The sequence below is a fragment of the Lolium rigidum genome, chromosome 2, assembly GCF_022539505.1.
Source record: "Lolium rigidum isolate FL_2022 chromosome 2, APGP_CSIRO_Lrig_0.1, whole genome shotgun sequence".
In the NCBI taxonomy this organism is placed as follows: Eukaryota; Viridiplantae; Streptophyta; class Magnoliopsida; order Poales; family Poaceae; genus Lolium; species Lolium rigidum.
The window spans coordinates 108637969-108699789 of record NC_061509.1 but is presented as its reverse complement, the minus strand read 5'-3'; the positions used below and the strand labels follow the sequence as shown (position 1 = coordinate 108699789).

General features: G+C 44.9%; 1 protein-coding gene and 1 pseudogene across 1 annotated transcript; one reads left to right on the top strand and one right to left on the bottom strand.

Moving 5' to 3' along the window:
- Positions 1-18220: 18220 nt before the first annotated feature.
- Positions 18221-18997, top strand: LOC124690022 (aspartic proteinase oryzasin-1-like). The gene is made up of 3 exons (XM_047223465.1): positions 18221-18340; positions 18589-18677; positions 18913-18997. The coding sequence occupies exons 1-3, from the start codon at positions 18221-18223 to the stop codon at positions 18995-18997; spliced, it is 294 nt and encodes a 97-aa protein (XP_047079421.1).
- Positions 18998-30181: 11184 nt separating this feature from the next.
- LOC124690021 lies at positions 30182-60961 on the bottom strand (annotated as a pseudogene).
- Between the last annotated feature and the right edge of the window lie 860 nt (positions 60962-61821).

The window sequence follows — 61821 nt, the reverse complement described above, 5'->3', positions numbered from 1 at the left end:
TAAACGTGATGATGATTTGATGTTGCACTCGTGTGGGGACCCCGGACAAGCTGTCCGAAATTCCCTGTTATGTATACAGTTCACGATCCCATGATCAGTGCGTCGTGAACACATAACCGAACTGATATCAAATTACACCATCCATTACAAAGCGGAATAAGAAAATTACAACATGGTCACATGACCGATAATTACATAATAGCCTCGAAGGGCCTAACTAAACATCGGAGTAGCATCATCACTTCAGCAGCAGCAGTACCCAAGTCATCTCGCCATAACCCTACGAGCAAGCGAGCGGGAAGACGTTCCTAGCTCGCATAGACGTCGTCAACTCCTTCTTCATCCATCGTGTTCCTCCAAGTCTGGCCAAGTAAATAGCCAGGGACAAAGCCGTGAGTACATTTGGAATTGTACTCGCAAACCATCAAGAAGGTGATAACAATTCTAACTAGAGAAGACAAGAGAGGAAGAATAGTTTCTCTTGTGGATATAGCATGTGAAAGAGAATCAGTTTCTCTTGTGGATATAGCATCCCGACATCGCAATTGATGCAGACACTAAAGTGGTACTATGACACCTCTATATCTTTATTGAAGAAGATACTTCAAAAGATAGCTATGGCATATCTATATATTTATTGAAGAAGAGTTAGCATACCGCCATCTCAGGTGATGGGGATACTAGGGAAGTCCTATGACATCTCTACATCTTTGTTAAAGAAGAGTTCCTCTACATGAAACACTAGGAAAGAGTTCCCCACTTGGTCTCAAATTTTCCCACGACCATCTCCATATGGTCGACACACGCCCATTTTCCGTACCTTTCCGGTACATATAAACACAACATTTCCTTTGCAAAGCTTTTGCCAAAACAAAACGCAAGCCCCGGTTAAGGTAGACCTTTGCAACCCGTCCATGACCGCGGACGCGGCTATTCGAATAGATTTGACTCTGCAGAGTTTGCACACTTTCCCCACAACTATCCGGATACCTATCGTGTGGGCATCATCCCTGCATAACAACATATGCCACGACGGATACCCGGACATAACCTTTCGCCCATCTCCACCGGCACGAGTCCTTCCCTCGCGGGCTTACCCCTTCCCGGCACCCCGGCAGCATACCTCCTTTTGAGCGTATCTCCGGCGCCATGACAGAAGACCCTCGGTAATCGTCCGGCTATCGGTTAAGACGGTGTATTGCCTCCTCCGGAGCGCAACCCGGCGTCGGAGGTCGTCATGACCCTCCCTAGAAAGTTGTGAAGGGTGCTCCCGCCAGCTTCAACAAACTACGGGCTAAGCCCCGTCCCACACCAGGGTAGAGTGGTTGCGCGATAAAAGTTGGGCTGGTGTACACTTATACGCAGTGCTCCTTTTTAAAACCATTTTTCCCACAACACCTTGGTTGTTCAACAAACAGCCATACACCACTTTTCCGAACATCTTTACCAAGATCCTTTGCTTTCTTAAACCATACGCTTGGGTTAACTCACCCAAGGTTTTCATAAAACATTTACAACAAGGTAAGCCTTGAGGGGTTCCCAACCTATAGTTTCATGAGTTGAACTAGAATTGCACTATGGCCGAGATGAGAGTCATCACGCCATAGATGGTGTAAACAAAAGGGTAATGGAGTGGATCATACTTGCTTTAAGGTAAGCATGTATTATGACAACACAAGGAGGATTATACTTTCAGATTTGTGGTGCTAAATATACAACTTAGATAGTGGAGTATCACTATCCAACATACTCCCCAATATGGTACACGGCATACTCCTCTCAAGTTGAGAATACACCAAGATCATGACATTGATACCTCTATACTACAAAGGGGGTGGGTGTGATGTAAGTTATTTTCTTGAGATGATGCATGCTCAAGTTGGGCATACATGATAACCAAGGGGAATAGCACGGCCATGATGCCATTGATCCCATAATCACATGACAAAGGTGGAGTATCACCACTAGGGAGTACCCCACTTGGAAAACACATAGATGACATAAATAGAGAGAATAACACACATAGAATTCAAGGTGCTTTGGACATCAACAAATGACATCCAACTAGACACCAAATCAGAGATCAAAAGATGGCTTGCCTTGGCTTATTTGTCCCTGTACTTCTTCAACTCCATCAATATAAGAATCCCAACAATATAAATAAAATCCTCGTCCGATTCCACTTCTTCTTCTTCTCCGGAATTGTTCGCATCTATCGCCGGAAAATATAAAAGGAACACAATCAATCACATTGCACCAACATAACAAACATACAACAATCAACAATCAGTAGCTAACCACCTTAATAAGGGATAACCTACAAAATACTTATAGATACCACAAAACAATTTTAAGAGTTTTAATTTAGAAAACCCCATTTATTTACCTAGTAGAGGTATGAGAGTGCCACGACTTAGCAATTGCCTCTCTAGCTATCACCATGGCACAAACTAAGTATCCCCTGGTAGATAACATAAAAAGGAGGACAAGTGCATTAGTTTGGCATCACAAACATTCACAATACATTTTCAAACATTTTTAGAAAAGCGGGCAATCATTCTCCCTATTTTATAAAGCTTACATAACACCGCACAAGAATAGGAAGCAAATGATATGCCCCACCATTTGAAAACTTAAGCAAAACAAAAGAGATAATGTTAAATTGCAGAGGTTTTGTTTTGCAAGAATAAAACAAAGGTTGCCCATTTCTAATAAAAAGAGTTGGTCAAGGGTTTTAAATAAACCGAAAAGTTTTGCTTCAACAATGCATGTCACACATATACATTACTAACAGCAACAAATATGTTTGAACAGAGACTAATAATATTTTTCCTAGATGGGCAGTACTAATACAAGACTAACCCAATTGGAATCACCCCAAAATATTAAACCTACAATTTTAGGAATTTCTATGAATCTGACTGTACAGAAAACAAGATCTGTAAGCCATAAATCGTAGAAAAATCCTAAAAATATGAGGCCACTGGCATTTGAAAGATATTTAAACAGAGATTCACACACAATTGGATTTGGGTTCAAATTATTTCTGAAACTCTCACAAATGGATTTACAAATTTACTGCATGTTTTCACCATTTGCTTTAACTATGGAGTTGCAGAACAGATAAAGGTTTGAAACTTGTTTGAGATGATTAAGAAAACATTCAGTAATCCTACAGAAGTGGAATCACTCAATTAGGTTCAAAAATGGATTTTTGATGAATTAAAAGCTAACAGCCATGTCTGCAGAACATACAGAACAAGTTTAATTCATCAAAAATCATACACAAATCATAAAAATATGAGGTCTTCTGCATCTGAAAGGTATTGAATAGGTGGTTCTTACCCAGTTGGTTTCATTCAAAAATTCTTCTCCAAGCTCCTGGTTTAATTCGACAAAGTCAGATCTGACCAGATCTTGATCTGTGAACCATTTCAGTTTCAGGAGGTCAATCGAAGTGAAACCACCGCCAAAATGAAGATACTGAAGAGGTCTTTCACCCACAGTTGAGTTTGCTCAAAAAGGTTTTGTAAAACGGGATAAATCTAACAAACAGTGATTCTGCATGTTTACAGAACTTTATTTACCACGGTCAATCCGTAACGGATTTGAGGATGAGACCAACGCCAAGTTGTAGATCTTTTCCGTATCTATCTGTGGAACTTTGAATCACTCGATTCGGATCTGCACACGAGATTTGGTGGATTTTACAAGTTCGTACCAGAATCTGAAACAGCAAAATTACAGAAATTACTGCAAGGTTTTGGACGAACTTTGCTCAAGAACTTCAGATCTGAGGATAGCTCAACCTTCTCCATGCTTGGACCAACATGCACCTGCATCAAGATCCAATCTTGTGAGAGGAGAAAGGAGAAATAGGGCTGGATTCATCAAAGATTAGGGGAGAAGAGAGTGAGAGGGAAGCTCTCATGGTGAGGGGAAGCTTGAGGGAGGAGGAGAGCTTCATCTTGGTGGATTTTCATGGCCATGGCCGGCCATGGGAGCAAGGGGCAGCAGCAGCTCGTGGGAGAGAGGAGGAGGAGAGTGTGTGGGAGTGGAGAAATAAGTGGGGAGTGAAAAGAAATGAGGCAAAGGAGGAGGAAGTGGCCGGCCAAAGGTTTTTATAGAGGGAGAGAGTGGTGGCAGCCCTCTCATTGATTGGTGGAGGTGGGTGGCTGGCTTGGGGAAGAGATATTTGACTCAATGCTGAAATTATTTGTGGCATTGGGAAGGGACAAAGGAGGAGAGGCTTCCCAAGGTGGAGTGTAGAAGAGAGAGAAGGGAGTTGGACACACATGCATGCACATATTGCATGGACATGGCCGGCGCCCACTTTTGTGTCATGCAAAAATGAGTCATCAAAGGAAACTTTCACCATGCATGTTGATCAAGATGGTGCCACATGATTCTTTGCCAAGATGGTGGTTTAGATGAGGTGCTTAAATTAGGAAGAGAGATGATAAAAATAGGTGCCAGTGTTCAAGAATAAAGCAACTTAATCAAATTATCAATTTGGCCCAGGGATGATGGTGGAGATAGTGATTTAGACAATGATAGATCAAGATTAAGAGAGATGGTGAGTGAAGTATTCATATACTCACAAGGATGAATATGGTGACATGAATCACCAATTCATGAGGTCAAGGTAATGATAGAAAGAAATGGAGGAGTGAGGTATGTATGATGAAATATAAGTTGCTATCAAAATAAGAGGTCAATTAGGGAGTGATTTGAAAGTATCAAATGATCACCCATTTGATCAAGAATTGGATGATGGAGGAATAGAATGTGGTAGATCAGAGGTGTGTATAAGATGTGCAAGTGTTGCCATATGAAAAAGGATTCATTTGAAAAGTATTTGAAACACCTCAATTGCCTAGGGACAATTGGGAATGAACTCAAGTGGAATGGAACTTGAAAATGTTGAGAAAAAATAGTTGGAACTTAGGGGTTCAAAATATTCTACTTACTATCTCAAGTAAAGTAGAGTTTTTCTCAAACTTAAAATAAACAAGAGGAAAACAAGAAATGGTATAAGTACCATAAACAAGCCTTTTGTTAAGAAGAAAACAAAATAGAAAGTAATGTTTTAGAAATCAGTACTTGGTAGGGATGGGATGAAAAACAAAACCCATTTCAGTTCCCTGTTTTCTTTGAAGAAGTATTTTGAGAAGCTTTAATAAAACTAGAAGTAGTTTTGTGACCCAAAACCAGAGAAGGAAAACAAAGGGGTTTTGAGAAAGGAAACACATTTGAAGAGGAGTGTTCTCAAGGGTAGGTGGTGGCTACATAATGTACCCATCAGTCCCACTCTTGGTTTTGTAAAGATTAAATTTGAATGATAACAAAAACAAGAGGTAAAATAGGAAGAAGTGATCTGGTGCTGGAACATGGGATAGGATACCAGATCAAGTTGAATATATGAGTTGCAAGGATTGACTGAGACATGCAGGAAGTGGAGTTTGAAGAGGGTGTTGCATAGATGAGATCCATGCATTGAGGTTACCAAAAACAGTCGTGAGTGCTTAGAGATCAATTGCCAAAGTCTAGACATTTTAAGCCTGTCAACACAGATGGTCGACATGGCCTCAAAACCAACAAGGATGAGTGGGTATAAGAGAGGGATGTAGCAAGGGGTAGATGGTACCAAGTTTTGAATTAAGGATGATTGAGCTATCTTGTACCACAAAGAGAAAAATCAAGATGGCACACTCATGTTGTCATCAGGAGAGAGGTTTGATGTAGTAAGAAGGAAAACAACATTTCCTAAGTCACACATGTGTTTTATTAGGTGAGTTGTTCATTTTGCCACTAGGAGTGTTGTTCTTTGAGGTAGCTCAAGACAAAACTCAACAAACAAAACAAGACAATTCTTCTACCAACAGATCAAGGCAATTCATCATAACAAACAGATCAAGGCAATTCATCTTAATAAGTCTATAGAAAAAGTTTTTGTTCCCCCTGATTTTTGAAATAAGGACAACTAATCAAGGTTGCAAAAGTGGGGCGTTACAGATTCTTCCACCCTTAAAATAATCTCGTCCCGAGATTACTGAGCGTGGAACTAGAGGGGTTGTAATGCTTAATGAAAGTTAGACTCCATCCTTCTGTAGATGCACCATTGTAGAGAAGGTCGTTGCTTCATCTTCTAGCAGACATGATGGATTCCTGCCAATGGCGAGCTTCATGAAGAGGTTGACTACTCCATGCAGGTGTTGGATCTGTAGTTTCTTCACGGTCCTAGCGGAGGTTCAAGACTGTGGGAGGGTTAGTGCACCCAACGGTGCTTGAACAGGGCTGAAAACTTTTTAGAGTTAGCTTGATTTTAGTGGAAGACGAATTCTTCCACCCTTAAGATTTTTCATCGGGCTTTCGGAAAAACTCTGAGCTTCTGCCTTGTGGTTCTATCGGGCTTCTGAAGAGGTCATCGGTCTTCCTTGTTCAGCTGAAGAATCTTCGGGGGCGACGTGCAGACCACCACTTCAAGAGGCATTCACGGTGTTAACTCAACCATATGGGACGCGCGGTAAGTTAGTAAGTTGATGAAACGTCGGGTTGTTGTCCATATGAAGCAGCAACAAGGTCGTCGGAGACAATCTTCAGCTTGAGTGTCGGTGTTGACCAGTTAAGAAGTGAGCGGGTAAATTACACCTAATCTTGAGTCTTGAGGTATCTTCATGAGCTTCACTTGACGAGGACCAGATGAACCATGTGATGTAGCTTGTCTTTGACGCTAATGTTCTCTCATCTGGTTAGACGGTGTGTTAGGGGGGGTGGTTTTCAAAAAAGATATCCTCTAGGTTAGCGCGATTATATACCAAGGTTAGACCAAGTTAGTAAGTCTTCTGGTAGAGGTGCAGTCACTCTTGAAGGTAGGGGCTTCTGCTTTCTTGATGAAGTGGAGATGCTTCAGATGACCTTGAAAGTAGTCGGCGTAGGTAGGGGTCTGAGTTAGTTTCCACGATGGTTGAAAAACAACTGCTAACGGGTTTAGAGTTAGAGTCTTTCGTTAATCTACCCAACTAACTAGCAGTTAACAATACACCGGCGAGGCAAACTTTAATCTTATCATGGCATGCGACACCCATACAATCATAACCAGAGACAAAATACCACTAACAGGGGCTACTGGTATTTTTCCTAGATGCACAGAAACAAAACAAGATCAACACAATTGGAATCATTCAAAAATATTTATTTTTCAATTTTTGAGACTCAAAATACTAACCAGAAACAGTGATCAAGTTTTATTTATTAAAAATCGCACAAAAATCCTAAAAATACAAGGTCAGTGGTGTCTGAAAGATAATTTCATACTGGTTCTAGTGCAATTGGAATCACATCAATCGGAGCTACCAAACTATTTTTATTAGCAAAACAGTACACTGGCAGATTTCCATTTTTAATTTATGTTTCACAAATTTCAAACAATTAAAAAGGGCGGGAACGTTTAAATAGCAAGACATACATGCACACAGCAAACAGACACAATCACTCAAGGCAGCACACTAGGGAACCACAAGCAATCATCAAACCAGACATGGTACTCTAAGTACCCAGAAATTCCTAATGCGCGGGGGTAGCTCAATCAAAGCGATTGAGTTTGTCCTATCCATCCTATAGGTTTGGGGGCCGGTCACATATGTTGCCGTCTTCAGCGTATTGGCATCATCTTCAACAAGGATTCTCGAAGCAGTTGATGGTGAGGTGGCCGGGTGTTGAGTTGTCGATGTCGAGGTGAAGGCGAGATTTGCGTAGAACTTCTAGTCTCAACATCCCGGGGACATGAGGTCTTCAGAGGGGTAGATGTCGAGGTACTCCCAATGTTGCAACTTCCGGTGGCTGGCCTAAAAATTACTAGTCAAGAACTGAGGACTTGATCTCAGACGACTGCAGAAAGTGCATGTCCACGGAGGATCAAGGTCAGATCCTTGACAGACTCTGGTGACAACCAAAGGCATGATCTTATCATCCCTACATGAGCACGACTAAGTCGGCATCCAACCTTCAATAGCTGCTGTTGGAGATACGTGAGACTTCATAAAAGGTTGATCCATCTTCGACTTCGAGTCTTCGGTCTGAGTCGGGGACATCGTCCAATATGTAGGTTTGAAGTGGATGAGACAATAGAGCAAGAATTTTCAAACCTTTTTATAAAGCGGAGAGATAAGAATTTAGAAGCTTTGAAGAAATAAGAGGAGTAGAAGCTATGCTTCCTACTAAAGAAAGAATTTGTTTCGTAAATAGTTTTTCCCAAATACTTCTTTCCTAACTAACGTCCATGCTAACTAAGGTCTCCTACAGTCAGGATAGCTCTGATACCAGCTCTGTGGGGACCCCGGACTAGCTGTCCGAAATTCCCTGTTATGTATACAGTTCACGATCCCATGATCAGTGCGTCGTGAACACATAACCGAACTGATATCAAATTACACCATCCATTACAAAGCGGAATAAGAAAATTACAACATGGTCACATGACCGATAATTACATAATAGCCTCGAAGGGCCTAACTAAACATCGAGTAGCATCATCACTTCAGCAGCGCAGTACCCAAGTCATCTGCCATAACCCTACGAGCAACCGAGCGGGAAGACGTTCCTAGCTCGCATAGACGTCGCCAACTCCTTCTTCATCCATCGTGTTCCTCCAAGTCTGGCCAAGTAAATAGCCAGGGACAAAGCCGTGAGTACATTTGGAATTGTACTCGCAAACCATCAAGAAGGTGATAACAATTCTAACTAGAGAAGACAAGAGAGGAAGAATAGTTTCTCTTGTGGATATAGCATGTGAAAGAGAATCAGTTTCTCTTGTGGATATAGCATCCCGACATCGCAATTGATGCAGACACTAAAGTGGTACTATGACACCTCTATATCTTTATTGAAGAAGATACTTCAAAAGATAGCTATGGCATATCTATATATTTATTGAAGAAGAGTTAGCATACCGCCATCTCAGGTGATGGGGATACTAGGGAAGTCCTATGACATCTCTACATCTTTGTTAAAGAAGAGTTCCTCTACATGAAACACTAGGAAAGAGTTCCCCACTTGGTCTCAATTTTTCCCACGACCATCTCCATATGGTCGACACACGCCCATTTTCCGTACCTTTCCGGTACATATAAACACAACATTTCCTTTGCAAAGCTTTTGCCAAAACAAAACGCAAGCCCCGGTTAAGGTAGACCTTTGCAACCCGTCCATGACCGCGGACGCGGCTATTCGAATAGATTTGACTCTGCAGAGTTTGCACACTTTCCCCACAACTATCCGGATACCTATCGTGTGGGCATCATCCCCGCATAACAACATATGCCACGACGGATACCCGGACATAACCTTTCGCCCATCTCCACCGGCACGAGTCCTTCCCTGCGGGCTTACCCCTTCCCGGCACCCCGGCAGCATACCTCCTTTTGAGCGTATCTCCGGCGCCATGACGAGAAGACCCTCGGTAATCGTCCGGCTATCGGTTAAGACGGTGTATTGCCTCCTCCGGAGCGCAACCCGGCGTCGGAGGTCGTCATGACCCTCCCTAGAAAGTTGTGAAGGGTGCTCCTGCCAGCTTCAACAAACTACGGGCTAAGCCCCGTCCCACACCAGGGTAGAGTGGTTGCGCGATAAAAGTTGGGCTGGTGTACACTTATACGCGAGTGCTCCTTTTTAAAACCATTTTTCCCACAACACCTTGGTTGTTCAACAAACAGCCATACACCACTTTTCCGAACATCTTTACCAAGATCCTTTGCTTTCTTAAACCATACGCTTGGGTTAACTCACCCAAGGTTTTCATAAAACATTTACAACAAGGTAAGCCTTGAGGGGTTCCCAACCTATAGTTTCATGAGTTGAACTAGAATTGCACTATGGCCGAGATGAGAGTCATCACGCCATAGATGGTGTAAACAAAAGGGTAATGGAGTGGATCATACTTGCTTTAAGGTAAGCATGTATTATGACAACACAAGGAGGATTATACTTTCAGATTTGTGGTGCTAAATATACAACTTAGATAGTGGAGTATCACTATCCAACATACTCCCCAATATGGTACACGGCATACTCCTCTCAAGTTGAGAATACACCAAGATCATGACATTGATACCTCTATACTACAAAGGGGGTGGGTGTGATGTAAGTTATTTTCTTGAGATGATGCATGCTCAAGTTGGGCATACATGATAACCAAGGGGAATAGCACGGCCATGATGCCATTGATCCCATAATCACATGACAAAGGTGGAGTATCACCACTAGGGAGTACCCCACTTGGAAAACACATAGATGACATAAATAGAGAGAATAACACACATAGAATTCAAGGTGCTTTGGACATCAACAAATGACATCCAACTAGACACCAAATCAGAGATCAAAAGATGGCTTGCCTTGGCTTATTTGTCCCTGTACTTCTTCAACTCCATCAATATAAGAATCCCAACAATATAAATAAAATCCTCGTCCGATTCCACTTCTTCTTCTTCTCCGGAATTGTTCGCATCTATCGCCGGAAAATATAAAAGGAACACAATCAATCACATTGCACCAACATAACAAACATACAACAATCAACAATCAGTAGCTAACCACCTTAATAAGGGATAACCTACAAAATACTTATAGATACCACAAAACAATTTTAAGAGTTTTAATTTAGAAAACCCCATTTATTTACCTAGTAGAGGTATGAGAGTGCCACGACTTAGCAATTGCCTCTCTAGCTATCACCATGGCACAAACTAAGTATCCCCTGGTAGATAACATAAAAAGGAGGACAAGTGCATTAGTTTGGCATCACAAACATTCACAATACATTTTCAAACATTTTTAGAAAAGCGGGCAATCATTCTCCCTATTTTATAAAGCTTACATAACACCGCACAAGAATAGGAAGCAAATGATATGCCCCACCATTTGAAAACTTAAGCAAAACAAAAGAGATAATGTTAAATTGCAGAGGTTTTGTTTTGCAAGAATAAAACAAAGGTTGCCCATTTCTAATAAAAAGAGTTGGTCAAGGGTTTTAAATAAACCGAAAAGTTTTGCTTCAACAATGCATGTCACACATATACATTACTAACAGCAACAAATATGTTTGAACAGAGACTAATAATATTTTTCCTAGATGGGCAGTACTAATACAAGACTAACCCAATTGGAATCACCCCAAAATATTAAACCTACAATTTTAGGAATTTCTATGAATCTGACTGTACAGAAAACAAGATCTGTAAGCCATAAATCGTAGAAAAATCCTAAAAATATGAGGCCACTGGCATTTGAAAGATATTTAAACAGAGATTCACGCACAATTGGATTTGGGTTCAAATTATTTCTAAAACTCTCACAAATGGATTTACAAATTTACTGCATGTTTTCACCATTTGCTTTAACTATGGAGTTGCAGAACAGATAAAGGTTTGAAACTTGTTTGAGATGATTAAGAAAACATTCAGTAATCCTACAGAAGTGGAATCACTCAATTAGGTTCAAAAATTCTTTGAGGTAGCTTAAGACAAAACTCAACAAACAAAACAAGACAATTCTTCTACCAACAGATCAAGGCAATTCATCATAACAAACAGATCAAGGCAATTCATCTTAATAAGTCTATAGAAAAAGTTTTTGTTCCCCCTGATTTTTGAAATAAGGACAACTAATCAAGGTTGCAAAAGTGGGGCGTTACAACTCGACCTTGAACAGAAGTACTACTACTGTCTCACGATTTCTTTATCATTATACTTTGCCAGATTTAGCGGATGCGCCAAATTTAGAGATAGATCATGATCATGGTAACAAATTTTCAACGTGATGATGATTTGATGTTGCACTCGGGCTTGAACATAAGTACTAGTACGGTCACTCAAAATTTTAGCATTATACTTTGCAACGGATGCACCAATTTCAGGTGCATGTCACCGAATCTGTGTCCGATGATGATCATGGTAGTAACCGATGTTCAACTTAATGATGATTTGATTTTACAGTCGGCCTTGAACAGAGGTACTAGTACGGTCTCACAATTTTTTATCATTATACTTGGACCTTAGCGAAATTCAAAATCTCATAGCGGCAAAACTTCCCGCCCACAAAATACAAAAATTTCACACGCTTCCAAATTCCGATTCTACCCCTGTGGAGATGACAGCAAAGTCGGTTGGTGGGGGGGTCTGGCCGTCATTTTTTGGATCACCACCTCCCTAGCCCCGGATACCCTCCCAAAAAAATTCATTTCCCTCAGTCTCTCATCTGAGACCACCCACCGGAACTTCCTAAGTCCCTCTCTCTACCACCTCCACGACCACCGCACCGGAACATCCCCGCCGGACTTCCCTGGCCTACCCGAGCCCTCGCGATCCTCGTCATCCGGCTGCCCGCCGGAGCCGCTTCATCGACGCCGTCATCAACCGGACCGGATCATCCCCGCCGAACCTCGAAACCATATGCTCATCCAGCAGTCTACCGCAGTCGCTTCGGCTGCGGTATCGTCCACCCCACCGGAGCCGCTTCGCCGGATCCGTCGTCCACCGCATCGGATCTTGCTCACCGACACCGCTGTGCATGAACCGGATCTGCTTCACCCGCGCCGTGCATGATCTAAACTCTTCTACTTGTCGCTTTTCTATTGCTTGCCTCGCAAGTTCTTGTTTAATCTTGGGGGAACCTGTTTGTGCTAACGACGCGCCGTTACGTTTTTGCAGATGAGATGAGTAATCATGAAGTGTAATGGCCGTCTCTCCAACCCCAAGTAGCACATGTAGCGTACTTCATCACCGGATCTATCAACCCTAGGAAGATCTGCTGTGACTCCCACAGAGTGCTTCTCCTAATGTAAGTCCCTTGTTTTAGCGCCATGTTCGGGTTCAGATGCTTGTTTGTCTGAAGCTCTTTTAGTTCATTCCTAGCTATGACCGTAACACGTTGCTATTTTCTACTTCATTGCTAACTTTAAGCGATTGAACATTTTGTTTTGCATTCCCTGCTCTGTAGATGTAGCCATCATAACTTCTATCTTACTCAGTCGTTGTTACAAAAATTATAGGAATTATAGTAACATCCTGCTATTATTTAGTTCACGGCCAATTTTAAGTAATTGCACATGTTGTTTCGCATTCCCTGCTCTATAGCTTTTGGCATCGTAACTTCTATATTTGGTTTACATTCCCTGCTCTGTAGATCTAGCCATCATAACTTTATCTTACTCAGTCGTTGTTACAAAAATTATGGCCTGCTACTATGTTGTTTGTGCCAATTTTTTACTCCATGAACATGTTGGCTTGCATTCCCTGTACTACAGGTGATGCCATTGTTTTGTATCTAGTTCATTGTAAGCTAACAAAGTAAGGACTTAGTTTGGCATGCTATCACTCTGCTATCTAGCCTCAAATAAACTTGTCATACTACTAGATAATAATTTTGCGTGCCATCTTGTTCTTCAAAAGCTGCATTATTGACTTGTTTCTCTGACTTGGCATGACGCTCACATATGGAAAGCTGAACATATTGGTTTGCATTCCCTCTTATACAAGTTCATAGGTGATCCCACTATATTCTGTATCTGGTCCATCCTAAGCTCCAGCATTAACTATCTTCTATGTGTTGCTCATTACAAGTTTATATCCCGAAACATCTTGATTAGCATCCCCTTCACTATAAGTTCAGGAGTATTATTTAGTTCACGGCCAAAATGAAGTAATTGCACTTGGCACATGTTGGTTCACATTCCCTCCTCTTTAGCTTTTGCCATCGTAACTTCTATTTTTGGTTTACATTCCCTGCTCTGTAGATGTAGCCATCATAACTTCATCTTGTTCAGTCGTTGTTACAAAATTTATAGCCTGCTACTATGTTGTTCATGCCAATTTTGTACTCCCTGAATATGTTGGTTTGCATGGGACTCGACAGTAGTAAGCCTGCTGTTTCATTCTAACATGCTCTGTTATATTGGCTGTTGGTATGCGGCATGCACTCTTTGTTTGCTTATTGTGCGCATTACAATGATCTTGTTATAACGACGAAATGATGAGTTCCAAATTCTTTGGCAAACAATATTGCGGTGTCTTTGCGTTTCCATTGTTGCTTGTCTTAACTTGTAATGTCTTTGTTTCGGTATAGGTGCTGCATGGACAACTTAAAAGATTGCCGGATCGCTTCATTGTATTGCTAGGTTTAATTACCATTCAATTTCTCTGGGTTCTGTAATATTTTTTCAAAGCCTTGCAGCTGATGTAATATTTAGTTAGTTTTTATAGTTCTTTCGCGCATTTTTTCTTTGGTGCTTGTTGTAAGTGAGGCTATCCGACAGAAATCAATGCTGCGTAAATATTCTCAGTATCTAAATCACGAATTCCCATCCCTTAAACGGCCAATTAAGCGAAATCACATATGTGCCAGCTCGCAAAATCCTAAAGCGCCTATTACGCCGGCATATAAACAGCAACTAAACGGGTTGGCCCACTTACTTATTGGGCCAGCCCATTTGATTTACTGTGGACCCCACACTCTAATTGGGCCGGCCCACTTGCTTTAAGGTGGACCCCACCCACTACTGGGCCGGCCCACTAACTAGTTGGGCCAGCCCAATTGCTTTTGTGGTGGACCCCACATACTAAATGGGCCGGCCCTTTAAGACGAAAGTGGGACCCACCAGTGTTTTTGGCCCGGCCCACTCTCTTGTTGGGCCGGCCCACTTGCTATATGGTGGACCCCACGTACTAAACGGGCCGGCCTTTTAAGATGAAAGTGGGACCCACCAGTGTTTTTGGCCCGGCCCACTAGCGTGTTGGGCCGGCCCACTTGCTATATGGTGGACCCCACGTACTAAATGGGCCGGCCCTTTAAGACGAAAGTGGGACCTACCTGTGTTTTTGGCCTAGCCCACCATCTTGTTGGGCCGGCCCACTTGCTATATGGTGGACCCCACATACTAAATGGGCCGGCCCTTTAGCAGGAAAGTGGGACCCACCTGTGTTTTTGGCCCGGCCCACCATCTTGTTGGGCCGGCCCACTTGCTATATGGTGGACCCCACATACTAAATGGGCCAGCCCTTTAACTGGAAAGTGGGACCCACCTGTGTTTTTGGCCCGGCCCACTATCTTGTTGGGCCGGCCCACTAGCTATATGGTGGACCCCACATACTAAATGGGCCAGCCCTTTAACTGGAAAGTGGGACCCACCGGTGCTTTTGGCCCGGCCCACTGGCTTGTTGGGCCGGCCCATTTGATCTAATGTGGACCCCACGTACTAAATGGGCCGGCCCGGTAGCAGGAAAGTGGGACCCACATGCTAATTGGGCCGGCCCACTAACTTATTGGTCCGGCCCAGTTGCTTTAATGTGGACCCCACTTTGTAAATGGGCCGGCCCGATACCAGGAAAGTGGGTCCCACATGTCTTCTGGGCCGGCCCTTTTGCCTGTTGACCAGTCAATCGAGTGCATTCGGCTCGGCCCACATGCTTAGTGGGCCGGCCCATTAAAGTTTTGACCAGTCAACCTTAGAGGTTAGGCCCGGCCCACGTAACTAATGGACCAGCCCAGCTATATAGTTGACCGGTCAAACTAAGTCAGCTGGCCCGGCCCGCAAACTTAATGGGCCGGCCCGCTTAAGACGTGGCGAGGCCTCGTGTGGGCCTACCATCTACCACGGGGTTTCAGCCGGTTAACGCCGTTAACCGCCGGTTAACGGCGTCCGCCACGTGTCGGCTTGCATGACGTCGGCGGTCAACGGGCTCCCGGAAACACTTGGGCAACGGTCCGATTTTCCGTGGCGGAAGGGCGCCCAAGCGCGACGGACCGAAAAAATCGTCGTAGGACTTTGCCCGACGCAGTTTCCACAACAGAACCCATATCGTCGGGTTAGGCCCATAGGCGACGAAAAATACCCCTTAGCGGACGATTTTGAGACGTTGTCTATCAGAACTTTTCTTGTAGTGGTAGCCTCGGGGGCTACTCCCATCGAGAACGCTGTTCGCGTGCCCGATGACATTATAAAAAAGAAAGATAAAAGAGCAAGAGAGTATATTTCGAGTTATAATGTAACTCTACATATACTCCCATCGGGAGAGCAATATAAGTCATCCGTTGACTCAATAAAATGTGCCATTCCAACAGCCGAATAAAGCACTCGACAATATATTCTCAGAATGCCAAAGTCGCGAACAATTTCTGAATGCCGCAAAACTTTGCGAAGGTAAGACCCCAGATCCGTTCTGAGTGGCGTGGCGCCGTCTCTGACGTCGGTTTGCTACTTTTATCCGTATCAATAGATACGAAGAAAAATCCTAACGGACGCGTTATGTACCCGATAAATATGACTGGGACTCGACAGAATGGTAAGACCTTAAGCGGCACTTGTCGAAGTTTACACCAGTATCCCGAGATCATGTCCGGGGACGTGATCTTGAAGTAGGTTTTTGCGGATTGCCACTGAGCAGTTAACTAGTACCTGATCCGTCAGATGAACTAGCCCCAATTACCGTTATCCCTGTACAATATAGAAATTCATATAAAGAAATATAAAGGAGTTTAAAGTCGTCGAGTAAATATAAACAGTGAAGATTTTCCCTGACTCTACGATTCAAGCAAAATCTCGGGGGCTACTGACATAGGCATCCCCAATGGGCCTGCCGAAGATAGTACCCGGGGTTTACTAAAGGCCCACGACTCGATGAATAAGAAGAATCGGAGGCCCAAAGTTGATATTAAGGAAAGTTAGAGTTGTATTAGGAGATGATGTTTGTAATCTTGCGGGAGGAGTTGGAAACCCTCCCGGACTCTGTAACTTGTACAATACGAATCCCTCGGCTCCACCTCCTATATAAGGGGGAGTCGAGGGACAAACAAAGCATCGAATCATTGTTTCATAATCGTCGAGTACCTTTCGGCTGAAACCTTCGAGATCTACTTGCCCTCTACTTCCAACTAAACCCTAGTCTACAACCCGTAGGCATTGATAAGTTAATCCCTTGTCACCGGGTGTTTAGGGGGGGATCCGAGGATAGTGGTTCGAGATGATGAAGATTGGTGGATACAAGATGATGATCATTAGAGATAGAGATGTCGCTCTCTTATCCCCTTTCAAAGGTTCTGAGTAGTCGAGATTCTCTTCTCTCTTATCTTACAAAGGAAAATTGGCTTTACGCAAAAGAAGATCTACAGAAAGCCCGCATACCCGCTTTGCTAAAAGGTAGTACTAAGTTTTGCTGAGTCCCTATACTCAGATTTGCATGTTTTTGTTTCAGATGAAGTTGCTACAGCCGAAGGTGGTTTCTACGTTAATATCGACGGTTAGTTTGAAGTTCCCAGGCAGCAGCCTGCGACTTATGGACGGAGACGTCATTTTATGTTATGGCTTCTTAAGCCCTTTGCTATCTTGTTATTTAGAATAACATATTTTGTTTCTGTTGCTTGTTGAATGTTGGGTCAGTGACCTCTATGTGCAATAGCTTGGATCTTACTCTGCTAAGAGTTGTAATATATTCTTTTGAGTCGTAGAGTCATTGTTGTGTTACCGATTCTCTCACTGTAGTCTCTCGAGCTCAAGGTTAGGCTTATGTCGGACGAAGATCTGGTATTTGTCTAACCCTGATCCCGGGGGTGCCACAGACGTATACAGACATACATCAGTAGAGCCATGACAACAATCTTGTGTAGTCATTTCCAAGGCATGTAGTTAAATATATGTATTTATACCCCGAGGATAATTTCTGCAGTAGTGTTAATTGCCATATTTCGTAGTACCAACAAAAAAAATATCATTTATGCAGTAGTGTTAATTGCCATATTCTCAACGTACCGAAATTCTTTGATTTTCTTGGAATAATTTTCCCTAGCCGGCACTGAAGGAATTTAGAATTCAATAGATGAAGAGTGGAAGTGCATGCAGAAGTAGGTTTGGTCTCCTTTTTACCATTCACATTGTTTTGCTTCTGTGCCGATGGTTGACATTGTTACGTTCCTTCCTATGTACATGGTGACAACAACGCCGGTATTCAAAGTTTAGAAGATGAAGTTAGGACATCAAATGGTTTTATTGTGTGCAAAGCTTGTGAATGGATTGTTCAATGTGCGGTGAAGCAAGTTGCATATAATCAGACCGAGGATTCTATATTGCATACCATTAACGAGGCATGTTTCCTACCTTGTAATACCAATGGAAGAATCACACTGTAACACAGTTGAACCAGAAAAAAATCTAACTTATTCAACTTTGCAGATGTGTGACTATATTCCTATCCCTGCGGGAGAATCATTCGTGGACTGTGGAGAACTTAAATTCATGCCTGACGTCGCCTTCTCCATTGGGACCAAACTGTTTGTGCTCAAACCCGAACAAGTATTGCTTCTTGTTCCTGGTTATTACCTCTCGTATTTTCTGCGTGTCCAGATTATCTATCAGTTTTAGCAAGTATCATTTTTTTATTAAGATTCCATATGTTGTTCCCGCGGATTTTTTGAAGATTCGGTCCTTTGTATATCAGTTATCAATTATAAAATCTTACGTGCATATGAAATTGAAGAGCCACACAAGCTTTATTACCGGTTAGTGCTGATTTGGTTTGACTTGTGATTTCTGTTATTCAGTACATAGTGAAGATTGTTGAGGGTGATGATACCCGGTGCATGAGTGGATTCTCAGCTATGGACGCTCCTCCTTCCAGTGGCCCTCTCTGGTAAAGTTATGCACGTGTTATGATCTCACAGCTTTCTTGGAATCAATATAAAAGTTGTTTGTGATACCTCTTCTCCAGAAAAAAATACGATGTTTGCTAGTTTCAGAGTTTTAGGAATTATTAGGCATTAAAAAGAAAAGAAAAAAGAGAAAGATGTTTGTATCTTCAAAACTGAAAGCAAACGCTCCGTGAACTTGCTGTCCCCGGTTCTGACAATGAGAAATTGGTGTCGCAGGATCTTGGGTGATATATTCATGAAAGCCTATCACACGGTCTTTGATTATGGAAATACGAAGATTGGGTTTGCCGAGACAACATAGGTGTTGTTCATGAGCTCTTCCTGCCGGTCTGATGTCCGATCGGCAAAAAAGCATGAACGTGCATATTGCGTGCTACTAATAACGCCAGTGTGGTCCAAGATAATTAACTTGTACATTATCATATGTCCAAGGCACTCCTGCAATGCAAGCAGACTTTCATCATAAACTTTGCCACATGATGGCTATCTCGTGATTCGGAATCATCTCGAGGAGAGCTTAACTCACACATGTAAAACACACGTGCACATTCTTACTCTGTGATGGCGTGCTGATGATCACTTTAACGAATTGGCTAGTTGCCGCCATTGCTGCCCGCTACTCGGGCCAATGCCTTGCCAAGCAGCTTGAGCTTCCAGCTCTGCGACGTGACGATGACGGTGGTGGACGGCGGCGCCTCGGCGAAGATGACGTCGTAGCCGTTCCCGTAGGATTCCATGCCATCGGCCATGAGCTGCCAAAAGAGCCCCGCTCACGGCCAGCCCGCCCGTCCGCGTCGACTGGTAGATCTTGGCGTACACCGTGCCGAACTGGGCGTCCCGCTGCGCACTGGTGAACCCAGAGTCTCTACATGCGACTTGCCGAACTCGTGGATCAGCAGCGGCTTCCGCATCGTGCACATCAACGTAACTCGGTCCAGGTATACTCGCTCCTCGTGTCTTCCGCCTGGGTGCGCTGTTCCGCAGACACGAAGTAATGGCCCGGCGTCGAAAGAAGGACGCTGTTATGTTAAGCATGCATCATCTAATCGAACCACACCTAATCGATCGATCAATCAGCCCCGCGTTCCAGCAGCAGGTCAACCATTTTGTTTCACCGCTCGATTGTTTTCCTGAGTCGCGACAGTCATCCTCCATCTACATGCACGTGCACATACGCAAGATCGATCGATCCTTCTATTGTTCTCTCTTCAACTTAATTAGCTACTGCTGGTGAATATTACAACATCAGGTCCCAACGAGTTTATTCACCAAGGAGCACGTTACCAACTACTAGTATTACGGGAAATCAATCCCGCGCCAGCTTGTTCGTCGGCTCGTCGCACACTTACTTCTCCACCCCACGAGCAAATTAAGGGAGGAGCTGGATCTTCTTCTTATCTCTCTCTTCTTCACGTACACGCGTCTTCGCTTTAGTTTCTGAGCCAACTCATTCCAAAAATACAATTGATGAGCTAAATAGTCAATCAAACCATCATTTCGGCACCACTAGAGACGAAGCAATTAGTGCTACATATGGTTTTACCGGGCTTCAACTGAATGCCCGACATATTCACACATTTCGATCAAAATTTATATTCCGAAAAACAAAGGAACAACCAAAATTGCATGGCCGAGATTCACCGGTTTCGGCCAATTCTTGTACATAATAATGGAACAACCAAAACTTTAATTCCGGAACGAAATTTGGATTTCCGGCTCAAAGTACTTGGACTTCACCTTCGCCGTAAAAAAGTGCCCGCGACGCCTTCGTGGACCGTGATTTTTGACATCGGCGAACCTAGTAATGTCTCGGCCGCCAAACTCGCCGCACGTCTCGGGGTTGTACCTCGCGATGATCATGTTGATCGCCGCCTCCAGCCCCAGCGGGATCGGCGCCACTGTTGACTTTGGTGGTGTCCACCGCCGCCGATGACCCTTTGTGGCCCACATTCGCGTCCATCTCTCCTCCATGCCAAACATATGCCGCGGGAGGACCGGTTACAAAACACATGTCAGCTAGCAACAATCAAACACAAACGAATGGATTTGATCCGGCTACCAACTAGTACGCAACAACGGCGATGGCGGAACTCGATCGTGGCCGATGATGGGTTGGATGTCCCGATGCCGACGGTGGCAAGATTAACAAGAGGTACAATAATAGTTGTAGTAGATGGAAGGAATGACCGGAGTGCAACAATCATGTATGTCTCTAGGTACGGATTTGTGCCTTAGCTTTAAGCCGGTTGACCCTTACCTTGGTCTACACTTAGCTTATCGTCATGCCGTATTCGAGCATAGCCCGGTTATCCGGCATATTAATCTTATGCCGGCTAATTACACCCAATCTTAACCTACTAGGGGTTATCTCCTCCGACAACATTAAACTAATGTTCATGTAACTGTACTCGTTTAACTGTGATATGTGTATGCGTGTAATAATTCTAGTTTAATGTACATATTTTATGCCTGTAATTATTCATGTTACTTTCGTGGCTTCGGTTTATGCAAGCAATCCCCTTGAGCCGTTTTATGTCATGTACGAATGTACGATGCTTATTCCTGGATCTCTAATTTATCATAGCAGGCTAATATCCTTTCTATGATGGGTCGTGGGCATGCCGTGTCATATACTAAACTAGCAAACTAGGCCGAATATAATCCAGTCGTGAAGATATAAATATTTCATCTCATAAAGGGCCGTGCCATATTTTTATCTGGGCCGAACTAGAAATCCAGCCCAGCTATAAGCAAGCCTCGTGTTGCGGGCTTCGAACGGGCCTATTTTTAACTCGGCCGAACTAGAAATCCAGCCCAGCTATAAGCAGGCATCGCGTTGCGGGCTTCGAACACGTGGCTATTTCTTATTCGCCCACCTGGTGGAAAGTGCAATCACTAGTAGAAAAAGGGGCTTCCGTCCAGGCCTTTAGTACTGGTTTCCTTACGAATCGGTACTAAAGGGTGCATTAGTACCGGTTGCACTGCCCAGGCCTTTAGTACCGGTTCGTAAGGACCTTTAGTACCGTTTCGTGTCACGAACCGGTACTAAAGGGTTAGAGTCAGCCGGAAAACCTTTAGTACCGGTTCGTGACACGAACCGGTACTAAAGGCTAGACTTTTAGTGTCGGTTCGTGTCACGAACCGGTACTAAAGGTTTACCTGCTCCCAACGCACCTCCACCCCTCCCCCCCCCCCCCGTGGATCACCTTTTTTTGCTTTGTAAAATACAAATGAAAAGGATAGAAAATTCAAAAAATATAATGTTTTCAGATTCTTAGATGTTATGCAACCTACTATTCGGTGAAATTAAGAAATTCAAATTTTGACTTTTTTTTCAAAAAAAGTTTGAAAAATGGTAAAACTGCATTAATTTTTGCATACAACATCGGAATAAAGCGTATAATATATCAAAATCATCGTGGGGAAAAGTTCTCTCTTCAACTTTTTTTTGACAAAGGATAATATATTAGGCAAGCAAGCCGCCTCATTAAAAACCTTCCAGTCCCCTTCGGTACCCTGGAAGGAAAAGAGTGCGTGTGAAACTTGCTGCCGGAACCACAAGTACAGTTACAAGTTTGTGAACAGAGTCACATCCCTAAAAACAAAAGGTAAAATAAAATCCGGGGGATCATCCACCCAACTAAGGATCTCCTTAGAACTAAAAGCAAACCTAGCTAACTCATGAGCCACTTGGATAGCCGTGTAAGGACCATTAATTTCCATCTCTCCAGTGCAAGCCAGGATCAATTCAAGAGAATCAGATTCAATTATTCATGAGGAACACCCAAATTTATCCAAAAACTCCAAACCTTTTAGCATAGCATATGCTTCCGCAGTCGTTGCGCATAAGAGATTCTCCAGGGGACACGCCATACCCCCCAAAACCTCACCCTTGTCATTTCTAAGAACTGCACCCGCTGATCCCGATCCATTCACCACATAGGATGCATCAATATTGAATTTGATCTTTCCTCTAGGAGGTTTCTTCCAGATTATTTCTTTAGCGACATGTGCACTCGTCGCAGCTTCATAATTTGCCATTATTGCATTGATCGCAAACGCAGTATTTTTCGGCGGACTAACAGTCTCACCCTTTACTATTTCCCTTCTTTGCCACCAAATATACCAACTAGCCATGGCTATTATTTCATGTGAGTGCACCTTTTCAATTTGTGTTATCTCTTTTTTCGGCCATCTTAGAATATGTTCCTGTTGCCTACCAAAACCCACCGGCGAGCAGCGACGGGCAACACGGAGAGTCGGGAGGCTCCCAGGACTGCTGGTGGGTCCTGGTCCCTCGGACAACGGCCCGCAATGCTCCGGCACACGTCCTGGCGGTTGCGAGGGCGTGCCACCTGACCTATACCTGGTCAGGAAGGTGATGGATTGCTTCAATTAGTTTCCTGCATGGCAAACACGTAAACATTAAATACGAGCCCCGATCGGCTCTTAGGTTGCCATGTGGATCGGCTCAAAGAGCCGATTGCCCCATGGTTCACGTTAGATTTATAATGACATGGGGTTCATCTATGTTTCTTAATTGCTGCACTTACTGGGGACACACCTTATCATCTTGGTGCTCTTGTTGCTCGCCGCTTGTCCAACAAGGGGCCCATATTTGGAGGAATTATTGCATCGCGCATTTTAGCATATCTAGAGCTTCCTGTTAACCCGACTGATGTGAAAATAACTCCTGTGAGGCTTGATATTGCTGCTATGAAGAGTCACCAATTTGTTACAGATGACTCTAGTTTAGATAATATTGTCTATAGAATGTTGTTTGCTGACGGGGAAGAGAGGGAAGTCCCTTTGCCGCAGCCAGATTTGTTCAGTGTTGACAGGAAACCATGGTCGCGCTCTAAGGAGGAGGTGGATGAGCAGCTGAAGATACATAGCTTCCACCAGCAGCATGACTCCGAGGACGCCGAGCCCTCCTACGACTACACCGTCACGTATCCGGGTGCTTCTTCCAGCACATACCCGGAATATGATCCATCTTCGTCGTACTACGGAGGTGCTACTTCATGGGAACCATGGGGTTGATCTCCACTTAGGCCAAAAGCCTAAGCTTGGGGGGAGGTATACCGGCATAACTCATTCTTTGCATATTATGGTTGCTGGATACTTGTATATACTTGTTTAGTTTCTTTGAGTGGTTTTCTAATGAGAGGAAGATGATATTTGGGGAAGTGTTGATTGAAAACAGATTCTGGGCTGTTACTAAACAAATTCGTGCGCACAGCCAGAACGTTATTTTGAGCTGCCAATTTTTGTGCATGTTCCCCAGGTTGTTATCTAACTTTAATTAGTTGAACACTTTTCGAGCTGAGCAGCGTAAGAATTTCTTTAAAATCGATTACTGTACTGCTGTCAAGTTTTGGCAGATTTCTGCCATCTTGCTTTTCTGTGTTTCTTTTAGTTTTCATTTTCTTGTTTTTGCTTTGTTTCTTTCCCAAAACACAAAAGGACCAAAAAAAATTCTGTTGTTTCTCTTCACCATTTGTTTACTTTGGTTTCTTGCTTTTATCTTGCTTTATTTGCTATCGTTGGTTTGCTATAAGAAAATCCAAAAAGATTTTGCTTGTTTCCTTTTGTTCTTCATTCCAAATTCTAAAACACCAAAAATATTTGCTGTTATTCTTTGGTTTTGTAAAGTTCTTTATGAGTTCAATGGTCTTCGGTGGCTGGAGCGTGGTTTTCATTCCATATTATTCAAGCTACACAAGTGAAAAGGCAATAACGATGATATTCGACGATCTGATTGTGGTGAGAGGCTGGTATGAACTCTATTTGTTTTCATTTTTGTACATATACTCATCCATGTGAGCATGCTTAGTTGGTTCATGTGAGGTATATGTCATTTAAGAAAGTCTAGTAGTTCATGATCTCTCATGATTAGCTCCAATTTATTAATATGAGTAGCATGTCATAAATATTTGCTTGCATTGCTTTATTCATAGATAGGTATGACATTGTGGTATCCTCCTTTGAATAATTCTCTTGAATAAACTTGGCACATGCTCACGCATGCATATGACTAAACAAAATGTCAATTAAGCCTCGATGATTTACTTTACCTCAGAGTTCTTGTATCACTTTTATGCCTCCGTTAATTTATTTTTGTCGCAAGCATGATTATGACGATTCATCGCTCTCTTGATTGTCGCTTCCCAGTCTATTGCTAGCCTTCACTTGTACTGAGCGGAAACGCTGCTCGTGCTTTCAAACACATGAAAACCAAGTCATTCCAGAGCGTCCACCATAAATACCTATTCATGGCATTTCAAACCATTCCAAGTAAATTCTCATGTGCTACCTTTAAACCTTCAAAATGCTTCTCAATTTGTGTCAATGTTTTATAGCTCATGAGGAAGTATGTGGTGTTTATCTTTCAATCTTGTCATTTACTCCTGACAGTCTTTCATAATGGACTAGTGGCACATCCGCGTATCCAATAATTTTTCAAAAAGAGCTGGCAACGGGGTTCCCAGCCCCAATTAATCAACTTTCATTAATAATTCTCTTCACATGTTTTGCCCCGATTTATCGATAAGCAACTTAAATTGCAAATGGACACTCCTCCATGGTATGTGATTGATGGAAGGCACCCGAGGATTCGGTTAGCCATGGCTTGTGTAAGCAAAGGTTGGGGGGAGTGTCATCCATAATGTAACTAAAGTACGTGTGTAAACAAAAGAGAAGAGGGATGATTTACCTTGCTGGTAGAAATAACGTCCTTCATGGGAGCCGCTCTTGAAAGTCTGGTTGACGAGGTAGTTAGAGTACCTATTATCATTCGTTGACAACAACAAACACCTCTCAAAATAATTTTACTCCTGTTTTACAAATGAAAAGCTCTAGCACATGTTAATCCCTTCTTCCCTCTGCGAAGGGTCAATCTTTTACTTTTACATTGAGTCTCCATCCTTTCTTTGAGCACTTTCTTGAGAGCACAACTTTCATCCTTAGTATAATATGCTTGTCCCAAAATGTGATTAATTGTGGTATAACTTTGATGCTTTTATCTTTGATAATCTTTACTTTCAGTCTTTCCATGAACCTCAAAGGTGCCCGAGCATTTATGTTTTGCTGTACAAATACGGGCAAGCGAGATACCACTTTATCATATCATTCTATGAACATTGCAATCCTGCTGATAGACATGATTCATGATGCTCATTATTAGTTTGTTGGTACCTTTTCCATGATTGACATAGCTATTAGATGATTTTATTTGCATGTATCTTATTATGAACTGCTTAAGTACTTGCCATATCATGAGAATATTTACATCATATGAACAAATGTGTTCGTGAAAGTTCTTTTATCACACTCAGTTGTCAACTGAATTGCTTGAGGACAAGCAATAAGCTAAGCTTGGGGGGAGTTGATACGTCCAAAACGTATCTACTTTCCCGAACACTTTTGCTATTGTTTTGCCTCTAATATGTGTATTTTGGATTCAACTAACACGGACTAACGCTGTTTTCAGCAGAACTGCTCTGGTGTCTCGTTTTTGTGCAGAAATCCAACTTTCAGGAAAATCCTCGAAATTTATGCGAAAGGCCCTATTTTCCCAGAATATTGACGGAGCCAGAAGGGCAAGCCAGGTGGGGGCCCGAGGGCCCCACACACTAGGCCGGCGTGGCCCAGGAGGGGGGCGCGCCGCCTTGTTGTGTGGCGGCCTCGGCTGGCCCCCGACGCCCTCCTTCGGACTACTTATTGCCTTCGACCTAAAAACGCACGGGGGTTAGTCGAAATCGCCAGAAACCATCCAGTACGCCGCCACCGTCGCGAAACTCCGTCTCGGGACCAGAAACTCCGTTCTGGCACTCCGCCGGGACGGGGAATTGGAGGAGATCATCGTCATCATCATCACTGACGCCTCTCCATCGACCAGCCATGTTTCCCCCATCCATGTGTGAGTAATTCCCCCGCAGTAGGCTGAAGGGGATGGTAGGGATTGGATGAGATTGGTCATGTAATAGCATAAGATTGTTAGGGCATAGTGCCTAGTGTCCGTAATTGGTACTTTTATGATATTGTTGCAACTTGTTATGCTTAATGCTTGTCACTAGGGCCCGAGTGCCATGATCTCAGATCTGAACATGTTATCAATTCATTATGATATTCATTGCTTTATGATCTTACCTGCAAGTTGTATACACGTATTGCTGTTTGGAACCCGAGGCCCCAAAGTGACAGAAATTGGGACAACCGGAGGGGATGGCGGTGATATGAGGATCACATGTGTTCACGGAGTGTTAATGCTTTGCTCCGGTGCTCTATTAAAAGGAGTGCCTTAATTTCCAGTAGATTCCCTAGAGGCCCTGGCCGCCACCGGCTGGTAGGACAAAAGATGTTGTGCAAGTTTCTCATTGCGAGCACGTACGACTATATATGGAACACATGCCTATTGATTGATTAGTACTTGGATACCGTTTTATTATTATCTGCAAACGCCCTACTTTGATTGTTACATGAGTTTCTCTCATCCATGCAACGCCCGTTCATCCATCCCTGTGCCTACAGTACTTTAATCCTCGCTGTTTACTATAATCACTACTGCTGTCTTTGTTACTTTGCTGCTGTTATTTCACTACTGCTACTGCTATAAAACTGTTACTACTGATAAACTCTTCCGAGCAAGTCTGTTTCCAGGTGCAGCTGAATTGACAACTCCTCTGTTAAGGCTTTCAAGTATTCTTTGTCTCCCCTTGTGTCGAATCAATAAATTGGGTTTTACTTCCCTCGAAGACTATTGCGATCCCCTATACTTGTGGGTCATCAGGTCTCCGGTACGTACTGCTGAAGTTACTTACGAAAGCTTCCTCAAAGTCCAACCAGTCGTTTATGCTTCCTGCTGGTAAGTTGTTAAGCCAAATGCGTGCCGGTCCTACCAGGAAGGATGGTACGATTCTCACGGCCCAACGCCGGTTCCCTCCACCTGTTACGGTTCCTCCGCCGCCAGCGACGTACACTGCGGTCACATTATCCGCAAGCCAATCTTCCGGCTTAGTGGTGCCATCATATGTTTTTGTGTCCCAGGCAACTGGAAGTTGCGAACCGGTGGTTCCTCTTTCATGATTCGTGGGCCAAAGCATTTTGGACCCGGAGGACCTTCCGCCTCGATCTTCTCAAATAAGTATACTCTGTCCAGCCTGTGCCTCGCATCCCGGTTTGGCAGGCACCTTTCTCCTACGCGTTCCCCCAAAGGGTTCCGGTAAGCTCCAATTCTTTCAGTTCCAGAATCAGCTTCATCGTAGCGTTCCGATACCGCGGCTCTTGCCTGCCGGTACCTTGGTGTAGGCATTTCCTCTTCAACATAAGCTGCTCTTGCTGCGCGATAATTTTTCTCGGTTTCACCTCTACCGGCATAATAATTTCCGCCGTAGCCATTTCCGGCATAGCCACGACCTTCCACTTGGCTTTTTCTTCCGGCCTCGTGTCACCCGGCTTGTTGTTTTCTCCTGTCCGGATGGGGAGACGATGCCTGCCCATGGGACTTGCTTCCGGCATTCTTTGCCGAACGCACGGATTTTGACGCTGCAGCCTTGTTTACTCTAGCAAGCTGCTCAGCATTTCGTTCCTGTATCATATCAAGCAACTCCCTAACACGATCTTGTTGTTTTGCTAAAGCATCTCCGGTAAGCGAGTCACACAGCTCTACTGCAGCCCTAGCAACTTTTATGGTTTTATCCGGACTGCTGTACTTAGGTTTCTCTACGATGCTCAAAGATGCAGAGGTACTTTTTCCGGCAAGAATTTCCTTACGCAGATCTAGGTTGCGAGCTCTAAGCCTGTTTTCCGGTACTCTAGCAGGCTGAGCGCTAACAGAAGCAAAGCCATGGGCAGCGTTATACTCACGTAGGGTAAGGTTCAGCTCGCGCTGCGCCCGGATGATGTCCGCGCCTCCGGAGACCAACTTCTGCCGCTGTGCCTCCAGCTCCGCCTAAGCCGGTGCCGGATCGATGTTCTACGCGATGGGCGTCGCCAACACGCTCATGGCCGCTTGGAGAGGAGTCTTCGGTGGCGCTGCAGATGCACCCGCAACCGCTTGGTCACGCTCGGTCGGTGGCTTGGCCGTGCACGTGGACTTCGTCTGTCTAGCGCCCTCCGCCGAGACCTCCTTGCCGGCGTCAGCCGCGCCAACCACCAGCGCCTCCACGCTGCCGGCGGTGCAGCCGCTGCCAACGGCAAACCTTGGCAGGTCCAGCGCAACCAACATCGGCGAGAGGTACTGGCGCTCCGGGACGGTGCCGTAGTAGACGCGGTGGCTGCCGAACTCGATGACGCGGCCGTTCTTGGGGAATATACCACCGTTGGTGAAGCAGTCAGTGTTGTCATTGATGAAGTCCATCGAGAAGACGCGGTCGACGAGCGCAGTGACTACATGCTCGCCGGAGATGGTGAGGAGGCCCGCCCGAATATGAACTCCAGCAAGCGCAGCTGCTGGCCCCACGGTGGGTGCCAACTGTCGTCGTGGTGAACAGATAAATGCCATGGGATGGCTTGAGTTGGGGCCGAATGTGCGCTAGAGGATTCGTGGGAGGGTTTTGGTAACACAAGGATGACTTCCGGATGGATTTCCGGTAGATTTCTTGATGAACTTGGCCTTGGCCAGAGGTTGAACAAGAACAACACAAGCACTATTTTTCTTTGGGATCTCTCTATTCCATACTCAGATTAGGTTACAGGCCATCAGTTACATACCCGCGCATGGGTATGCTCCCTCTCCTTATATAGGGGAGAGGGTGGCTTACAGGGGAAGAAACCCTAGGAAACCCTAATGGTATCTTTGACTGGACAAACTACTTTACAAAGCCTCTTTGGCAGCAGGTGACGCCAGTAGACCTTTAATCAGGAACGGTGACATCCTCCGGTACCTTTTACATCATCTTCTACTTTGGCCTCAGAGCTTCGATTAAACCTGAAGTGCTTCGCTCATCCTTGTCCTCTAGCTCTTGAGAGAATCTTTGACCAGACTGCCGACGTGCTACAGTGTAGCCTATGCCGGTACTCCGGTACCTTTCTTAGCCTATTCCGGTATACCCCTCCTGGGATACCGGTACAGTTTCATTTAGCCACGGGCCTAACTTCATTGTCCGGAATAATCTTTAAACCCGTACCTCTACATCCCAAACAAGGCTAGTTCGGCATGCCTTTGGCATACCGGGGGTCATCCCCCCAACAAAACACATAGAGACTAAAGGAAAAGAATGGAAAATGAACCCACCGGAGATGACTCAATGAGCTGTCGACAAAGATGTTATACCTAATATGCTTCAAAACGTGTCATGCTGGTCTATTAGGTTTTATTTTGATGATCTTCACATTATGTAATATTACTAGTTATGCTTCTAAGGAGATGGTAATTGCAAAAATTATATATTTAAAGTTTTCTATTGAGCTTTTCCTTCTACTGTAACTACCATAATTCAATCAAAAGAAACATCTACAATGGATCTAACCATACATTTTATCTTCACAATGGACATTTCCTCCACTAAAAGGTAAAATTCATGGCAAAAGCATATGGGTTATGGCCTAAATAGCGAAGGAATATCTCGTTTAGGTTACTAGAAATGTTGATTGTGAGGTTTTATCGATAAATCAAGGTTCGATGCATTAACTAAAGCCCATTTCCTCACTTATGAGAATAAACATGAATAGATCTCAAACACATACCGTGGGGCCAGTAAGAAATGAAGTTCCCGAGTCTACTATTGCTGCACAACAAGATTTACATAATCCTAATAGAAATAGGGGTATAAGAAAATGATTAAAAACATTTTGTATTTATATACGAGCATATACTGTGTATGATTTATCATGAAAAAATGACATGTTAGTACCTGTGGAGTTTCCTCCAATCAAGACGTCGCCCATGTCAAACTGAAGCAAGTGGGGCAAAATTTATGAGCACAAACTAGTTATTCCAGCTTGAATTTCAAGATTACTCAACTAAACGAAATGGTTTCACCTTCCAGTATCCCTTCTTAGTAACAGGGACATACGTATGTTTTCCCTTGTAATGATTAGGATCAACTCCTCCAAAAACTATTTATCCTCCCTTCACTTGACCAACATGTCGATTGAACCAGAATGAGAAAATGGGGCTACCAACCAGACCTTGGCTAACCATTTTATAGCTATAATTTCGCTTGTGATGTCAGGGATAAGTGTCACACCCCAACTTTTGCAACCAGGTTTAGTTGTCCTTAGTGCAAAAATCAGGGGGAACAAAAACTTTTTCTTAAGACTAATTAGATGAATTGCCTTGATGAATTGTCTTGAAATTGCTGGTTGAGTTTTGTCTTGAGCTACCCCAGAGAACAACACCTCTAGTGGCAAAACAAACAACTCACAAAACGCATGTATGGCCTTGGAAAACTCTTTTCCTTTCTTTACCAATGCATAAAACCTATGTACCTCAACACACAATTTATATTCTACAGAAAATAGTGGAGCTATGGTCACTCTTGTATTACCTTAACCTCCTCTCTTTCAAATAATTGAACCTTTTGACCTAAACCCCAAGGATTTTGTCGAAAACCCTTCTTTTAAATTTGACTATGATCACCTTTGATCATGGTATCACAAAAGAGTTTCTAAAAAGACATAGTTTTATTTTGGCACAAAGTATTAACCAAATGGCTTATCCTTACTTGTGTGACTTTAAAAATCTTGTGAAAGCCTTTGCATGTAGTTCTGGTTTCTTAACATTATAAAAAGGAATGATCCATATTTTCTATTTCCTCCATGGATTATTCTACTCTTCTAAAACCCTCTCCTCTTTTTCAAATATTTCAAGTAAGCCTAATTTTTTAATCTAAATAAAAATCAAAGCCATAGACACCAAATTAAATGGTATTTGAATCTGTGATCAATTACCCATGGCATTGCCTTAGCCATTAAGACATCTCACATATCCCTCAATCAAGATCACACCTCCATATAGTCTTGACCTTGGAAAATTACTTTTTGTCTAACAAATCAATCTCCATTACTATAGCTATCCCTTCAAGAAAATTACAATTGGCCTATCCATTTTGTGCCTTGTTGACCTCCACTCTTAAGATCCTCATCCTTAAGAAAGTTGACAAGTGAATCCCCTTCTAACTCTAGGACCCTAATTTCTTTCCTCTCTACACCTTACCCAAAACTCTCTCTTGGGTTTTTAGTAAAAAACCATTTTTTTATTCCTAAGATCTTGTGAATAAGGCCTATGCCATACTCCCCCCATTATTCTCACCACTTGACTCTTCTATTTAATAAATTCTTTCCTTCCTATACTTTGAAATTGATAACTCCACCTCTCCATGTTATTTAACCAAAAATCCCTATGTGGTGAACCGTGATCATGCAAGTCCCTAATGACTTGATCAATTTCAAAACCTTCTAAACATCACCACCATCTCCCCCACACCTTGTCTTAAAATTTCCAAACCTTATTGGACCAACATGATCTTTTGATAGTTTCAAATAAATAATATCTTTTCTCCCTCTCTCTCTCTAAACTCTCAAGAACCTGGCCGGGCCACCTTCTCTCTTTGACACCATCCACCCCTCTCTTTTTACACCCCTCTCTCTTGCAAAACCCTAAAGGACACCACCCCCTCTCTCTTTCCCTTCTTTTTCTTTCTTCAACATGGCCGGGCCATGATCCTCTTTGGACACCAGCCCGTGCACCCCTCTTGGCCCGACCCCAATCTCTCTAAAACCTACTCTGGACCCTCTTCTTTCCCCCAAACTGAGTCCAAACCAAACCAGGCCACAACCCAATCCCACCTGAACCCTATACCGACCCACAAACGGGACACACGCACGCCGAACCTCTCTCCCGCTCGACGCTCCCCTGTTCCCGCGCTGCCTGCTGATGTCAGCCCTTACGTCACTCTCCAGCACCGCCCAGACGTCAGCCCTCGTCCTCCCATAGGCCAACGCCACCACCCGCGCTCCGCCATTGGCTGCAGTCACCGCGTGCACCCACCCACGGCCTCTCTGCCCGCCTATAAAAAGAGAGAGAATTCCTTATTTGGCCTTGGCTGAAATTTGCCTTCCTTTTTTGGCCCTGGTAAATTTTTTCTTCCTTTCATGACCCACAAAGTTTGGTTAGTTCCTTATTTGGCCCTCTAGTACAATTTAAGCACTAAGATGCCCATTTTGCCCCTGCTGTAATATGCTAGCAAATTTTTGAGTTCCATAAAAATCTAAAATTTATTCCAGAAATACATGTATATGATTGGGATGTACGTGCAATGTTTCGGGCACAAACACGTTTTATTTTAGGCTGTGAAAGAAACAAAAATCTGACATTATATAGGCGTATAGTGTACGTATAGTCTGTCAGAAATTTGTCTTTTTTGTATCTTCCAAAATACAATGTATTTTATGCTGAAATTTCTGGCGTGCCTGCGGATTGTCTGTATGTTTATGCCTATTTAATATCAATTTTTTTGGAGTAGTGGAAATACAAAAAAAATTAGAGTAATTTCTGGAATAAATTTGAGATTTTCCGGAATAAATTGCAGCAGGGGCAAAATGGTGCGCTGGTGCTAGCCACAGTGGGGGTTGCTTTTTTTTAAACAAACCAACTAGTATATCACAGCTTTTCTAGTGCAATTTTGTCACATATTGTTGCAGGGGTAAAATGGTCATCTTAGTGTTTAAATTGTACTAGAGGGCCAAATAAGGAACCAACCAAACTTTGTGGGTCATGAAAGGAAGAAAAAATTTGTCAGGGCCAAAAAAGGAAGGCAAACATCAGACAGGGCCAAATAAGGAATTCTCTCATAAAGAGACCCGCCCCAGCCCTCTCCTCTCACTCCCACCACTTCCCTCCCATGCCTCTGAGACTCTCTAGAGCACCACAGTGCTCCCCTCCCACTACTGCTCGCCGGAGAAGAGAAACACGGGCGTGGTCACCGTGAGGTGGCGAGCAAGGCCGAGCTCGCCCCCGACGCCCTTCTCGCTCCATCCTCCCTCCATCATGTTACCCTTCTTCTGCTCGTCCTAAGAAACCCCTTTTTCTGCCCAGGTTCACGGGAAACTGCCGCCGTCACCGTTGGCCGGGAGCTGCTGCGAGTAGCGAGCCGCCGGGAGGAGCTGCACTAGCTGGAGGAGCCACTGGACGTGCCCCTGAACGCGCGCCTCAAGACGCCGCCACCCTCCGGAGGTTCGCCGTCGTCCGCTGCAGCCCGCCGGTGAGCCCCCGACCTCCGCCTTTCTTCTCTGCAAAGCCGCGTCGCGTACATGGCAGCGGGAGGGAGACGACGTCGCGACCGGGCGTGCATGGCCGGCCACGTCGGCCCATGCACATGGGCCCCGCCCCGGGCCCTCCCACTCCCCATTTCTTTTCGTTTTTTTATTTCCCTCACCTCCACCTAGAGATCCTCCTGGGCCGGCCCGAGACTCCACACCCGTAAGGCCCAGTGATCTCCCGCCCTCTTCTTTTCATTTGAAATTTTTAAATTGCTGTTAATTTGTGTAAAAACCAGTGACACTAAAATGTTAATAACTCACGTTCTACAAATCCGATTGAGGTGATTCAAATTGCAGTAGAACCAGTATGAAAACACCTTTCCAATGCCACTGGTCCCTTATTTTTATGATTTTTGTACGAGTTTTGGTGAATTAATCATGTTCACTGCTTTCTGATTAGTATTTCTACTGCCAAAATTTGGAAAATTAATATTTTTGGATAAATCCAATTGTGTTAGTCTTGTTTTGTTACTGTCCATCCAGCAAAAATAACTTCAGTCTATGTTCATGAATTTTTGCCTCGGGTTATGAGTGTATGTGTGTCGCATGCAATGTTAGAGGTAAAATCCATTTGTTTTATCCAAAACCTTGCCACCCATTTTGTTTTAAAAGTAGCCCAACCATGATTTGTTACTCGTTACACAACTCCCCTGCTTATGTCTTTTACATTTGAAAACTTGGGTCTTGAGTTTGGTATTGATTGTATGTATTGTTTATTTTTGCGACGCTAGACACAAACGAGGGAGAAGTTGAAGGGGAAGATTTTGGAGAAGGGTTTGAAGAGGACCAGGGACAAGACAACCAAGGCAAGCCATCTTTTTATCTCTGATGTGATGTCTCTTGGATGTCATCTTGTTGCTATCATTAGCATCTTGGTTCTATGAGTGATGATCTCCATATTGTTGTTATCTATGCTTGGATGCAAGCATGGTACCTCTAGTAGTTTTGTCTTGTCAAGGTCTTGGTAATTGGTTGGGTGTATGGTATCATGGCCATTGCTATCCAACTGGTTTTCTATTTTTATCTTGAACATGTTCCACCTCGGGACAAGATTCATACTACACCACCTTCTAGTGTAGAGGTATCAATACCACGATCTTGGTGTATTCTCAAATTGTGATGAGTATGCCTAATTCCCTAAATGTGTTGGTCAATTCTCATCCCTATCTATTGATTGGGTTAGATAGCACCACAAATCTGAAAGTATATTTCCTCTTATGTTGTCATAATGCATGCTTAGCTCAAGCAAGTATGATTCACTCCCATACCTCTTTTTCATACCCTCAATGGCGTGATGACCCTCATCTCGGCCATAGTGTTGTATGAGTTCAACTCATGAAACTATAGGTTGGGAACCCCTTGGAAAAATACCTTGTTGAATTTTTTTTTTGGAAAACCTTGGGTGAGTTGGACTTACCTAAGTATGTGTTTATGAAAGGAAATGATCTTGGAAAAGATGGTTGGAAAGAGAATCTTGTTTATGAAAACTTTGGCGCCTAAGTACTCACCTGTGACAATTAACCCGCGCAACCACATCTACTCCAACGTGGGCACGGAGCTTAGCTTGACGTTTGTTCTTCTTAGCATGAGGCACCGCAAAACTATACAAGGGTACGGTTACCCCCGAGTCCGGGCTGTCATTGTTGGGACAATAGTATAACGGGAGGCCTTCGGGGCTGACCCGTCCGGAAGACACTATGGGTCTCCTGGCTTGGCGGTGGAGCCACGCTCAAGAGGAGGTGAGCTGCCACGGTGCCGGGGAGGTACATACTCCATAGGGTAGGACCTCTTGCTAAGTCGAATGGGCGAAAGGCTATGTTCGGGTATCCGTCGTGGCATATGTTGTTATGCGGGGATGATGCCCACACGATAGGTATCCGGATAGAGGTGGGGAAAGTGTGCAAACTCTGCAGAGTCAAATCTATTCGAATAGCCGTGTCCGCGGTCATGTACGGTTGGAATGGCTGTTGCTTAGCCTGATGAGTTTTGTTTTACAAAATTGTTTGACAAAGGAGAGGAAAGAACTTGTTTGAAGTACTGGAAGGGTACGGGAAAGGATGTGTCGACCATATGGAGATGGTCGAGAAGGATAAGTAAAATTGGGATACCCCATCCTAGTGTTTCATGTAGAAGAACTCTTCTTCAATAAAGATATAGAGATGTCATAGTTATCTTTTGAAGTATCTCCTTGAATAAAGATATAGAGATGTCATAGTACCACCTTAGTGTCCCCATCAACTGCGATGTCGGGATGCTATATCCACAAGAGATACTACTTCTCTTTCTCATGCTATTTCCTCAAGAGAAATTAGATCTTCCCTCTTGTCATCTTATATTAGCACTTGTTATCTTGCACTCTTGCAAAGTACCTTCGTGATGGTTTGCGAGTACAATTCCAATGTACTCACGGCTTTGTCCCTGGCTATTTACTTGGCCAGACTTGGAGGAACACGCCGGATGAAGAAGGAGTTGACGACGTCTATGCAAGCTAGGAACGTCTTCCCAGTCAGTTGCCTGTAGGGTTTATGGCAGATGACTTGGGCTCCGCGCTATTGAAGTGATTCCGCTACTCTGATGTTTTAGTTAGGCCCTTCGAGGCTATTATGTAAGTATTGGTTATGTGACCATGTTGTAATTTTCTTATTCCGTTTTGTAAAGGATGATGTAATTTTGATATCAGTTCGGTTATGTGTTCACGGCGCACTGATCATGGGATCGTGAACTGTATACATAGCGGGTATTTCGGACAGCTAGTCCGGGGTCCCCACAGAGCTGGTATCAGAGCTATCCTGACTGTAGGAGACCTTAGTTAGCATGAACGTTAGTTAGGAAACAAGTACTTGGGAAGAACTATTGACGAAACTGATTCTTTCTTTGGTCAGAAGCCTAGCTTCTATTCCTCTTATTTCTGCAAAACTTCTAAATTCTTATCTCTCCACTTTATAAAGGTTTGAAAATTCTTACTCTATGGTCTTACCCACTTCAAACCTACACACTGGACGATGTCCCCGACTCAGACTGGAGACTCGAACTCGAAGATGGCTCAATCCCTCGGGAAGACTCATGTATCTCCAACAGCAGCTATTGAAGATTGGACACCGACATAGCCATGCGCATGTAGGGATGATAACATCATGGGTTATCAACAAAGTCCCTCATGTAGCTGACCTTGTTCCTTCATGGACTCACACTTTTTGCAGTCGTCTGGGAATCAAGTCCTCAGTTCTTGACTAGTAATTTTTAGGCCAGCCACCAGAAGTGACGACTCTGGGAGTACCTCAACAACTACCCCTCTAAAGACCTCACGTTCCCAGGATGTTGAGACTAGGAGTCCTACGCAGTTTTAGCCTCTGCCTCAACATCAACGACTCAACACCAGGCTGCATCACCACCATCTGCTTCGAGAATCCTTGTTAAAGACGCCAACATATGTGACCAGCCCCAAACCTATAGGATGGATAGGACAAACTCAATCGCTTCGATTGAGCTACCCCCACGTATTAGGTATCCCTAGATACTTAGAGTACCTTGTTTGGTGTGCTGATTGCCTATACTTCCTTAGTGTGCTGCCTTAAGTGTATTTTATTTGTTTGTTGTATGTTTTTCTAGTCTTTCGGCCTGAAAAATACTCTTAGTGTGATAACCCAGCATAGGAAGCCTCCCTAAGATGTTTTCACCCTCACCTACCTCGCCGATGTATTGCTAACTGCTAGTTAGTTGGATAGGTTAACGAAAGGCTATAACTCTAACCACGTTAGCAGTTGTTTTTCAACCATCAGAAAAACTAACCCAGACCCCTATCTACGCTAACTACTTTCAACATCAGCTGGAGCATCTCTACTACGCCAAGAAAGCAGAAGCCCCTACATTCAAGAGTAACTGCACCTCTACGAGAAGACATACTAACTTTGTCTAACCTTGGAGTATAATCGCGCTAACCTCGAGGATAACTTTTTGAAACTACCCTCTAACACACTGTCTAACAAGCTGAGGGAGCAATAGTGTCGAAGTCAAGCTGCATCACCTGGTTCATCTGGTCCTCATCAAGTGAAGCTTCTGAAGATACCTCAAGACTCAAGATTAGGTGTGGTTTACCCGCTCAATTCTTCGCTAGTATAAGTCAGCACTGACCCTCAAGCTGAAGATTGTCTTCGACGGCCTTTGTTGCTGCTTCATATGGATACCAACAAGGCGTTTCATCGACTTACTAACTTACCGTGCGATATATGGTTTAGTTAACACCATGTTTACCTATGGAAGTCGTGGACTACAGATTGCCTCCTGAAGATTCTTCAACTGAATACCGAAGATCGACGACTTCTTCAGAAGCCCCAGCCAGAACTACAAGGCAGAAGATCCGAGTTTTTCCGAAAGCCCAATGAAAAATCTTAAGGGTTCGTCTTCCACTAAAAATTGGAGCTAACCCTAAAAGTTTTAACCTTTCTAAAACACCGTTGGAAACGTGGGATTGCACAAACCCCTCTTGAAGCCGTGGACTACACAACGCCCTCTGAAGATGTTCGACTCAAGACGAGAGATCAATAACTTCTTCAAAAAGCGCCCGACAAGACCCGCGGCCGAAGCTTAGAGGTTTCGAACCCCCCCCTATGAACAATTTTAAGGGTGGAAGACTTCGTCTTCCACTAAAATTTAAAGTTAACTCTAAAAAGTTTTCAACCCTGCTAAAGCACCATTGGAGTGCACTAACTCTCCTAGAATCATGAACCCCGCTAGGATCGTTAAGAAGCTTCAGATCTAACACCTTCATGGAGTAGTTAACCTCTCCACAAAGCTTGCCCTCGGCAGAAAATCTACCGTGTCTCTCAGAAGATGAAGTGGCGACCCTCTCAACAACGGCACATCTACAGAAGAATGGAGTCTAACTTTAGTTAAACTTTACAACCCCTCTAGTTCTACGCTTAGTAATCTCGAGACGAGATTATTTTAAGGGTGGAAGATCTGTCACACCCCAACTTTTGCAACCAGGTTTAGTTGTCCTTAGTGCAAAAATCAGGGGGAACAAAAACTTTTTCTTAAGACTAATTAGATGAATTGCCTTGATGAATTGTCTTGAAATTGCTGGTTGAGTTTTGTCTTGAGCTACCCCAGAGAACAACACCTCTAGTGGCAAAACAAACAACTCACAAAACGCATGTGTGGCCTTGGAAAACTCTTTTCCTTTCTTTAACAATGCATAAAACCTATGTACCTCAACACACAATTTCTATTCTACAGAAAATAGTGGAGCTATGGTCACTCTTGTATTACCTTAACCTCCTCTCTTTCAAATAATTGAACCTTTTGACCTAAACCCCATGGATTTTGTCGAAAACTCTTCTTTTAAATTTGACTATGATCACCTTTGATCATGGTATCACAAAAGAGTTTCTAAAAAGACATAGTTTTATTTTGGCACAAAGTATTAACCAAATGGCTTATCCTTACTTGGGTGACTTTAAAAATCTTGTGAAAGCCTTTGTATGTCGTTCTGGTTTCTTAACATTATAAAAAGGAATGATCCATATTTTCTATTTCCTCCATGGATTATTCTACTCTTCTAAAACCCTATCCTCTTTTTCAAATATTTCAAGTAAGCCTAATTTTTTAATCTAAATAAAAATCAAAGCCATAGACACCAAATTAAATGGTATTTGAATCTGTGATCAATTACCCATGGCATTGCTTTAGCCATTAAGACATCTCACATATCCCTCAATCAAGATCACACCTCCATATAGTCTTGACCTTGGAAAATTACTTTTTGTCTAACAAATCAATCTCCATTACTATAGCTATCCCTTCAAGAAAATTACAATTGGCCTAACCATTTTGTGCCTTGTTGACCTTCACTCCTAAGATCCTCATCCTTAAGAAAGTTGACAAGTGAATCCCCTTCTAACTCTAGGACCCTAATTTCTTTCCTCTCTACCCCTTACCCAAAACTCTCTCTTGGGTTTTGAGTAAAAAACCATTTTTTTTCCTAAGATCTTGTGAATAAGGCCTATGCCATACTCCCCCCCCCCATTATTCTCACCACTTGGCTCTTCTATTTAAGGAATTCTTTCCTTCCTATACTTTGAAATTGATAACTCCACCTCTCCATGTTATTTAACCAAAAATCCCAATGTGGTGAACCGTGATCATGCAAGTCCCTAATGACTTGATCAATTTCAAAACCTTCTAAACATCACCACCATCTCCCCCACACCTTGTCTTAAAATTTCCAAACCTTATTGGACCAACATGATCTTTTGATAGTTTCAAATAAATAATATCTTTTCTCCCTCTCTCTCTCTAAACTCTCAAGAACCTGGCCGGGCCACCTTCTCTCTTTGACACCATCCACCCCTCTCTTTTTACACCCCTCTTGGCCCGACCCCAATCTCTCTAAAACCTACCCTGGACCCTCTCCTTTCCCCCAAACTGAGTCCAAACCAAACCAGGCCACAACCCAATCCCACCTGAACCCTATACCGACCCACAAACGGGACACACGCACGCCGAACCTCTCTCCCGCTCGACGCTCCCCTGTTCCCGCGCTGCCTGCTGATGTCAGCCCTTACGTCACTCTCCAGCACCGCCCAGACGTCAGCCCTCGTCCTCCCATAGGCCAACGCCACCACCCGCGCTCCGCCATTGGCTGCAGTCACCGCGCGCACCCACCCACTGCACGGCCTCTCTGCCCGCCTATAAAGAGACCCGCCCCAGCCCTCTCCTCTCACTCCCACCACTTCCCTCCCATGCCTCTGAGACTCTCTAGAGCACCACAGTGCTCCCCTCCCACTACTGCTCGCCGGAGAAGAGAAACACGGGCGTGGTCACCGTGAGGTGGCGAGCAAGGCCGAGCTCGCCCCGACGCCCTTCTCGCTCCATCCTCCCTCCATCATGTTACCCTTCTTCTGCTCGTCCTAAGAAACCCCTTTTTCTGCCCAGGTTCACGGGAAACTGCCGCCGTCGCCGTTGGCCGGGAGCTGCTGCGAGTAGCGAGCCGCCGGGAGGAGCTGCACTAGCTGGAGGAGCCGCTGGACGTGCCCCTGAACGCGCGCCTCAACACGCCGCCACCCTCCGGAGGTTCGCCGTCGTCCGCTGCAGCCCGCCGGTGAGCCCCCGACCTCCGCCTTTCTTCTCTGCAAAGCCGCGTCGCGTACATGGCAGCGGGAGGGAGACGACGTCCCGAGCGGGCGTGCATGGCCGGCCACGTCGGCCCATGCACATGGGCCCCGCCCCGGGCCCTCCCACTCCCCTTTTCTTTTCGTTTTTTTTATTTCCCTCACCTCCACCTAGAGATCCTCCTGGGCCGGCCCAAGACTCCACACCCGTAAGGCCCAGTGATCTCCCGCCCTCTTCTTTTCATTTGAAATTTTTAAATTGCTGTTAATTTGTGTAAAAACCAGTGACACTAAACTGTTAATAACTCACATTCTACAAATCCGATTGAGGTGATTCAAATTGCAGTAGAACCAGTATGAAAACACCTTTCCAATGCCACTGGTCCCTTATTTTTATGATTTTTGTACGACTTTTGGTGAATTAATCATGTTCACTGCTTTCTGATTAGTATTTCTACTGCCAAAATTTGGAAAATTAATATTTTTGGATAAATCCAATTGTGTTAGTCTTGTTTTGTTACTGTCCATCCAGGAAAAATAACTTCAGTCTATGTTCATGAATTTTTGCCTCGGGTTATGAGTGTATGTGTGTCGCATGCAATGTTAGAGGTAAAATCCATTTGTTTTATCCAAAACCTTGCCACCCATTTTGTTTTAAAAGTAGCCCAACCATGATTTGTTACTGTTACACAACTCCCATGCTTATGTCTTTTACATTTGAAAACTTGGGTCTTGAGTTTGGTATTGATTGTATGTATTGTTTATTTTTGCGACGCTAGACACAAACGAGGGAGAAGTTGAAGGGGAAGATTTTGGAGAAGGGTTTGAAGAGGACCAGGGACAAGACAACCAAGGCAAGCCATCTTTTGATCTCTGATGTGATGTCTCTTGGATGTCATCTTGTTGCTATCATTAGCATCTTGGTTCTATGAGTGATGATCTCCATATTGTTGTTATCTATGCTTGGATGCAAGCATGGTACCTCTAGTAGTTTTGTCTTGTCAAGGTCTTGGTAATTGGTTGGGTGTATGGTATCATGGCCATTGCTATCCAACTGGTTTTCTATTTTTATCTTGAACATGTTCCACCTCGGGACAAGATTCATACTACACCACCTTCTAGTGTAGAGGTATCAATACCACGATCTTGGTGTATTCTCAAATTGTGATGAGTATGCCTAATTCCCTAAATGTGTTGGTCAATTCTCATCCCTATCTATTGATTGGGTTAGATAGCACCACAAATCTGAAAGTATATTTCCTCTTATGTTGTCATAATTCATGCTTAGCTCAAGCAAGTATGATCCACTCTCATACCTCTTTTTCATACCCTCAATGGCGTGATGACCCTCATCTCGGCCATAGTGTTGTATGAGTTCAACTCATGAAACTATAGGTTGGGAACCCCTTGGAAAAATACCTTGTTGAATTTTTTTTTGGAAAACCTTGGGTGAGTTGGACTTACCTAAGTATGTGTTTATGAAAGGAAATGATCTTGGAAAAGATGGTTGGAAAGAGAATCTTGTTTATGGAAACTTTGGCGCCTAAGTACTCACCCGTGAAAATTAACCCGCGCAACCACATCTACTCCAACGTGGGCACGGAGCTTAGCTTGACGTTTGTTCTTCTTAGCATGAGGCACCACGCAACTATACAAGTGTACGGTTACCCCCGAGTCCGGGTTGTCATTGTTGGGACAATAGTATAACGGGAGGCCTTCGGGGATGACCCGTCCGGAAGACACTATGGGTCTCCTGGCTTGGCGGTGGAGCCACGCTCAAGAGGAGGTGAGCTGCCACGGTGCCGGGGAGGTACATACTCCATAGGGTAGGACCTCTTGCTAAGTCGAATGGGCGAAAGGCTATGTTCGGGTATCCGTCGTGGCATATGTTGTTATGCGGGGATGATGCCCACACGATAGGTATCCGGATAGAGGTGGGGAAAGTGTGCAAACTCTGCAGAGTCAAATCTATTCGAATAGCCGTGTCCGCGGTCGTGGGCGGTTGGAATGGCTGTTGCTTAGCCTGATGAGTTTTGTTTTACAAAATTGTTTGACAAAGGAAAGGAAAGAACTTGTTTGAAGTACTGGAAGGGTACGGGAAAGGATGTGTCGACCATATGGAGATGGTCGGGAAGGATAAGTAAAATTGGGATACCCCATCCTAGTGTTTCATGTAGAAGAACTCTTCTTCAATAAAGATATAGAGATGTCATAGTTATCTTTTGAAGTATCTCCTTCAATAAAGATATAGAGATGTCATAGTACCACCTTAGTGTCCCCATCAACTGCGATGTCGGGATGCTATATCCACAAGAGATACTACTTCTCTTTCTCATGCTATTTCCTCAAGAGAAATTAGCTCTTCCCTCTTGTCATCTTATATTAGCGCTTGTTATCTTGCACTATTGCAAAGTACCTTCGTGATGGTTTGCGAGTACAATTCCAATGTACTCACGGCTTTGTCCTTGGCTATTTACTTGGCCAGACTTGGAGGAACACGCCGGATGAAGAAGGAGTTGACGACGTCTATGCGAGCTAGGAACGTCTTCCCAGTCAGTTGCCTGTAGGGTTTATGGCAGATGACTTGGGCTCCGCGCTATTGAAGTGATTCCGCTACTCTGATGTTTTAGTTAGGCCCTTCGAGGCTATTATGTAAGTATTGGTTATGTGACCATGTTGTAACTTTCTTATTCCGTTTTGTAAAGGATGATGTAATTTTGATATCAGTTCGGTTATGTGTTCACGGCACACTGATCATGGGATCGTGAACTGTATACATAGCGGGTATTTCGGACAGCTAGTCCGGGGTCCCCACAATAAGAAATCTTGTTATATGATACACATTTGGTGATACGATATGCCAGTAAATTAGAAGAACCCACAGTGCACCATTTAGATATTAATATAATACATAAAACAATACACATAAATTAAAATAGTCATGTCTAGTGTAGATAGTGTTAATAAATAGGAAAAACAGACAAATTCATGCAACATTTCTCACCAAACAGGTTCGGCACCCCCGAATGACATTTCTTTAAACCCAAGACCAACAATGCCATCAAATTTTCCAAGCATGAGAAAAATACTTGGTTCCAACGAAGCTTCAATAAAATCCTAATAGGGCAGCATAATAAAATTAGTATAATCCGAAATAGGATGCATATCACATTGCATAATATAAATGTGTCCTTCTGGTGCAGCGCGTAAACCTGATTTTTCACAACTAGACCACCAACTTGCACATTGTCTTGGCTAATATAACCAGCAATTGCACCAGTTTTGTAGTGAATTGATACCCTTTTTCCTACCAAGATTGGAAATGAAATATTATATTCATGGAAAACATCGTTTTCCTGGTTACTAGAGTTTAATCTAAACCATCTGATTAATGCCTAGGTGAAGAAAATACGTGGACAATGTGTTAGGATATCATCATCTCATAGTGCATACATGACCAGTAGGAAAATAGGCTATCGAGGAAGTTAGAGATGAGGACTCCTTCACCGGCGATGGCAGATTCGAGCGGCAGGCGTGGAGATAGGTTGTAGGTCGTAGGCATAAGCGGTCCCAGGAAAATTTTGAAGTCTGGCCAAAATAGGCTTAGTGTCCTAATTTTGTATCAAATAGATATAAAGTAGGGGAAAAATAAGCATGCCGGCTGGCCGGAAGCCCGGGCAGCTGCCCGGGCAAGAGGGATGCTAGGTCCACCCTTTGTTGTAGGAGCAGGGCATGAGGAGGGAGGTGGTCCGGGGTTAGTGGTGCGGTGCGTTTGGCTTGTGGGGCCTTCGGTGGTCGGGACTATGTGGCGTTGCGCACTGTGTTGTCATGGTGATGTGTGGGACGAGGGAGAGAGATGAGCCAAGGGGAGAGAGAAGAGATATGTGAACGAGAGGGGAGGAGTTTTTGCGGCGGGCCGGAGGTAGAAGGAAAAAAATATCAGGGGGTGATAGAGCACCGAAGTGGGCTTACTCGCAACGTTAAGGTCACGCTTCGGTGGGCTTCAAGGCAGCAAGTAATAGCAGCGTGCAAAATTTCCCAAGCCAAGGTGATAACAGAGCGACACGCATCCCCATATAACGAGCGCATGGTGTCTCACACCACAGTTGAGAACATGTCCACATTTGGTGACGTGCTATTTGGCTAGTATGCCACCAATAACCTGTTTATTAGCGGTGTACCACTATATAAGACGTCAGCAATATTTCGGCCCAAAGATCCGCGACAGTATACCTTAGTGGTGCATCAGCTCGTTAGTACTTTCACCGTCTATAAATAGATTTCTGAGGTTTGTGTAAATCTAGATGTATCTAGACACTAAATAACATCTAGATACATCTAATTTTGATAAATTCTAATATCTATTTATAGACAAATGCAGTATTTTCTTCCCTATAAGCTATTTACTACATGTGATGAGGACATCCCTACTACACCACTACCTCCGTCATTGATAAATGAAGATGAACCTGCTGTAAAGCTCAAGTCCAATGAAGTTCGGATTGGACCAATTACAAGGGCTCGTGCGAAGCTACTTAAACAACAGGTGAACTTGTTTCTGAATGGTACTTTGATTGATGAGAACTTTATATTGCCTAAATCCTATTACTTATGTATCATCAGGTATCAAGAGGAGACGAGCGTCGCACGAGGAGTAGAGGAGCAGCTGGACATGAAGACGGACGTCAACATGGACGTGAAGCTGGACATGGAGCTGGACATGAAGATATCTCATGGTCGCGCGAGGGAGGAGCGGGAGGCATGCGCGAGAGGAGAAGACGACGTCCAGGCCGGTCCAGCATCCGGTCCGACCGGGCCCCAGACCGGCCAGCCCGGTCCCCAGCCCGGTTGACCGTTCGCCAACCGGCCACCAACCGGATATGTTGCATCGTACCGGGCAAAAACCGGAAAGTTGCGAAGTATCCGGTTGCCGCCCGGTAGACCGGACGCCCGACCGGCCGACCCGGTCCCTGGCCCGGTTGACCGGATTCCAGACCGGATTCGTCCGAGTCTGTCTCGACCAGATCTATTCTGGGTCGGTTATTCTTGTATCTTTTCGACCAGAACTCGTCCCGGACACCTATATAAGTGCCCAGGACGCCCCCTAGCTGCTTTAGACCATGTTTAAGATAAACCCTAGTTCTTAGTTGTTTGCTCTAGCAAAACTATTGAATCCCTACACCATATTGCTTGATATTGTGTAGATCCTGAAAAAGTCTTGTGTGATCTGGCTGTTCCATTGGGAATTAGACGGTTGCAACTTACCGCTTCGTGGTCGGCGGCTACGTGCGCAAGTGTGTGGAGTTGCGAATATCTTGCAGGGTTGAGAGCTGTTGCATTGGCGACAGGGACCAATCGAGAGATCTCGTTGCGTCATACAAGTTATCATCCACTTCATCGTCGTGTTTCTCCGCTGCCATCACCCCGTGATCATCATCACCACTGTTGCTTACTGAGAAGATCGGGCCACCCCATATCATCTTGGTATCAGATTTCCAGTTTACCTCGGTAAGCCATCCACAATCCACCCCATAGTTGAGTTGTGAGTGTTTCCTATCCAGAAGAAGCCATAAAAAAAATTAGGGTTAGGGTTTGCCATAGCCTTAGATTGCAGTAATTTCGAGTTTTAGTTGCTTTTCGTAGTTGTTTTTGCGTATTCTTTCCATCTAGTATTGTTAGGGTTTGTGTTTTCTCTATCATCTAGTTTATCATATTGTGTCAGTTTTTGTTACTCCGAGTCCACATAGCGTACAGTGTGCTTGTTCCCAACCATAGACACAGCCTTTCGATATAAAGTGACTAGGAACTTCCCCCATAAGAGACTAGTGTTACCGCTCGACAGGCTGCTCTTTAGGTTATCGGTGCTTTGCATATTTCTGTTGGCCGTGTTATCAAGGAGTTGAGTCAAAAAAAAAGGAGAAAATTGAAAAGAAGCAAAAAGAGCTACATAGCTGCGTGTGTTATACAAAAAGCAAAATCCAAAAAGAAAAGTGAAGTGCTAGTTGAATCAAGTGAAGGCCTAAGTTTACTTTACTGCACCCGTAGTTGAGCAATCTTGTGCCTGTCTCGTTGAGCTTTTCTAGCGTCTCTCTTGTGCATTGTAACCTTTCCCACATATAGTTGCATTGCCCCATTATATCGCCTTGTGTGAGTATCATTGGTTGTCTACGGTCAGCGCTAGAGCTTGTTATTGGTGCAAATAGGTAGCCTACCTACAACCCCACATATACCCTGCTTTGTCGTGTGATTTGTTCTTATACCCTTGATATTCGCTTCGCTACATCCGTGCACTAGTTGTTACTACAAGTGGTAAGCAACACTAATTTACTTTGGAACGGTAAGATTTCCTCTTCTTATCAGTTTTGAGTGAGTTGTGAGAGTACCACCATATATTTTTGATTTAGTGCACTAATCTACTAACCATGTCTGCTACTGATCATAAACTTGTTAACCAGGAAAACAAGAGTGCTGCAGATATCATCACATGGAGGGAGTATGAGGCTCTTCGTAATGAGATGCGACGTGAATTCCGCGCTCAGGACGATGTGCTCAATGGGAAGGTTGAAGAGATCTCCCAAAAGTTGGATGCTACTCATGTGACCGTCACGACAATGCAAGATCAAATGACGGATGTACAACGCAGTCTTGCTGATTTGCGTTTGGCTGTTGAGAATTTGACCGCGCAACAACAACAAGAAGATGACGAAGATCCTGAGCTTCAAGATGACGCACACAATGCTCGTGATGCGCCACGTGGTCATCGTCCTCGTGGTTGGGTTCCACTTGGCCGCAATGGTCGTGGACAAGATGAGGAAGATGGTTTGGGTAAGCCCAAGTTTTCTATCCCCAAGTTTGAAGGAGGTGCTGATGTTGAAGAATACCTTACCTGGGAGCTCAAGATTGAGAAATTGTGGAGCTTACATCCACATTATACTGAAGATCGGAAGATCAAGCTAGCTTCTTCCAAATTTCATGGCTATGCTTTGCGTTGGTGGGATGCTTTTGTTCGTAATCGAGACGAGGATGGTGAGCAGCCTATACGCACATGGCGTGCCATGAAGGAGGCAATGACTTCTCGCTTTGTGCCTACAAATTACTTGCGGAATATATATGATAAGCTGACTCTATTGAGACAAGGTGTGAAGACTGTGGATGAATACTACATGGAGATGGAGATGCTTATGCAGCGTGGCCGTGTCCGTGAGTCTCTTGAGATGACAATGCAGCGTTTCCTCAACGGTTTGAAGAATGATATCAAAGGCATTGTTCGTCACTACAACTACACCAATATGAATCAATTGTTACATCATGCAAGAGAAGCTGAATCACAATTGGCTGACGAAGCAAAGATCAAAGGTCGAGCTACAGGAGGTGGGCATTTCACACCCCGCGCGGCACCATCTTCGGCGCCGCTCCGCACCTTATTCTACTCCGCCTAGTAAACCGGTCTCCAATGTGTCTAACACAAAGAAGTCCGAATCTGCTGCAAGTACGAGTGGCTCTAATGTGTCTACTGCGCGTAACCGTGATATGGTTTGTCATACATGTGGTGGCAAGGGTCACTTCAAGAGAGATTGTCCTAACCGCAAAGTCATGATTATCAATGAGGACAATGAATACAAGACTGGAGATGATGTTGATCCTAATGCTCCAGAAGATGATGACTATGACACTGATGGTGAAGATGCATATCCGTCGGAGGCTCGCACCATTTTTGTGTCGCAGCGTGCTCTTAATGTGTTGCCTAGTGCATCTACTCAGTGCTGCCATTTGTTCCAAACAAAGGCTTTAGTTGGTCCTGACAAGGCTTGCAAGGTCATTATTGATGGCGGGAGTTGCCGCAATTTAGCAAGCAAGGAGTTATGTACCAAGCTGAAGTTGAAGTATCTACCGCACCCGCATCCATATTATATTCAGTGGTTGAGCGACAATGGTGAGATGAAGGTAAACCACATGGTGTGTGTTGAGTTTGCTATTGGACCGTATAAGGATTGCATTGATTTTGATGTCGTTCCTATGACGGTGTGTCACCTACTATTGGGAGGGCCTTGGCTCTATGACCGTTCTGTGCAACACAATGGCCGTGCTAATACATATCACTTGGAGTTCAAGGGCAAGAAAATTAATTTACAGCCTATGACACCACAGCAAATTGTCAATGAGTCTCGTCAGAAAGTTGAAGTCAACTTGGAGGATGCTTCATTAGATAGGCGAGAGAATTGTAATGTTGTGAGTGATATAACGAAAAGTGAGAGAGTGAATTCCTTAGTCTCATTAGCCACCAAAGAAGACATGAGAGAATTTAGTGAGGATCCTACAGCCATGCCTCTTGTGCTCTTGTACAGGGGTACGGTTTTGGTTTCTAACGACATGACCCCTCTTCCTCTTGGTGTTTCTAATGTTTTGCAGGAATTTGGCGACGTGTTTCCGGACGAGGTACCCGCAGGACTTCCACCATTGCGAGGTATTGAGCATCAAATTGACTTGATTCCCGGAGCTTCGCTACCCAACCGGGCACCATATAGAACGAACCCCGAAGAGACGAAGGAGATACATAAGCAAGTACAAGCGCTACTCGTCAAAGGTTATATCCGCATAAGCCTTAGTCCTTGTGTTGTTCCTGTTATTCTTGTTCCTAAGAAAGATGGTACATGGCGTATGTGCGTAGATTGTAGAGCGATAAACAACATTACTATTCGATATCGTCATCCTATTCCCCGCTTAGAGGATATGCTAGATGAATTGAGTGGTGCTGCTATTTTCACTAAAATTGATTTGCGTAGTGGTTATCATCAAATTAGGATGAAAGAAGGGGATGAGTGGAAAACCGCCTTTAAAACAAAATTTGGTTTATATGAGTGGTTAGTAATGCCTTTTGGTTTAACTAATGCACCTAGCACTTTCATGAGACTGATGAACCATGTTTTGCGTGATTTTATTGGCAAGTTTGTGGTTGTGTATTTTGATGACATCTTAATCTACAGCCGCAATGAATCTGGTCATATTATACATATTCTACATGTTTTGCAAGTGTTGCGTGATAGTAAACTCCATGGTAATCTTGAGAAGTGCACATTTTGCAAAGATAAGGTCATATTTCTGGGTTATGTTGTCTCTAAGCATGGAGTAGAAGTAGATGTGTCTAAAATTGAAGCTATTCAAAATTGGCCTACTCCCATGAATGTGAGTCAAGTAAGAAGTTTTCATGGTCTAGCTGGGTTTTATCGCCGCTTTGTGCCCCATTTTTCTACTACTGCTGCACCTTTGAATGAATTGACTAAAAAGGGTGTTGCATTTGAGTGGGGCATTGCCCAAGATCATGCTTTTGATGAACTGAAACGATTGTTAACTTCTGCAACATTGCTTGCACTTCCTGATTTCAATAAGCAATTTGAGATTGAATGTGATGCTAGTGGTATTGGAATTGGTGGTGTGTTGATGCAATAGGGTCGCCCAATTGCATATTTTTCTGAGAAACTTTCTGGTGCTAAGTTGAACTATCCAATATATGATAAAGAATTGTATGCTTTAATTAGAGTTCTTGAGGTTTGGCAACATTATTTGTGGCCAAAGGAATTTATCATACATTCTGATCATGAAGCTTTGAAATATCTGAAAGCCCAATCTACTTTGCATAGGCGTCTTGAAGTGGGTTGAGTTCATTGAGTCTTTTCCATACATTATTAAGCATAAGAAGGGAAAAGATAATATTGTTGATGATGCTCTATCTAGGAAGACTATGCTATTAACCCACCTTGATGTTAAAATTCCTGGATTAGAGGTGTTATGTGATTTATATGCGACTGATCATGATTTTGCTGAACCATACCTCTTGTGTGTTATGGGTAAAGCATGGGAAAAGTATCACATACACGATGGGTTCTTGTTTAGAGCTAACAAACTATGTGTTCCAGAATCGTCTGTGCGTTTGCTCTTATTGCAGGAATCACATGCTGGAGGTTTGATGGGTCACTTTGGGCGTGAGAAGACGCTACTCATGCTCGCTGATCATTTTTATTGGCCCAAGATGAGGCGGGATGTGGACAGGTATGTGAAGAGGTGCATTACTTGCAACAAGTCCAAGTCCAAGCTGAAGCCTCACGGTTTGTATACTCCGTTACCGGCACCTACTACACCTTGGGAAGATATTAGTATGGATTTTGTGTTGGGTTTGCCACGTACTAAAAGAGGCCAGGATTCTATATTTGTGGTAGTGGACAGATTTTCTAAAATGTCACACTTTATTGCTCGCCACAAAAGCGACGATGCGTCGCATATTGCTAACCTGTTTTTCGGGGAGATTGTTCGACTACATGGAGTCCCGAAGACTATTGTTTCTGATCGTGATGTGAAGTTCATGAGCTACTTCTGGAAGACACTTTGGGGAAAGCTAGGGACGAAGCTACTGTTCAGTACTACTTGTCATCCCCAAACTGATGGTCAAACTGAGGTGGTGCTGGTCCTTACAAAGTGCTTGCCAAGATCAATGATAATGCATACTCGATAGATCTTCCAGTTGATGAGTTTGGTGTCAGTAATTCTTTCAATGTTGCTGATTTGACACCATATGACGGAGAAGACCTTGGAGCGTCGAGGTCGACGCCTTTTGAAGGGGGGAGATGATGAGGACATCCCTACTACACCACTACCTCCGTCATTGATAAATGAAGATGAACCTGCTGTAAAGTTGTTGCGGTCAGACACCCACCGGCGGGCAGCGACGGGCAACACCGTAGAGCCGGGAATCTCCCAGGACTGCGGCTGGCCCTGGTCCCTCCGACCGACGGCCCGCAAAGCCTTCGGCACGCACGTCCGATGCTGATGCAAGGGCGTGCCACCTGACCTATACCTGGTCAGGAAGGTGTTGGATGATGCCTCGCTTAGTTTCCTGCATGGCATACACGTAAACGTTAAATACGAGCCTCGATCGGCTCTCGGGTTATCCTGTGAATCGGCTCAAGGAGCCGATCCACCCATGATGCGTACGAGGTGTACGATCAGATGGTGGTCCTGCTTGATCAAAACAAAGCTAAAACGACCTACTACGATTTAGGGTTTTCACCGCATAATCGGAACATCCTACTCGTGATTGAGCCTGGCGGCCACGCATGGTGATCGTAAACCGACCCTAGACAAGGCCTAAAAACCAACAGGAAGTTGATCCTCGGAACATCCTGTCTAGGGCTAGCAAACTACACCCTACGCGCCACTGGATCCTTCAACCCGTTTGTAAGGCCTAACTATGCAGATATTAAACTAATCCTTGAAGAACAAGGAGCAATCATAACGAATCGGATCTACTAAATAATGATCAAGCGGGGTGCCGCCCCTACACCCAAGATAGGTGTAAGGGCGGCTAGATGCCTAAGGGTCGCACGACGATAGCATATGATACGATGAACAATGCTAACCCTAAAACATCTATGATAACTACGTTGCTCGCCATCAAAAAGGCTTCAGCACGAGCAACGCATGAAGGACGAATAAACGTGTGCTGCCTAGATCGCAAGATGCGATCTAGGCAGCATGGTGCTTATCCGGAAGAAACCCTCGAGACAAAGGGAGTTGGCGATGCGCCTAGATTGGTTTGTGGTGAACGTTATTGTTGTTTATTTCATAAACCCTAGATACATATTTATAGTCCGTAGACTCTCTAACGTGGGAATAATCCCAACCGGGCACGAGCCCAAACTCTATCTAACCGACACGTATCCTATTATGGTACAGATACACGGGCAAACTAGCCCAAACTTGGTATATAAGGCCGATTCATGTATTTCTTCTATGTATATTCTTCAAGCCCATCTTCAATCGCGGCCCACCTCTGATCCGGTCAAATTCTGGTGATAACACATGCCCCCCCTGGTTTTGGAAATGACAATTCCAAAATCACTCTGTTTTTTCTTCGTCGGGTCATGTCGTGGCAGAGCAGAACCGCCGCAGTATCCTTCATCATGATGCCTTGCCTTCTTGACTTCTATGTGCGATTCGACAATTCTTTGGCACCAATTCCTCGGAAACTGTTGTAGCATTAACTCTCCCCAATATCCCATTATTTTAACCGCGTCGAGCGGTTCGCCCCTTCACCCTCCTGCTCCGTACTAGCCATCGGCAAAAACCCCCATTCCTCCATAGCCATGTCTTCTTCCTCCTCCTTCCTCTTCTGCCTCCTCAAACCTTTCCTATGTATCATCTCCCTTCCGTGAGCCGACGCCAGAGTGGGGCTCGTTGGCGGCGCACGACATCCTCGCCCCAACGACGTGGGACAAGGAGGAACACGATTCCTCCATCTGGTCCGAGGATGACAAATCCTTGACCGACGGAGAGGACGACCTTCAATTCCTCGTCGACGGGGAGGAGGAGGCGGAGAGCGAGGACGACCGCTTCTCCTGGGACGACTTCACCTCCTCCGAGGAAGAGGCGGAGGAGGACGACGACGACTCCCTCGAAGGTTACCCACCGGCGAAGCGCCTCCGCGCCTGGTGGGACGACGACAGCGATGACGATGATGAGGAAGACGAGGCTCCCGTAGTAGACTACGGGAGCAGCGATGAGGAGCCTATCAGCAGCTGCACCGGCGGCAGCGACGACGACGACGAGGGCAGCAACGGCCCTTAGATTAGGGACTAGTAGTAGTAGTCGGCTTTTGTTCTTTCTTCCCCGAGCAATCGGCTCTTTCTTTGTAAGAAATCCCACTATTATTGAAGAGAATATTCCCCAATTAATCTTGCTTTCTTGTCAACTTTGCCGATCGTCGAACGAAGTCGCTATACAGAGAGCCGATGGCAGGGCATCGGCTTGTACTATAAACGCGATTTGAGGCCAAGCCGTTGCCTATCCACACGGTCCAACAAGTCTAGCTCACGTCCAAACCATCCCCCAACCTTAAACGTGCAGATTGAACTCCTCAGCAAACCACTAGGAGATCCATCCCAAATATTATGATTTCTGGTTTGAAACCGATCTGTTAACCTGCTTAATTGAGCTTGTTCCTCTAGAGTCGACGGCAATGCATCGGCTTTTATTATTCTGAAGTCGATGCCCGTGCATCGGCTGTACGCATACTGTGGTCTCTACATGGTTTCTCAAGTCGATGTCTGTGCATCGGCTGTGATTTTTTTTTACTGGCCGATTTAGAATCGGCCTCCATATCTCACTGCCCATCCTCCCACATGCTTGGGAAATACTTCTTGAGATGTTGGCCATTGACGGCCACTGGGAACTTCACACCATCCAACTGTTCAAGCATGTAGGCATTGCCCTTCAGAACCTGGATGACTTTGTAAGGACCGTGCCAATTAGGAGACCATTTTCCGTATGCTTTATCCCTGGTTCCTAGTGGCAACACGGCTTCCCATACTAGATCACCAACTTGAAACTCCTTTGGTCTTACCTTCTTATTGTATGGCCGAGCTACCCTGGCTTTGTTCTCTTTAATCTTCTCTAATGACCAAAGTCTAAGTTCCGTTGCATCCTCAATAGTGTCACTCATCAGGGTTGCATATTCCTCAGGCGTCAGGTCATTCTGAAACGTGACACGTCTCGATCCAACCGTAATTTCCCAAGGTAATACGGCCTCCTGCCCATAGACAAGCTGGTACGGCGAAGTCTTTATAGCTCCATGGCATGACATGCGATAGGCCCACAAAGCCTCTGACAACGTCTCATGCCACACCCTGGGGTTCTCCTCAATCTTCCTCTTAATCAGCTTGATAAGGCTTTGATTGGATGCTTCGGCTTGCCCGTTGGCTTGAGCATAGTATGGAGATGATCGGATTAACTTAATCCCCATGTCATCGGAGAACTTTCTGAATTCTTTAGAGACAAAGACCGAACCTCCATCGGTCGTGATGGTTTGGGGAATCCCGAACCTATGAATGACATGTTCTTTGACAAATTGGATAACATCTTCCGATTTTACTTTCTTCATGTTAACGGCCTCCACCCATTTTGTGAAATAATCTGTAATGGCCAGAATCCACTCGTGGTTCTTGCTTGACGGAGGATGTATTTTGCCGATCATATCCATGCCCCAACCTCGAAATGGCCAAGGTTTGATGATGGGGTTCATCGCTGATGCGGGTACCATCTGGATTTTTCCGAACATCTGACACGCTTGGCATCCCTTGTAGTAGTTGAAGCAGTCTTCCAGCATGGTAGGCCAATAAAACCCTGATCGCCTAATTAACCACTTCATCTTATGGGCCGATTGGTGAGTTCCACAGGCGCCTTCATGCACCTCATGTAAGAGCCGATTAGACTCAGTTGGTCCCAGGCATTTGAGTAGTAACCCTTCCAACGTCATGTAGAACATGTCATCCCCTATAAGGACATATTTCATAGCCTTGTATCTTATCCTTTTGGGTGCCCCAGAGCCGAATCCTTCAAATAATTGAAGATATCGGTTCTCCAATCATCCTGTTCCAGGAACTGCACCTGAACTTCTGACCCGTCGGGTATGTCCTTGTATCCTGACGCCATCTGTGCGAGATCATTGGCGTCGGTATTCTGAGACCTTGGGACCCAATTGAAATTGATGTACCGAAAATGTGTCATCAGCTCACGACACTCCACCCAATATGAAGAAAGTGACTCACTCTCGCACTTGTATTCGTCCGTGAGTTGAGAGATCACCAACTTCGAGTCTCCAAAAATCTCCACTGCCTCTACCCCGGCTTCCAAAAGCAACTCCATTCCCTTGCGCACTGCCTCATACTCAGCAACATTGTTTGTGCAAGGGGTAGATAGCCTGATGGCGAAAGAATATGTCGCCCCCCGAGGCGACACGAGCAGAATGCCGATGCCACAACCATCATCACAAGCCGATCCATCGAAGAACATAGCCCACGCACGTACGGATAGTGCCGCTATATTAGTATTAATCCGTTCAGCTATAAGATCGGCCAACGCTTGTCCCTTGACTGCTTTCGCAGGCTGATACCGAAGATCGAACTCCGTCAACGCAAACATCCACTTACCAAGCCGGCCTTTCAAAACAGGGGCCGACAGCATGTGCTTGACAACGTCTGACTTGCATATGACGATGATCTCGGCCGTCAAAAGGATGTGATGAAGCTTGGTGCAGGTGAAGAACAGGCAAAGGCAAAGCTTCTCGACCTCAGGATACCTTGTCTCCGCGTCCAACATCCTTCTGCTGAGGTAGAAAACGACCTTTTCAACACCCTCATAGAGTTGCACCACCACCGAAGCGACGGACGTGTCAGCTACTGACAAGTAGATATAGAACGGCTTGTCTTGTTGGGGTGGAACTAGCACAGGCGGCGTTGTCAGATATCGCTTAATCTCGTCAAACGCCTGCTGTTGTTCTGCCCCCCAGTGAAACTCGTCATCAGATTTAATCTTCACCAGCGCTATGAACGGCTCGATTCGTCCTGATAGGTTAGAGATGAATCGTCGGACGAAGTTGATCTTGCCGATAAGACGTTGGAGCTCTTTCTTCGTGGTGGGCGGCTGCATGGTACGCACTGCCTCCTGACTTTTCAGGCCAATCTCAATTCCCCGTTCATGAACCAGAAAACCTAGGAACTGACCGGCCGTCACACCAAAGGCACACTTCTTTGGATTCATTCTCAGTCCGAACTTCCGAGTTCGGTCTAGGATACATCGCAAATCATCCAAGTGTCCCTCCACGGAGACAGACTTGACTACCACGTCATCGATGTTGATTTCCACCAACTTGCCAATCAGATCGTGAAATATATAATTCATGGCTCTTTGGTACGTTGCACCAGCATTCTTAAACCCAAAGGTCATGACTACATATTCAAACAATCCTACTGCCCCTGGTACTCTGAATGCGGTCTTGTGTATATCTTTTGGAGCCATGAAAATTTGGTTATAGCCGGCGTTTCCATCCATGAAGCTCAACACCTTATGGCCAGCAGCTGCATTGATCAACGTTTCTGCCACAGGCATCGGATATTCATCTTTTGGAGTGGCTCTGTTGAGATCTCGGAAATCGATGGCCACACGCCATCGGCCGTCTTTCTTTTCTACAGGAACGATACTGGAGATCCATTCAGCATACCTACATGGCCTGATGAACCCGGCGGCCAACATCTTCTCGATATCTTTCTTGACCTCTTCCAGAATTTCGGCCTTCATCTGACGTGCTCGTTGTTGGAACGGCCGAAACTCTTTCTTAAGGGGAAGCCGATGCTCAATGATGCTCCTTTCCAACCCAGGCATCTCTGTGTAATCCCATGCAGAGCAATCTGGGTATTCTTTTAGCAGAGCTATCATCTGGGTATTCTTTTAGCAGAGCTATCATCTGACCCCTAAGATGTGGATCTAACTTCTTGCCGATAAAAGTTGGTCGCGGCTTATCCCCGGGACCGATGTCGACTTCTTCTAGCTCATCAGCCGATGTAAACCCATATCCTAGCTTTCCGTCCCCTGTGAGGTCGACACCAAATACAGGGAGAGCGTGCGGTACGGGTAATGCGGGCCGATCGCTGGAATCGGCCTTCACCTTGATTGTAACCAGGATTTTCTGGAGGTGTCGGGGCCGATCACGTGGAACAGCTTCCTCCTTGTCTTCGCTGTGAGAGCAGCTGCCCTCGTCTCTGTCCTTACCAGGGTGGTGCCCGAGCCCTATCATGTTGATGTTGAACGAGAGTCTTGGCTGGCACCCTCCAGGGTAAGTGCGCTCCACCATGTTAACGGCGGATGCCGGTGCATTCGGCACTTCTGGTGCTGCCAACGCGAACGGCAGTGGTGGACGGGACTGGAGTGGCATCTCTCCTTGGTGAGTCCCCAGAGCTGGTCCTGACGGAGAGTACTGATGGCTCATGATTTCCTGGATCACGCGCAGAGCGACACGCTCCAAAGTGTTCACCAGGCTCTCAGAATGGCGGTGCAGCGAATGAGACACCATGAAGTTAATCTCCTGACGCAGCGACCTGGTGCGTTCTTCTGACGGGGTGGACAGGTCCACTCCATCGAGCGCGCCTTCAGGTGAGAACCCTTTCCACCTGATGCCATGTGAGCGGGTTCTGTGAAAAGAGCCGATGAGGTCGGCTTCGAGGACCGCTTTGATCTCGTCATGCTTCTTCTTGAGCTCGTCGGTCAGATCCTCGTACTTGACTGGAGTGCCTTCCGCCATCTCAGATGTAGATGGCGATGCGGTTGATGTCGAAGATTGTCCCACCGGGCGTGCCGAGAATGTGTTGCGGTCGAAACCCACCGGCGGGCAGCGACGGGCAACACCGTAGAGCCGGGAATCTCCCGGGACTGCGGCTGGCCCCGGTCCCTCCGAGCGACGGCCCGCAAAGCCTTCGGCACGCACGTCCGATGCTGATGCAAGGGCGTGCCACCTGACCTATACCTGGTCAGGAAGGTGTTGGATGATGCCTCGCTTAGTTTCCTGCATGGCATACACGTAAACGTTAAATACGAGCCTCGATCGGCTCTCAGGTTATCCTGTGAATCGGCTCAAGGAGCCGATCCACCCATGATGCGTACGAGGTGTACGATCCGATGGTGGTCCTGCTTGATCAAAACAAAGCTAAAACGACCTACTACGATTTAGGGTTTTCACCGCATAATCGGAACATCCTACTCGTGATTGAGCCAGGCGGCCACGCACGGTGATCATAAACCGACCCTAGACAAGGCCTAAAAACCAACACGAAGTTGATCCTCGGAACATCCTGTCTAGGGCTAGCAAACTACACCCTACGCGCCACTGGATCCTTCAACCCGTTTGTAAGGCCTAACTATGCAGATATTAAACTAATCCTTGAAGAACAAGGAGCAATCATAACGGATCGGATCTACTAAATAATGATCAAGCGGGGTGCCGCCCCTACACCCAAGATAGGTGTAAGGGCGGCTAGATGCCTAAGGGTCGCACGACGATAGCATATGATACGATGAACAATGCTAACCCTAAAACATCTATGATAACTACGTTGCTCGCCATCAAAAAGGCTTCAGCACGAGCAACGCATGAACGACGAATAAACGTGTGCTGCCTAGATCGCAAGATGCGATCTAGGCAGCATGGTGCGTATCCGGAAGAAACCCTCGAGACAAAGGGAGTTGGCGATGCGCCTAGATTGGTTTGTGGTGAACGTGATTGTTGTTTATTTCATAAACCCTAGATACATATTTATAGTCCGTAGACTCTCTAACGTGGGAATAATCCCAACCGGGCACGAGCCCAAACTCTATCTAACCGACACGTATCCTATTGTGGTACAGATACACGGGCAAACTAGCCCAAACTTGGTATATACGGCCGATTCATGTATTTCTTCTATGTATATTCTTCAAGCCCATCTTCAATCGCGGCCCACCTCTGATCCGGTCAAATTCTGGTGATAACAAAAGCTCAAGTCCAATGAAGTTCGGATTGGACCAATTACAAGGGCTCGTGCGAAGCTACTTAAACAACATGTGAACTTGTTTCTGAACGGTACTTTGATTGATGAGAACTTTATACTGCCTAAATCCTATTACTTATGTATCATCAGGTATCAAGAGGAGACGAGCGTCGCACGAGGAGTAGAGGAGCAGCTGGACATGAAGACGGATGTCAACATGGATGTGAAGCTGGACATGGAGCTGGACATGAAGATATCTCATGGTCGCGCGAGGGAGGAGCGGGAGGCATGCGCGAGAGGAGAAGACGACGTCCAGGCCGGTCCAGCACCCGGTCCGACCGGGCCCCAGACCGGCCAGCCCGGTCCCCAGCCCGGTTGACCGGTCACCAACCGGCCGCCAACCGGATATGATGCATCGTACCGGGCAAAAACCGGAAAGTTGCGAAGTTTCCGGTTGCCGCCCGGTAGACCGGACGCCAGACCGGCCGACCCGGTCCCTGGCCCGGTTGACCGGATTCCAGACCGGATTCGTTCGAGTCTGTCTCGACCAGATCTATTCTGGGTCGGTTATTCTTGTATCTTTTCGACCAGAACTCGTCCCGGACACCTATATAAGTGCCCAGGACGCCCCGTAGCTGCTTTAGACCACGTTTAAGATAAACCCTAGTTCTTAGTTGTTTGCTCTAGCAAAACTATTGAATCCCTACACCATATTGCTTGATATTGTGTAGATCCTGAAAAAGTCTTGTGTGATCTCGCTGTTCCATTGGGAATTAGACGGTTGCAACTTACCGCTTCGTGGTCGGCGGCTACGTGCGCAAGTGTGTGGAGTTGCGAATATCTTGCAGGGTTGAGAGCTGTTGCATTGGCGACAGGGACCAATCGAGAGATCTCGTTGCGTCATACAAGTTATCATCCACTTCATCGTCGTGTTTCTCCGCTGCCATCACCCCGTGATCATCATCACCACCGTTGCTTACTGAGAAGATCGGGCCACCCCATATCAACATGTGCATGGACAATATGTTAGATTAACAAACCTTTCTTCGTGTACGTGCTCGACCGGCTAGCTTTGTAACTCTTGTGCAAGTGGTATGCAGTCTGCAGCAAAAGTTCCCAAAACATACACCCCATATTAGTGCTATCATAAATAATAACCAAACTGTTAAAGACTTGACGAGATGAGGGCACACACCGAAGAGTAGCACTCGGAGGAGGGCACCCATAGGTTGGAGCTTCCTGTGTCGAAGATGACGGTGAAGTTCTAGGGCGGCATTACGATGCTGACCTCACCATAGTACTGAGCGTTCTGGTAGTTCTTCAGTAATACGATATCTCTCTTTGGCTGTGGCTGCGGCTCCTTGTTATGGACGAGGCCGTGGTGCTGCGCGAGGAAGGTCTGAGCGTCCTCTCCAGCGACGAGGCGGTTCTGGCCGACCGGTAGCTTCTTCAATGCGATGAGGACCAGCCCTCCACGGGCGTGCCGAGGAGGAGCACGACGGAAAGGATGAGTAGGTGTTGGAGTGTGACGTGGCCGGTTCCCATGGCTGCGCTATGAGCTGCAAATTTAGGAGAGAAATTCCCCATCGCAATTACAAGATTTTTTTTTGAAAAATCAGATCACAGAGTACTAATAATAAGATGAAACATGATAAAATCGGTGAGCCATGGAAGTAGACCAAAATCGAAAGAAAACATTGGCTCGATCTAATAACCGTCAAATCGAAACCCGGTCGAAACTTATCCGGGGTTCAGAAAACACACAAACAAGAGATGTGCTAGATTGCAGTTCATAGATGATAAGTTTTCCCAAAGATTCTACCCGGGGAAGAGAGAGAGAACTCACCGAACAACAGTGGTAGGGAAGGAGCAGAGTGCCCGGTGAACTTGCGAAGTGTGCAGCACTGCAGCATCTTGGGTCAATTTATAAACTTTGGCCGGTGGACATTGCAAAGCTAAATGATCATTCCACCGTTGGATCATCCAATGCCCTTCTGTGAGCCGTCAGATTAGCATAGGGTGATCATGTCACGCGGTGGATTTTGTTGGGTTCACCACGGGATCGCAAAGTTGTTGCAAGCTAGTGTCTCCGGTGGTCATGTACGATTGCCTAAAGAGACAAAAATAGATTGCTTGTCGGTGGTGAATAACTAGTGTGCAACACGGCTTGATAATCACGAATCAGTAGATGACACCATTATAACAAGCCAGTTTTTTGTGCTCATGCATGGTTGCAAAAGAGGAAACATCCAGCTGTTGGCGGAAATGATGATCTCTATCTTATCTCGGTTGCATATTAAATATGAGGTAAAAAAGCCCCATGTGAAACACATACAAGGAAAGACTTAGAGAGAATACAAACAAGGCAAGATATAAAAGAAAAGGAGCCAGCCGCTCTATATGGT

Excerpts from the sequence above, each read along its gene's own strand:
- LOC124690022 (XM_047223465.1), top strand. The coding sequence starts at position 18,221 with ATGTGTGACTATATTCCTATCCCTGCGGGAGAATCATTCGTGGACTGT. Across the intron at positions 18,341-18,588 it reads TTGTGCTCAAACCCGAACAA|TACATAGTGAAGATTGTTGA; the intron begins GTATTGCTTCTT and ends TCTGTTATTCAG. Across the intron at positions 18,678-18,912 it reads CCTTCCAGTGGCCCTCTCTG|GATCTTGGGTGATATATTCA; the intron begins GTAAAGTTATGC and ends TTGGTGTCGCAG.